The 60,948-nt window shown below is 39.5% G+C and overlaps 2 protein-coding genes and 1 long non-coding RNA gene across 3 annotated transcripts in view; 1 reads left to right on the forward strand and 2 right to left on the reverse strand.

Annotated features, from left to right (window-relative positions):
* Positions 1-1,833, forward strand: part of LOC117964761 (uncharacterized) — a 5,254-nt gene extending 3,421 nt beyond the window's left edge. The window contains exon 3 of the long non-coding RNA XR_009310098.1: positions 1,205-1,833. This is a non-coding gene — a long non-coding RNA (uncharacterized LOC117964761). The remainder of the gene's footprint in view (positions 1-1,204) is intronic.
* A 22,013-nt stretch (positions 1,834-23,846) lies between these two features.
* LOC117964762 (uncharacterized) lies at positions 23,847-31,822 on the reverse strand. The gene is made up of 5 exons (XM_059006591.1): positions 31,756-31,822; positions 27,765-28,133; positions 26,335-26,502; positions 26,009-26,052; positions 23,847-25,049 (listed from the first exon to the last, which is right to left on the reverse strand). Exons 1-5 carry the CDS (start codon positions 31,820-31,822, stop codon positions 24,930-24,932), a joined length of 768 nt encoding a protein of 255 aa, XP_058862574.1. The 3' UTR covers positions 23,847-24,929.
* A 7,832-nt stretch (positions 31,823-39,654) lies between these two features.
* LOC117434644 (G2/M phase-specific E3 ubiquitin-protein ligase-like) lies at positions 39,655-43,629 on the reverse strand. Its single transcript, XM_059006798.1, has 6 exons — positions 43,219-43,629; positions 42,933-43,045; positions 42,358-42,441; positions 41,857-42,173; positions 41,295-41,451; positions 39,655-40,008 (listed from the first exon to the last, which is right to left on the reverse strand). The coding sequence occupies exons 2-6, from the start codon at positions 42,968-42,970 to the stop codon at positions 39,975-39,977; spliced, it is 630 nt and encodes a 209-aa protein (XP_058862781.1). The 5' UTR covers positions 42,971-43,045; positions 43,219-43,629; the 3' UTR covers positions 39,655-39,974.
* Between the last annotated feature and the right edge of the window lie 17,319 nt (positions 43,630-60,948).

Consider the following 60,948-nt stretch of genomic DNA (forward strand, 5'->3'; position numbering starts at 1 on the left):
CCTTGTGTTTACCATTGAAGCTGTGTGTTCAAAGTCCCTTCATTATCCCATATTGTAAATCTCACAGATCTTCTCAGTCAATCTGTTTCTAAGCACAGCGAGTTCAGTCTTTATCCCAGATGTAAATTAAGCTAATGGGACTTTTAAAAGCTAAACCTCTAAAGTGACTGGAGCTTTAGAATCCTGAAACTCGCTTTTAAACAGCGACATACATTTCAAACAGCTTAAAACACATTTAAATACACACAATGTCTAGAACAGCATTAGTACCCTTTGCAGCGGCCATTACCTGTAGATAACTGACTTTGGGTCCGATTCACAGAATGTTTTTGTTGGCGTTGGTACCATTTCTGTCTTAATATCAGTGCTGATACCCTTCAGCAAATGATGTAACCCACACAGCTCAGTGTGTGTGCTTGAATTAGTGACGCAGTAATAATGTGGTGTAGTTTTCAAGACGCTTCTCATTGTTTTAGTGTCCTGTCCGGCCAGGTTTGTCCTGGGCCGGTTTCACCCACTCCCTGTTTAAATATACAGGTACAGTAGTACGACTGAAAAAGTATTAATTGTCATGTGAAATTGTAATCACTTTAACTAAATCAGGGGTTGTTTCTCTGTGCCTCATCATGTAAGGAAAAAATCATTGACTATGGTTAGCCACCAATCATACACAGCATCTAATAATACATTTCACACGACTGTTGCTTGAAAGTAACAGAAATACAACTTGAAAGAAAACCATTTTTTTTACAAGTCACTCATGTAATAAACTTCTATTGGAACATGAATGTTAAAATGTGCTCCCTTATTGAGCCATTTTTAGTTAAAGCAAAGGCATTTTAATACAAGCTACATTATCCTGATGTGCCTACAGCCAGCTGTGCTGGAGGGAGCGTGTGGCAATTTATTAGGAGATAATAAGGTAAGAATCTCACTATCATGATATAAAAGGTGGTATTAACAGCAAGTAACAATTCATGAGAGCACGGAAAAAAGTGCCATGAGGACGTTGGTGAATTACAGCGGGAGCAAGGAGTGAAGTTTGAGGAGTGATAATAACACACCTCCAGTCTTCACTCCAGTTTTACCACTGGGACGTGAATTGGGCCCTTTGTCTTTGGCGGTGGTCAATTGTGTAGAAGGTACTGGCTGCTGTGTCAGATATTAAGGCATCATTTGTATGTAAATTGAATTGTGCTTACAGGACCTCCAAAGAGAGATTCAACTACTGCAACAACCCAGAAAACCAGCCCATGCCCAACCCAGCACGGGAATGCAGCAGCACAGAGGAGATCGTACTGCATGAAACCGCTTTGATAACTGGATTCTAATTGGATTGCATGTTCCTGTATTTAGTGAGTGTTGTGAGTTAAGCGGAAGTTCAATTATTCCTGTGTGTTGCTGCTGCTGGTTCCCTATGCCAGTATAGTCCATTGTGAAAGAGTATTGCTGTTACTGTAACCCGCTGCATCCTGCCTGTGCCTGCATCTCTTCATTTCTATATCATTTTAATAAGAGCGCTTTAGCATTTTGATATATTTCAGGTTCTATTCATCACTGATAGCTATTAGTTTATTTTTTGTATAATTTAGTTGGTGCTGTTTACTATAGATAATTGTTAATAACAGTTTTATATTAGTGATGTGAAGACAGTTTAGAATTTGTTAGTGATTCCTTAATTTTTATATTACATTACTGATTGAAAAGTACATTTGTTAATTATTTGCTTAGTATAACTTAGTTATTCCTGATTACTATTAAATGTTAATTGCACAGTACCATATCTTATTGCTTTTCCTTTTTTGCTTATGAAAAATAAAATATTTAGCTGTGTCCTGTGTCTTGGCATTTTACTATACAATCCTCAGCCTCATTAAGAGAGCCTGTGTGCTACAGAAGGTATGAAATTCCTTTTTTTAAGATTCTATTGCACTTGTTACCATAGCCAGATTTTAAGAATATTTGGCATCATAATGCCTAATTAGCATACAAACAAACCCCTGTTTCAAAGATACAATATCTAATAAAGTTCTGTCACGTGGTCCCTAGTGGGCTTCCCCCAGAAATGTTAAATAAAGGAGTAAAAAGGCTTCTGAACATTGCACACTGAATCCTCCCAATTGTCCTCTGAATGGACTGCAGCCCAGAATGGATGTTTTGTGTCTCCATCATTGCTGCAGTTGTAGTAGCCATATACTGTGTGCCATTAGCCCATTGCCAATTCGGTGTGTCACAAAACAGTCCAGCACAGGCAGGAGCAGGGCAATATTTTACATGACATCCATAACTTCAAAATACTGGTAGACAAACGTTTCAGACTCAGGGCCCGAGGGGTTATATAGACTTAATACTGGCTCTTCAAGTTCCACTGAACATACCTTAATTAAAAGCACTGCTGCCCCCTAGTGGATATTATCAAGAGCAATACAGCAGTATAATCTGACACAGTTTGCTGTTAATGAAGTTTCACAACATTTGACTCGGATTAAACATCAGAGCTGAAGAAGCAGCAATATGTATATTGGAATTCCCTTAAGTTTATATAGAGGGCAATGGCTTGGTAGTTATATTAACAGATAAAGGAAATATTTCAAAATTGTGTCAGTATATACTGGTGGAGCCACAGATGTGCCCATAGCCTGTATGTGGGGCACAGCCCCTTTAAATAACTCAGAGGAGAAGGCATTGTGAATGATTCCCGCTGTCTCATACTGGAGATGTCCTGGATGGCTTTTGGTTATGAGATGCAGCAAACGTCTAAACCACAAAGCAAAAGAGACGGGCTCATCTGCATTTGTGGTTTCGAGCGTTTAACCTCATCTCTCATCTCATCAGCAGGAGACAGAATCCATAGCGGGAGCGGATCACACAACACTGCCCGTTACAGCAGCAGTGTGAAGGGTTTACAGCCCCAGCGCTGGGAGGATGGCTGGCACCGAGGAGCTCGTTCTGTGGGACCTGTCTAGGGTCCTAGTGCCGACTAGAGCTAATTATTACATAGAGAGGTTTAGAAAAACATTTTACACAACACGTGGATTTTTATGTTATTTGATCGTTTTTCTTAATTTATGTGTATAAGGGAGGATGTGTGGCAGGGGTGCATGGAAATAAAATATCTTAGTATCCCTTAAATATCACTAAAGGTCTATGCACATCGGACGCGAACGACGCGATCGAGCAAATAAAAAATAATGAAAGCTATTGATTTAAATGGAGCGATGCACACCGCAGCCGTAGCGAGCGGCGCGAACGAAGCGAGCGAATTTAGAAATCAATGTGTTTTATTTCTATTCGCGACACGAGCTATTGGCGTCGCAATGCACCAATCAGAAATCAGATCAAAGGGAGCGGCTGTCAGACTGTCACTGTCTCGCTCACGCAGAGATTACCACAGAAATAAAAAAATGACATCAATGAGAATGTAATTATTAAAGACGAAAAATATAATGCTCTTTATGATGCCAGTGTCAGTGGTTATAAAGACAATAAAAAGAAGGACGCCATATGAGAAGAAATAGCAGAACATTTGAAAATTCATGGCATGTCTATCTCTCTTTATTTCACCTCAATTTCAGTCAAAGTGACGGGGAGCGCCACACACTGGTTTCGTATTTCTGTAAAATTACGCTTCTTTTTAATAATATTGACCAATAATAATAATAATCACAGTCACACAATAACTGAGAAGATTTTATTAAAACTGAAAATCAATAAAAGTAGGCCTATATTATATTAAACTAATGTCTTCAGTGTTTCCAAATAAATATATGTAGATTTTAGGGTTCCACCTGTCCGTGTTTGACCGGGACAGTCCGGGAATTGGCCTCTGTGTTCGGGTGGCAGGAATTAACAAACCCGGACGCCCTGATGTCCGGTTTGAAGTGAAACGCATAAGAGACACCAGCCTGCCTTTAATATTTTCTTTGACATGCCGCAGAACGGGACATTTTGGAGTGGAATTGATTTTAACTTTATTGGTGGTTTGGATTGGCTTGCCAATAATCCTTCCACCAATCAGAAGGCGGCACACAGTGTGCGATCCCGCCCTCGCACAGACTCGTGGTTTGCAGCGCAGGTTAAAGAAGCGCTGGCCATGGGGAAGAATGTTTCGGATGTCAAAGTGAATATGAGAATGGCATCGAGTGATACTGGAATGACAATGTGCTTCAAAAAATGAAAAGCAGACCGGACATTTCCATCCATGGATTTAGGAAATCTGGAATCATGATGCGATCAGAAACTCTGAGGCAGTGTAAACTGCGCTGCTACTATGGTGCAGAACCTGCAGGACTGTTCTTTTTTAGGTTAAGCAGTTTTGTGTTGTCTTTTTGTTTGTTTGTTTATATACAGGGGTTAATTAAGTAGCAGCCATTTGTTTATGCCAGCCTTGTTAGAAAGTCTGTCACAATGGTGGACATTTCCTTTGGACTGTTACTGTCGATATGTGTCCATACTAATATTAAGACACCCACCGTGCAGGTATCACAAACCAATATGTCGTCCCTAACCAGTATGTTCAAATAAATTAGTTATGCACCGTATAAAAAAACGATTTTGCCAGTGCTTGCTAGTCTATTAAGCAGTTTTAAATTTAAAGCGTTTTCATTTCAGCTTTATTGTTACAGTTTTCACTCGCGTCAATACTGTCCTGCAATCACTTCATGATACTGTGATCATCCCACCGTGTTATGTTAGTGAACCAGAGCTACGTTTTTAAAACTGAGAGTTAGAAAATGCCTGTCGTTCAAGTGTACTGCAGTTAGTAATCCTTTCCAAGTACTGATGTCTTCAAATTGAAGCGCCATATAAGAACGAGAAATACAGCACATCATTTTTAGAAGGCCTTTAACGCTCTCCCAGCTATCAATTTTAAGTTCCCAGAACGTTTGTTTTAAGTTACAGGAACGTTAGGAAAGGACGTTCACAGAATGTTTTTCATAAAAGTTTTCCAGACGTTATTGGAACGTTCGCTGTAGGTTTTGGTTGTAATGTTTATTACTATTATTATTATTTATTTATTTGTTTGTTTTTATTATATTTTTCCATCCTCCTCCGGGGTCTGGATTCGAACTGCTGACCCTCGGCACTAAAGGCAAACTCTCACCCCTCCCCCGAAAGCTTAACTCTGCATTACCGAAAATTGGCAGAACTGTATATGAACTTGTCTGTGATTCAAGTGCTATGCATACAGAAAACTGGTGTCGCGGACGGTAAGAATCTATCCGATTTTTTAAATTAAATAATTGCGTAAACATTAAAAAAAAAAAAAAAAAAAACATTCACCCTAATTTGGAAAATAATTTCACCATACTTCTGAAGACCTTTAGAAAAATCACGTTTTTAGAACGTTCTCTCGACGTTGTGTAAAACACAACCAAACCAGAACCTTGCAGCATGGTTGTGTGTTGGTTGAGATCCATCACGTACAGAACGTTTCCCTTTCACGCAGCTAGAACGTTCCTAGAACATTACGCCTGAACAGAAACGTTCTAAGAACGTTCTAGCGACGTTGTGTTTGTCACAACCGAACGGGAACCTTCCAGGAACGCTAGGAACACGTTTTGTGTTAGCGGGGCTATTGTTTTGAGCCGCGGCTGCTCCAGCGCAGTACCTCTTGAGAAGCAGCGCGGCTGTGCAGACTTTTAAACCCGTGGATGTGTGACCTGGTGACGTCTTTTCCGGCTGAGTTCACGATAAGTTTCCCGCAGAAATCCACGTGTTCATTACCTCGCACCCCAGAATGGCTTGGTGCCCGTGCTAATATAATATCTGTGTCTCTGACTGCACCTTCATTGAATGCTATTAGAATATCATCTATAATATCTTTCCTGACTCCAGTCCCTGTCTCAATAGCATTCAGTGAACTCAGAGCACCAGTAAACAGGACTGCGCTGGCTGCTTTTATTAACATCACTTTATGTATCGCACCTACCTGCTGGCCATGCTGCTTCCGGCTGAAGACTGATGACGATGCAAGCGTGACGACGCGGCTATGCGTCGAATCTGCGCCGCGGTGTTCTGTGGGAACTGTAGTTTGTTTAATATTTTTGCAGATGTAGTAAAACACATTCGTTTTAGAAAACCGTGAACAAATATAATAATGTGATCCAACCCCAGCTGCTCCACCCCTTTCTTAAGCTGAAGGAACACGAAAACACTTTTTCAGGACAAGTGGTTTGAAACCTGGTTCCAGGAGACCGGGAGGCCTAGTTTGAGGTTGCTGTATCAAACCCCAAGCCTCCCCTGGTGTGCCCTGCAGTGGCCTGAAACCAACTTCCATGGCAGGAAGTGGCTTCGTGTTCCCTCCGCTTTACTCGCGATTCTGTCAGATTTCTGCGGCACCGCGGCGATGGTTAATGTTGCTGATACCAGCAGCAGGACAAGAGCACTGGCGGCTCCGCGACAGCAGGTGGTGCTGTTTCCCTAGATTCCACAGGCACCAGTAAAGGCTGCCTGAGTCACAGGTCCCGAAAACACCCATAGGGTTGTATTGTGATCTCTTAAACTAATGGAGAGGATACTGTTACATTAGTAACTATATTATTCCCACTGCTCTGGTGTTTTTTCCGAGTCAGGGTGATTTATAATAAATCCCTTTTCAATGTCCCTATCTTTGTAAACAAATAAATAATAATAATAATAATAATAATAATAATAATAATAATAATAATAATAATAAATGGTCTGATTGTGGCAGTTGTATATTTGAAAATATATTGTGGTTTGTTCTTTTTTTCTGCTATGTACTGTACAGTGATTTGCGATACTTTTGTATACAAAGCGCAATATAAATGCAATAAACAAATAAAGAAAGAAATAAAAAAATCTACAAGAGGAACACCTGCCATACACACAGCATGCAAATACAGCACTGTGCAAAAGAGCTGGCCAAAACATTAGGAACACCTGCCATACACACAGCATGCAAATACAGCACTGTGCAAAAGAGCTGGCCAAAACATTAGGAACACCTGCCACACACACAGCATGCAAATACACACAATACAGTACTGTGCAAAAGAGCTGGCCAAAACATTAGGAACACCTGCCATACACACACAGCATGCAAATACACACAATACAGCACTGTGCAAAAGAGCTGGCCAAAACATTAGGAACACCTGCCATACACACACAGCATGCAAATACACACAATACAGCACTGTGCAAAAGAGCTGGCCAAAACATTAGGAACACCTGCCATACACACAGCATGCAAATACAGCACTGTGCAAAAGAGCTGGCCAAAAAATTAGGAACACCTGCCATACAGGGCAACAGTGTGTTCCAACTGCAATCATCACTGTGCATATTTGTTATTAATAATAATAATAATAATAATAATTATTATTATTATTATTATTATTATTATTATTATTATTATTATTATTATTATTATTATTATTATTATTAGTCATTTAGCAGACGCATTTGTCCAAAGTGACTTACAGAGACTAGGTGGTGAACTCTGCATCACAACTGCTGCTGCAGAGTCCCTTCCAATAGGAACTTTGTTGGTTTTGCGTCTCATCCAAAGGACGGAGCACAAGCAGGTTAAGTGACTTGCTCAGGGGCGCACACAGTGAGTCAGTGGCTGAGGCAAGATTTACTGTGGGACACTGGACCCCTGGACCCCTGCCTCTCTTATTCCCAGCACATCTCCACTCTGGCACGCACTTGCCGATTCTTCCTGAGCAACATCCGAAGAATCCGACCCTTCCTCACCAACTACGCCACCCAGCTCCTGGTCCAGGCCTTGGTACTCTCCCGCCTAGACTACTGCAACTCCCTCCTGGCTGGCCTCCCTGCATCCGCCACCCGTCCGCTCCAGCTCATCCAGAACTCCGCTGCCCGCCTGGTGTTCTCTCTGCCTCGCTTCTCCCACGCAACTCCACTACTCCACTCACTCCACTGACTACCGATCACCGCTCGCATCCAGTTCAAGACTCTTGTACTAGCCTACAGATGCCTTGACCAGACTGTACCCAGTTACCTCCAGACCCTCATCTCTCCCTACACCCCCACTCGACCTCTCTGCTCCGCCTCCACTAGAAGACTGGCTCTACCTCCTCTACGCTCCCCTGCCTCCAGAGCTCGCTCCTTCTCCACCCTTGCTCCACAGTGGAGGAATGACCTTCCTACAGATGTCAGGACTGCCCAGTCCCTGACCACATTCCGGCGCAACCTTAAGACTCACCTCTTCAGACAGCACCTGTAGAACTCCTCTGTTTTTCCCCTGGGACACTATCACCCTTCCTTAAATGCGCTTTATTTGCTCTTATCTGCCCCCTATTTTACTGCATTTAATCCTGTACTTCAGAGTACTGTAATCTGTCAAGTGTTTAATCTATAGTATTTTGTATTTAATCATATCCTGATGTAACTATCACTGTCACTGTTATCTGCTGTATTATTGAATTGTATTTTGTCACACTTGTAATTGCTTGAACCAAAGTCATTGTATTTATCTTGCTCTTATTGTATTACTTGTACTGTAACACTTGAAATGTATTTGCTTACGATTGTAAGTCGCTCTGGATAAGGGCGTCTGCTAAGAAATAAATAATAATAATAATAATAATAATAATAATAATAATAATAATAATAATAATAATAATAAACTCTTACAACAGGATATCCGAAATGTAAAACAAAAATATATAATAAAACAAACGATTCTCAGCACAGAAAAGGGACTAGGCATATTAATAAAGCCAATAAGAAACACGAGGGATGATTCTAAATCAATAGTTAATATTCCTTATAAACACAAGCACCCTTATCACTGTGCAACGCTGTGCTGTGGGGTACAGTTCACTAGAGGATGATGCCTGGGTTTGGCCTACACAAAGTGTTACACAAATATTAATACCCCATCATAGCATAACAAGAGCATTGTTTTTATCAATGGCATGCATGTTTCTGAAAACCAGCCCTTGAAATCATGTGGATCTAAATCTCACTATCATCCAGTTGCTGAGTTCCTACTAAATGATAGGCCATCCAGGAATAGTGTAAGGAGCTCTGATCAGTGGACATTGCTGCATCATGTACTGTAGCCCAGCAGGGGCTGTCTGTGATAGGGATCAGGGGGGAGAGCCTGGAACCAATGGACTGAGGCGATATGGGCAGGACAGCCTACAACTCTGCAGCGGCTCCACAATCAGGCTGGATGTGATGTATATAACAGTGTAGAGGCTGCAATGATATGACATTGAATACGTGCTCATCTGTCAATGAGCTGTTGTGTGTACATAGTACTAAGTGTTGTACTTGGTAATTGTAATTGATAGACAGCCCCTACTACTAACAGTGTTGTAATTGTTGGACAGTCACTAGTACTAAGTGTTTTAATTGATAGACAGCCCCTAGTACTAACAGTGTTGTAATTGGTAGACAGTCCCTAGTACTAACAGTGTTGTAATTGGAATACAGCCCCTAGTACTAACAGTGTTGTAATTGGTAGACAGTCCCTAGTACTATCAATGTTGTAATTTGTAGACCGTGCCTAGTCCTAACAGTGTTGTAATTGTTGGACAGTCCCTAGTATTAACAGTGTTGTAATTGATGGACAGTCCCTAGTATTAACAGTGTTGTAATTGGTAGACAGTCCCTAGTACTAACAGTGTTGTAATTGATAGACAGTCCCTACTACTAACAGTGTTATAATTGATGGACAGTCCCTAGTACTAGAGGTGTAATTGATGGACAGTCCCTACTACTAACAGTGTTGTAATTGATGGACAGTCCCTAGTACTAGCGGTGTAATTGATGGACAGTCCCTAGTACTAAGAGTGTTGTAATTGTTGGACAGTCCCTAGTATTAACAGTGTTGTAATTGTTGGACAGTCCCTAGTACTAGCAGTGTAATTGACGGACAGTCCCTACTACTAACAGTGTTGTAATTGATGGACAGTCCCTAGTACTAACAGTGTAATTGGTAGACAGTCCCTAGTACTAACAGTGTTGTAATTGATGGACAGTGCCTAGTACTAACAGTGCTGTAATTGATAGACAGTCCCTAGTACTAAGTGTTGTAATTGTTGGACAGTCCCTAGTATTAACAGTGTTGTAATTGGTAGACAGTCCCTAGTACTAACAGTGTTGTAATTGATAGACAGTCCCTAGTACTAACAGTGTTGTAACTGATGGACAGTCCCTAGTACTAACAGTGTTGTAATTGATAGACAGTCCCTAGTACTAATAGTGTTATAATTGATGGACAGTCCCTAGTACTAACAGTGTAATTTGTAGACAGTCCCTAGTACTAGCAGTGTAATTGATGGACAGTCCCTACTACTAACAGTGTTATAATTGATGGACAGTCCCTACTACTAACAGTGTTGTAATTGATGGACAGTCCCGAGTACTAACAGTGTTGTAATTGGTAGACAGTCCCTAGTACTAATAGTGTTGTAATTGATGGACAGTCCCTAGTACTAACAGTGTTGTAATTGGTAGACAGTCCCTAGTACTAATAGTGTTGTAATTGATGGACAGTCCCTAGTACTAACAGTGTAATTTGTAGACAGTCCCTAGTACTAGCAGTGTAATTGATGGACAGTCCCTACTACTAACAGTGTTATAATTGATGGACAGTCCCTAGTACTAGCAGTGTAATTGACGGACAGTCCCTACTACTAACAGTGTTGTAATTGATGGACAGTCCCTAGTACTAACAGTGTAATTGGTAGACAGTCCCTAGTACTAACAGTGTTGTAATTGATGGACAGTGCCTAGTACTAACAGTGTTGTAATTGATAGACAGTCCCTAGTACTAAGTGTTGTAATTGGTAGACAGTCCCTAGTACTAAGAGTGTTGTAATTGTTGGACAGTCCCTAGTATTAACAGTGTTGTAATTGTTGGACAGTCCCTAGTACTAGCAGTGTAATTGACGGACAGTCCCTACTACTAACAGTGTTGTAATTGATGGACAGTCCCTAGTACTAACAGTGTAATTGGTAGACAGTCCCTAATACTAGCAGTGTAATTGATGGACAGTCCCTACTACTAACAGTGTTATAATTGATGGACAGTCCCTAGTACTAGCAGTGTAATTGATGGACAGTCCCTACTACTAACAGTGTTGTAATTGATGGACAGTCCCTAGTACTAACAGTGTAATTGGTAGACAGTCCCTAATACTAGCAGTGTAATTGATGGACAGTCCCTACTACTAACAGTGTTATAATTGATGGACAGTCCCTAGTACTAGCAGTGTAATTGATGGACAGTCCCTACTACTAACAGTGTTGTAATTGATGGACAGTCCCTAGTACTAACTGTGTAATTGGTAGACAGTCCCTAGTACTAACAATGTTGTAATTGATAGACAGTCACTAGTACTAACAGTGTTGTAATTGATAGACCGCCCCTAGTACTAACAGTGTTGTAATTGGTAGACAGTCCCTAGAGTGCAGCGCTGACAGTAAGAACATGGCTGCTCACAAGGGCGTTAATGTTATACAAATTAAATCAAAATCAATATTTCCTTTCATCATTGAATCCGATTCACAGCATTAAACAACATGACAGAGGCTGGGTGTAAACCAGTAACCACACACACCACAAGCGAGCATCTCAACCACTATGCAAAAGAGCAACACATGCGTGGTGTGAATATGATGCATGATGTGCTTACAGAGCTCTGAACCTCATCTCACCGTCAGGGCTCAGAATACGAAAGGACGGTGCAGCACACACACACTGCACAGCACACACACACTGCACACTACACACCATACACACTGCACACACACACACTGCACACACACACACACACTGCACACACACACACTGCACAGCATACACCCGGCACACACACTCACACTGCACAGCATACAAACTGCACACACACACACACTGCGCAGCATACACACTGCACACACACACACTGCACACACACACACACACACTGCACACACACACACACTGCACACACACACACACCGTACACACTGCACACACACACACTGCACACACACACACACACTGCACACACACACACACTGCACACACACACACACACTGCACACACACACACACTGCACACACACACACACACCGTACACACTGCACACACACACACTGCACACTACACACCATACACACTGCACACACACACACTGCACACACACACACACTGCACACACACACACTGCACAGCATACACCCGGCACACACACACACTGCACAGCATACACACTGCACACACACACACTGCACAGCATACACACAAACAGAACACACATACACTGCGCAGCATACACATTGCACACACACACACTGCACACACACACACACACTGCACACACACACACTGCACAGCATACACCCGGCACACACACTCACACTGCACAGCATACAAACTGCACACACACACACACACTGCGCAGCATACACACTGCACACACACACACTGCACACACACACACACACACTGCACACACACACACACTGCACACACACACACACACCGTACACACTGCACACACACACACTGCACACACACACTCACACTGCACAGCACACACACACTGCAAAGCACCATTGATGATGGGCAGAGCCCTTTCATTGGTAAACAGGGACTGATGATGTTTCTATTGAGACTTCAGCCACTTCTAACCTGATATAAGACGCTCATGGTTTGTATGCAGAAATAAATACAAGCACAGGTTCTGATCCTGAGGCATAATTAGCAGCTATCTCAGTAGAATGTGGGATCACACAGGTCATGTACAGCAGTGGTGAAAATCCAGATGAAAAACAGCAAAGAACAACTTGCAATTGATTTTATATTTCATATGTTATTGTTATATTTCATACATTATTTTTTGGGTGATACAATTCTGCTTAATCTTTTTTGCTCTCCCTTTGTAACAGTGTTCACAATCAGATTTGCTCTGTGCTGCTATGAACAAAACAGACACTTCTGGATAGACTTCCTGTGTCAGAAACAGCAACGGAAAGCTTTATCACATGACGTGTGTCCTAAACGTTTAAAGCAGATGACGTGAGGCTTAAGCTGACCACACTGTGGCTGAGGCGTACTGCAGAATGTGTGAAGCTTGAGATAAAGAACTTGTTTCACACCTTGTATGGAGATAGAGCAGAGACAGCTAATATAATATCTCATGTTAATCACACCCTCTTCACCTCTTAATGCTTAACAGCACACAAGAAAAGCTTCATGAATTACCAACGCACCAATTTATTGTGTGTGTTAATTATTAGTAACAACAAAGTGAACGAGACCAGCTACTGTAATGTCAAACAGTTGATCATTGAACAGTGTTAGATACTGTGATGTATATTTGTTTAATCTGTGATCTTTAGCTTTTGTGCATTTTCATTTGCAAGTGAACTGTGACATTAGGGCCTTATCGAGCACTATATTCTACAACTTTGAATACTGACTTTGGATACGGTTTTAAATCTGGAAACAGTTTTTTTTTTTTTGCTAATTGCATTTCCTTTTATGTTGTCCGCAGTTCTGTGCATGGGTAACATTTTGATTTCATTTTGCTGTTGGGTCGTCGACAGGTCATTTTACATACTGGTCCAATACCTACCGGATTTAAAAGTATGTTCTGTATTACAGTCCACGTGTCCACAGTCGTCTCTTTTGGCAAGTAGGATATTTTTAGAATCATATCGCTCTGAATTAAAATACTACTTCTGTTGAAAATATAGTACTGTACCAACAAAACCACCTACAGTACATCTAAATGGAAGCCCACTTATTTTAAAACACAGTCCTTTCAGCTGTGTATTTTTGACATTGTATTCCCTGAAAAACAGACAAGGGTTGGAATGGGCCAAAATGAAATACAGTAATGAGATATGCGTCACATGCGTTTAACCGTCACTGAAGTCAAAATGTTATAGGGTGGGATATGTGAGTGCTGACTGTATAGGGTTTGTTGATGGTATTGATCTGGAAATAAATAAACATCCAGTGATTCTCAAAAATAAAGAAGTAATGTGTTAAATAACTAATTCTTCTGGGAAAATATACTTTCTAAAACAGTCCAGAACTAAACCAAAGCAAATTAAAGACTTAGATTAAATGTAAATTTTTAATAATTCCATCCATTTTGAAACCCATGCTGTTTGTGTCCTACTGAAACCACAGACAACACTAAGAACTGGAAGATGGTCAGTACGCTATGCAGGTGTGTAAAAATACACATATAGATCATTCTGATAAAACTAACAGTACAGGAAATATGCATTTAGTGCGGTCACAGAGCTGAGAGCATCAAACACAAATAGAGTTTAACCCGAGTGCTGGACTTTGTGCTGAAACAGAGAGAGAGGAGAGGAGAATGGCTCTGAGCACTGAGCAAGCTCTGGCACTGCTACTGATCTTAAACAGCGCTCACCTCACAGCAGGTAAGTGATTCTCTCAGAGCAGTGCTTCACAACCTCTACTAAAGTACAGGGCACATTGCTGTTTAGGGATTTCCCTACAGAGCACTAACAGCTTTGGACAAACACAAACACTGTTATATTACAAACTATACAGGGAGCAGCATTTTACACTAACATGTTGTTTGTAAGACGATTATGGATCTAACAGTACATCTAACAGTGTAAAATATGTGAAATGTCAGGGAAGACTCCACAATATTTTAAACTGCAACAAACTCTTAGGTGAAATGGATTTGTAATTGCAAAAAGCAGCATTTAATTACATTTTAGCATTGAAAGAACAACTGAGTCAGGTACAGTAATGAAGGCACTGGCCAAAACGCCTGTCTACTTGACTTAGTCTCTTGTAAGTTTTAACTTCTACTATAATTCACAGCTTGCAAACTAACAATTCTAATGCAGAAAGCGGAGATATTTATAACAGTATGTAGATTGTATTCTTTGTCATGTCATGTTCCTTATGGGTACAAATCATTTTGGAGCAGACGTTTCAGAAATAGATACTTAGGGTTTGAAATATGAGAGCAATGTGATACTGGCAGCAAAAGACAAAATCTGTCTGTTTATTCATGTTGTTCTTTCTCCATGAAGACATTTCTAAGATGTTTTGTACAGAGCCTTCAGTTATTATGCAGGCTCCATCTAGACCAGTGGTTTTCAACCTTTTCGTCTCCAGTACCAGTGTTCCCAACACCAGGTGTACCAGTAACTGTGTGCAATCTTAAACTGTGTGCAATCTTACAGCCAGGTGTGTTGAGTCTGTACTCACTTGTTTGTTGCCTCATTCTGCTGAATGGTTCATCTATGCAGCTGATGACTGCAATGAACTCAGCATGTTTATATTTGATATATTTTGCAGGTGTTGTGTATGGAATTGGTGATCGCGCCTTTAATTGTGTACAGTTGTAATGGGAAACAGCAGCTCTCATGCTCAGTGTTAGTGAAGTCCTGATCTGACAGCATGTAACACAGACAGCGCTTATGATTACATGTTACTGTTTATTGTTCAGTAAAAACAAGTTTAAATCGCAGCGTGTTTGTTCTGCTATTTACGATATTAAATACACCAGAGCAAGCGCGTTGTCATATATTTTAGATATTTTTATTAGTACAATCTGAGAGCTAAATTTAGTGAATGGCGTTTGTTCTTCTGCCATCGAGTAATCTGCAGTACATTTCAATTTGAATTCCCTTCATTTTTTTCTCAGCAGTACACTTCCTAATTACAGTCCCAAGTATTTCTGTGCGTTCTGCTTTCACATTTCTTAAAATGGTCAGTTTGAGAAATAAACTTTGTTTTCCCTGCAGCAGCTGACCCTGTTTTAGTACAAAACTCCCGCGGCATTACTGTTTATCATTATGGTGACGTCACCGTGCCTGCTTCATTGCTAAAGAGATATTATCAGCTCATCATCCAACTGGGGAATCTGCTGCGCAGTTAAATCATGCTTAAACTCCTGACGCGAAACAATGTAACCAGATCTATTATATCTGGGATAGCTGCGGCTGCTGAAGAAGAAGCAACAGAAGATCTGTTCGTGTATCTATAAAACTTTATTCAGGCACTCTACGATTTGACTGGCGAAAGATAACGTTGGTTCACAAAGAAAACATTTTTCAGCTTGGAACGGTAACCTTTTCACTGTCTTTTATGTTTAAATTGTTCAGTTTTTTTGCTGTTTACATCCCTTCATTAAAATGATTTTCTTCATGTTAAGTTTCCGGGGCATTTTGTTAACGGCACGCGTGCAACACACAAACCTTAAGCGTATCACTAAAGCTGTTTCCATCATAAAATGAAACACTTTTCTTTTTAATTCAGATTTTTATTGGATTTTATTAATACAAAGGATATAAAAAAGCATATACATAACATACAATAAGATGATGATGATGATAATAATAATAATAATAATAATAATAATAATAATAATAATAATAATAATAATAATAATAATAATAATAATAATGAAAAGCGCTGCATTCCACACAAAGACCAAGAGGAGAAGAAACCCTTTCCATGTGATATATAACGGGAAACACAAACACAAGGAAAGCAATGAAACACTTTTCTGTGTCAATGGACAGGTGGGGTTGAAATGCAGTAAAGCCGGAGAAAACAAAACAGGCGCGTGTTTCATGAGACACGGAGAAAGGAGAGAAGATAGAAAGTTAGAGAGATCATTTTAACATACACTAGTTTCTTAATGTATACTGTATTCAATTATAGTTTCGGTTCTGGGGGATATTTTATGCCAAAATGAAATAAATACATGCATACATAGATATTACGTTCTCTCTAAGGCTTTTATTTAGTTAGGCACTGTGGCTAAAGTAACGAACTTAATTTTCAGCCACACTGGAAAAAACTGAGGCCACTTAACAATACTAAACAAGCTATAAACACACTGTTACAGCAAGACAGAAAGATGTGTGTTTTATTTGAAAACACGTAGATGTTTAAATGCCAGACCCTACCCTACACATAAACAGTATATTTAAACTGCACTATAACGCTAAATTGTGAATAGGTTTGCAGATATTCATGTACTGTATAATCCTTTACATTATTTTGACTGTGACGCGGGTCTCTTTCCTCTGCAGAACGGTAAAGTGAAATTGTGCCAGTAGACAGTGCTATTAGTGTGTGTTAATATGAATGCCTCCCTGAACAACCTCTAGTTACACAAGCTTGCACTAATGTGAGTAATAATATTAGTAGGATTGTACAGCCACTATTGTGTGTATTTATTTATTTATTACCGTGTTCTTTCACGGGGACAACTGACAGTAATATCGCACCGATTTTGACATTAAAACTCTATTTTTTAAAATAATAAATGTGTTTATTCTGTAAACTTAGCTGTGTTTTTTTGAAGTCGCGTGTGTCTGGGGCGACCACTTTCCAAGGGGGACCATTTTTCGTGTGACATTTGTCTTTCGTGCAATATTTGGACACACAGAGATACTCATTCAAACTCTCCAGTCTCTGGATCTCAGGAAATCGTTTCATCGACTCGACAGTCCCCGACATGCACTGAAGCAACTCGGGGAAGATGCCAAGTTTGAGGGATTTTATGAAGAAACTGTACAGCTCCGAGGCCATGGAGAGGAACGCAAACGAGAAAGACTCCGCCGTGGCTGGGATGATTATGAACAAGGGCTCAGCTGCTTTAATGAGGACACCGACCCAAACACTTTGGAGAGACACCCGCGCCTGCATGTTGAAGTCCTGGATGGAATCATTTGTCAGCTATCAGAGAGGTTTGCTGACATGAAAAAGCTCCACTTCAGGATTGTAGATCTTGGACTCTCTAAGCAGCGGCTCTCAAACTATGGGGCGTGGCAACGTGCCAAGGGAGGAGCGAGCTGTGTGTCCTTTTATTTATTTATTTATTTATTTATTTATTTATTTATTTATTTATTTATTTATTTATTTATTTGAGTCGTTGGATGATTTGAAGAAAATTACAAATTATTATATATTTTAACTGTATTATATTTAAAAAATAACTCAAATAACGTTCCCCACTCCCCACCCCCTCAAGTAAACTTGAAAACAGTCTGAGCAGCACGCTTACAGAGAGAAACAGATTTTAGCTGCTTCCATTTGTTCTGTTTTTGAATGAATACTTCTGAAACTCATACTGCTCTATATTGATCAAATCCCTTCTACTCTTTTATTCATTTTTTTGCAACATACAGGATTTTCAGTTTGTTATATTGTTTTAGTAAACTGTGGAGGCGCAGATATTTTTTTCATAGCTCAGGGAGGCTCACTATGGCAAAGTTTGAGAAGCACTGCTCTGAAGACTTCTCAAAAGCAAAGGGGTTCCCTGTTGATGAGACAAAGATGCTGTTTCACACAAAGGTTGAAGAATGAACTGCACGCTATCTACGAGGATGCAGCTTTCCATAAACCACAGGAGCGCTATTGCAATTCATCACGGAGAACGACCTTTCACAAACCGCACCACAAGTGTGGAAGCTGCTGAAGTTCATGCCAACCATTCCAGTGACTAGCGTGGCAGCAGAACCTTCATTTTCATGCTTGAAGAGAATGAAAACCTACCTGCGGAATACAATGGGGCAAAACACACTGTCTGCATTGGCCTGTATGTCAATGGAATCAACCTGACTTCCGGAGCTCAAGAGCAAAGGCTGTTTCCATGGCAGCGTGATTGACAGTTTAGCGAGGATGAAAGATGGACGAATGGGATTGTTATGAAAGTAATCGAGATAAGGAAACGCTGTTGTTGTTATTGTTCAGTTACCAGCAATAATATTGTGATACTGACACACAGTTAAACTGCATTTCATGTTGTTTCTAATTCTTTATTAATATTTGGGTTTACATACACACAGGGAAAGGCACAGGGGCTGCAGTCATTGCTTCTATTTAGTATATTCCTCTCTGTGGAAACAATTGCTGAACTAAATGTAAACATTTCGGGTATTCTGGGGGGATCAAACATACATGTGTGTAAAGAGCTTTATTTCAAATGTGCAACACTTGGGTTTCCGTCATAATTTAAAGTCTGATAATGCCGCGGCGTTATTGAAGTAAGCTTGTTGGTTGACAGTGAATTAGACTGATGATTTTTTTTTTTTTTTTTTTTTTTTTATCATAATCGTTCCCTTGGATTTTTTATAATAGGCACAGTAGTGTCTGATTTATTATTTATTATTATTACACGGTGTTGGTATTATCGTCTGCTTTCACGATTGCATATTCACTTATTAGCGCTTTGCTTTGTTGCTGTATCGTATAGTAAACAAACACAAGTGTTTATGTAAATGGCAGCATTTGTATTGAATAGCATCGTTTCAAATGTAAAAACAGGAGTGAAACAGTCGGACCCGCTGCTAATATTTTATGCCTCCCCAATTTCTGGGTCCACTAGCCGCTCCCGCTGCCCTGTCACAATGCTGCTGACTGAGTCTGAAGCACATGTTTTTATTGGGTTGCTTGTGTTGTATTTGTCCTTTATTGTTTTCCAGGACCCGCTTGTAAATGAGGCCTCGGTCTCAATGGGTAAATCTCCTGGTTAAATAAACAAACAAACACAAAATAATTGGAAACCAGAAAGCAGCAGAAACTTTTCATCGATAGTGTTTTCTTTGAAAGATCTGCAACGTCAAAAATACGAGGAAACAACCGAAATATCATCAACAAAAGAATGTAGGTGTTTATTCCATTGAGTTTATTGTCTCTTCTCTCTCATTCCTGTAGCTTGCCCTGCACAAGACCGTGTTGCTGTCTCTGGCTCAGCTGGGGGGAGAGCAGTGCTGCCCTGTTCTTACACCCCCACCACTGGGCAGGATGTAGCAGTCACATGGTATGCATATCCAGATCAGGGAAAAGCTGTTCTATTAATCTACTCAATGACTCCCTCAGCACCCATCCCTGCGCAGTGGAGCGGCCGAATGAAGCTGTCTGATGAAGTCTCCTCTGGAAACGCCTCTCTGCTAATCTCTGAGCTCAGACTGGAGGACACTCTGGATTACACGTGTGACGTCCGGATCAATAGGACATGTGTCACTTACAGGAATGTTAAACTGACAGTTCAAGGTAAATATAATAAAAATGTTCTGGTTGGTGAGTACTTGTGTTAAAATTAAGAATATGTGCTGAGCTGCTGAAACCACTCAAGGTCCTGTGTGTGACTACATGAACACCCTGCCTTGTTTTCAGCACACACAGACAATGGGGTTTGTTTAAGGGTCATTTTCCTGCTGGTCAGTTACGTTACAGCTCTCTTGTTTTGTTTTTTTCTTGCTGAACAAAATGTTCTTCTGCTCCACTGGCATTTGGACCTCTGCTAGGCAGATTTCAGCTGCAGTCCTTACTGACAATTTACTGACTGCTTGGGTTTAGATTGTTGATTTCTTTTGATTGGTTGTTTTGTGTAATGTATTCACTGTGGATTAACACACAGGGGTTTCTGTTAGAATCATAACATGCTGTATAATTTCAAATAACATCCACACATTCATAACAAAAGCAAACTAGAATACAGAACCTGAGAAGGGCTGCCAACACCAAACCCTTGTGTTTACCATTGAAGCTGTGTGTTCAAAGTCCCTTCATTATCCCATATTGTAAAGCTCACAGATCTTCTCAGTCAATAAGTTTCTAAGCACAGCGAGTTCAGTCATTATCACAGATGTAAATTAAGCTAATGGGACTTTTAAAAGCTAAACCTCTAAAGCGACTGGAGCTTTAGAATCCTGAAACTCGCTTTTTAAACAGCGACATACATTTCAAACAGCTTAAACCACATTTAAATACACACAATGTCTAGAACAGCATTAGTACCCTTTGCAGCGGCCATTACCTGTAGATAACTGACTTTGGGTCCGATTCACAGAATGTTTTTGTTGGCGTTGGTACTATTTCTGTCTTAATATCAGTTCTAGTACCCTTCAGTAAATTATGTAACCCACACAGCTCAGTGTGTGTGCTTGAATTAGTGACGCAGTAATAATGTGGTGTAGTTTTCAAGACGCTTCTCATTGTTTTAGTGTCCTGTCTGTAAGAGATAAGAGTCTCACTATCATGGTATAAAGGGTGGTATTAACACTAAGTAATTATTCATGAGAGCTGAACAAACGACACAGAAAAAACACCATTAGGAAGTCTGTGGATTACAGCGGGAGCAAGGAGTGAAGTTTGAGGAGTGATAATAACACACCTCCAGTCTTCACTCCAGTTTTACCACTGGGACGTAAATTGGGCCCTTTGTCTTTGGTGGTGGTTAATTGTGTAGAAGGTACTGGCTGCTGTGTCAGATATTAAGGCATCATTTGTATGTCAATTGAATTGTGCTTACAGGACCTCCAAAGAAAGATTCAACTACTTCAACAACAACGACGACCACAACCAAGAAAACTAGACCATCAGCAACCCCGACAACTAGACCATCAGCAACTCAGAAAACCAGCCCATGCCCAAACCAGCAGGGGAATGCAGCAGCACAGAGGAGATCGTACTGCATGAAACCGCTTTGATAACTGGATTCTAATTGGATTGCATGTACCTGTATTTAGTGAGTGTTGTGAGTTAAGCGGAAGTTCAATTATTCCTGTGTGTTGCTGCTGCTGGTTCCCTATGCCAGTATAGTCCATTGTGAAAGAGTATTGCTGTTACTGTAACCCGCTGCATCCTGCCTGTGCCTGCATCTCTTCATTTCTATATCATTTTAATAAGAGCGTTTTAGCATTTTGATATATTTCAGGTTCTATTCATCCCTGATTGCTGTTGCTTTATTTGTTAATAAAGTAGTTGGTGCTGTTTACTATAGATCATTGTTAATAACATGTTTTATATTAGTGATGAGAAGACAGTTTAGTAATTTGTATTAATTTCTTAATTTCTTTTATTACTGATTGAAAAGTACATTTGTTAATTATTTGCTTAGTATAACTTAGTTATTCCTGATTACTATTAAATGTTAATTGCACAGTACCATATTGTATTGCTTTTCCTTTTTTGCTTATAAATAATACAATATTTAGCTGTGTCCTGTGTCTTGGCATTTTTCTCTACAATCCTCAGCCTCATTAGAGAGCCTGTGTGCTACAGAAGGTATGAAATTCCTTTTTTTAAGATTCTATTGCACTTGTTACCATAGCCAGATTTGAAGAATATTTGGCATCATAATGCCTAATTAGCATACAAACAAACCCCTGTTTCAAAGATACAATATCTAATAAAGTTCTGTCACGTGGTCCCTAGTGGGCTTCCCCCAGCAACGTTAAATAAAGGAGTAAAAAGGCTTCTGAACATTGCACACTGAATCCTCCCAATTGTCCTCTGAATGGACTGCAGCCCAGAATGGATGTTTTGTGTCTCCATCATTGCTGCAGTTGTAGTAGCCATATACTGTGTGCCATTAGCCCATTGCCAATTCGGTGTGTCACGAAACAGCCCAGCACAGGCAGGAGCAGGGCAATATTTTACATGACATCCATAACTTCAAAATACTGGTAGAGACACGTTTCAGACTCAGGGCCCGAGGGGTTATATAGACTTAATACTGGCTCTTCAAGTTCCACTGAACAGACTTTAATTAAATGCACTGCTGCCCCCTAGTGGATATTATCAAGAGCAATACAGCAGTATAATCTGACACAGTTTGCTGTTAATGAAGTTTCACAACATTCGACTCGGATTAAACATCAGAGCTGAAGAAGCAGCAATATGTATATTGGAATTCCCTTAAATTTATATAGAGAGCAATGGCTAGATAGTTATATTAACAGATAAAGGAAATATTTCAAAATTGTATGTGTGTTGCAGTTATTTTCTTAATGTTGCGGGATCATTCTGAGGAAAATGATGAGTTTATGCATTGAAGCGCTGTAGAGTGTGTCAGTAGATACTCGTGGAGCCACAGATGTGCCCATAGCCTGTATGTGGGGCACAGCCCCTTTAAATAACTCCGAGGAGAAGGCATTGTGAATGATTCCCGCTGTCTCATACTGGAGATGTCCTGGATGGCTTTTGGTTATGAGATGCAGCAAACGTCTAAACCACAAAGCAAAAGAGACGGGCTCATCTGCATTCGTGGTTTCGAGCGTTTAACCTCATCTCTCATCTCACCGGCAGGAGACAGAATCCATCCCGGGAGCGGATCACACAACACTGCCCGTGACAGCAGCAGTGTGAAGGGTTTACAGCCCCAGCGCTGGGAGGATGGCTGGCACCGAGGAGCTCGTTCTGTGGGACCTGTCTAGGGTCCTAGTGCCGACTAGAGCTAATTATTACATAGAGAGGTTTAGAAAAACATTTTACACAACACGTGTATTTTTATGTTATTTGATCGTTTTTCTTAATTTATGTGTATAAGGGAGGATGTGTGGTAGGGGTGCATGGAAATAAAATATCTTAGTATCCCTTAAATATCACTAAAGGTCTATGCACACCGGACGCGAACGACGCGAGCGAGCAAATAAAAAATAATGAAAGCTATTGATTTAAATGGAGCGATGCACACCGCAGCCGTAGCGAGCGGCGCGAACGAAGCGAGCGAATTTAGAAATCAATGTGTTTTATTTCTATTCGCGACACGAGCTATTGGCGTCGCAATGCACCAATCAGAAATCAGATCAAAGGGAGCGGCTGTCAGACTGTCACTGTCTCGCTCACGCAGAGATTACCACAGAAATAAAAAAATGACATCAATGAGAATGTAATTATTAAAGACGAAAAATATAATGCTCTTTATGATGCCAGTGTCAGTGGTTATAAAGACAATAAAAAGAAGGACGCCATATGAGAAGAAATAGCAGAACATTTGAAAATTCATGGCATGTCTATCTCTCTTTATTTCACCTCAATTTCAAAGTGACGGGGAGCGCCACACACTGGTTTCGTATTTTTGTAAAATTACGCTTCTTTTTAATAATATTGACCAATAATAATAATAATTACATTCACGCAATAACTGAGAAGATTTTATTAAAACTGAAAATCAATAAAAGTATATTCTATTAAACTAATTTCTTCAGTATTTCCAAATAAATATATGCAGATGTATTCTTTTTGAATACTTTACATGTTAATCCAGATCTCATATAAACAGTCGCTGTTAAATTTCCTTTTTGTAGTGTGTTGTGTCCCCAGACTCTCCTTCATTGTTTTATTTATTTGATTTCGTCTCACAAAAGGAGACAGTATTTTCTTTTCATGGCGCTGCAGTCTCGTCTTTTTTATGAGCTCGCGCTGTATTCGAGTCGTTCGCTTGGCTCGCGCGCTGCAGACTTTATTCGACTCGAATTCGATCGCTCGCGTCGTTCACTTCCGGTGTGCATAGCCCTTAAATATCAATGCATATCTTAGGACCCCTGAGCAGAGAATCGTCTTTTAATAAATGTGTGCACCTGCTATCTACAGCCTCGATCTGGTGAATAATACAAGGATACAGCACAGAGAAGCAATACTCATAGTGTTATAGTTCTAAAGTCTTTGAAACAGTACTAGAAATGGGAAAGGCTACATTTAAGTTACCATTGAAATCGTAACTGTAGCAAAAACAGACTTAAACGTCCTGGAAAACCTGGGTTAACGTAGTGCTTGTTTTTAAACAAGACATTCCCGCAGCTTGCTCAGCCATTCAGCCCCCTTTGGCTTAAATAAAAACCCTGTACTTTTTCTTTATAGAAGAACAGCAACGTAACCCCAGTTCAAAGCAGCGATGGCGATCTTTATTAATATTCCACATGGTCTGAGGAGATAAGCATTAAAGGTACATCACAGCTGCCACAAGGATGAGAGAAGACAGCTAGCAAACCTACAGTGGCAGTGAAATGGTTCAGATCAAATTAAGAATGTCAGGTGGTTGCTTGTTAGTGGCTCGCTGTGTTTATTGTTCTCATCAGAGTTGGTATGATTCATTGAAGCGCTGCAGTAAATCAATGTTAGTCAAGTCCTTGGTTCATCTTGTTGTTGAAGCTCTCTTGTATCCCTGGTGGCTGGGTGAGACGTGTCCTATCAGTGGATCCGGACAGTGGAGTACTCCGTATTGTCCACAGCACTGACCCCTGACCGGACTGGGGTTCCTCCCCGCTGTCTCGTGTGATCAATTACAGCGTAGGTAAGCAAGTCTGAGCTCTGTGTGGAAGACAAATTGATAAGATCCCATCATGCTCATTAATAAGAGAGCACATTAATAAGACAGCATCACACAGCCTGCCTGTTCAACACAGTTTGAAATGAGAGAAGCGCACTACTATTGACCGGCCACAAGGGGGACTGGTTTCCATGGCCAATCCATTATTTTGCATTTAAAGTATGATGTCACCCTTATTGCTAATAATGTTGTAGTGTAAGTATTGTCCACCAGGAGGGGCTCTGACTCACATTTCCAGTCATCCGCTTCACTTTTATTAAGTTAGTTAACATTGTGAAATGGCCGTGTTCAATTAAAAGAATTTGTTTTTATTTCTCCAAACAGTAATTCCAAGCTAATAAAAAGCTTTTCTTTAATATCTGCCATTCATTAAATACCACAAGAAAGCAATATGTTGGTTTGTATATCCCATTATTTTCTCATATTTGTATTTCATTCAAAGACACAACCTGCACAAACAGGTTTCCTCAGTACAGTTTCAATACATACATCAGAAACAGAAAACATTATCTCTGCACCAGAAAACTGTTCAGAAATATTGTAACCCCTCCTCTCAAGCTTCCCATCTTTAGGACTGTATTCCAGCAAGTTAAGAGAGTGCCCCCTGGTACAATCACAGCTTCCTGTGCTTTCCACATGCATTTCCAGAGCTTAGCCATGTTTCAGGATGCTTCACCATGTTATTCCTGTCATTTACTATGCTTGCTTGTATTTTACTGTCCCATGCTTTCACAGTGTTTTACTACACTGTGCTGTGCACAGACCCTGCTATACCACAGTACATTCTAGAAGGGTCCCTGTGGTTTAACATTCCCAAATGTTCTCATGTTTTTCTGTGCTATTTACATGGCAAACATCTCAAAGCCATTGCATTCTATAGCAAGTCCTACTCCCTACAGTAAACAGGAAGACTGTCCATGAAAGCGTGTCATGTACCTACCGCATTGTGATCTCCAGCATTCTGGTTATTCCCATTAGCATTCGCTGAAAATGGAAAGGAAAACAAAACAAGAGTCAATAATCTTTACAAGCAGGGGGAGGTGTTGTGGAAATAGAGTCCAGTTAGACAAGGGCCAAGAGACCAAGGGCAGGGTTTGAACTGCTTTAAACTGCCCCCTACAGGTGAGACTGTGCCTTTACAAGCAGGGTGGAGGAGGTGTTGTCTCAATAGAGTCCAGTTAGACCGGAGCTGAGAGATCCAGGGCAGGGTTTAAACAGCTCCCATTGTAGGTTGTGGTAAAACAAATGAAAAGCTTAATCTGTTACCTGCTCTCCTTTTGTACTTTAAAATGACAAAGACTGCAGCACCTATGATGATGCCGATGACAGCAGAGACGGCTACTGCAGAGAGGATAGCGGGAGTTGCTGATGGTCTAGTTGTCGGGGTTGTGGTCGTTGTTGTTCCTGAAGTAGTTGAATCTCTTTCTGGAGGTTCTGTAAGCACAATTCAATTTACATATAAATGATGCCTTAATATCTGACACAGCAGCCAGTACCTTCAGGGCAATTGACCACCGCCAAAGACAAAGGGCCCAATTCACGTCCCAGTGGTAAAACTGGAGTGAAGACTGGAGGTGTGTTATTATCACTCCTCAAACTTTACTCCTTGCTCCCGCTGTAATCCACAGACGTCCTAATGGTGTTTTTTCTGTGTCGTTTGATCAGCTCTCATGAATAATTACTTAGTGTTAATACCACCCTTTATACCGTGATAGTGGGACTCTTACCTCTTACAGACAGGGCACTAAAACAATGAGAAGCGTCTTGAAAACTACACCACATTATTACTGTGTCACTAATTCAAGCATGCACACTGAGCTGTGTGGGTTACATCATTTGCTGAAGGGTATCAGCACTGATATTAAGACAGAAATGGTACCAACGCCAACAAAAACATTCTGTGAATCGGACCCAAAGTCAGTTATCTACAGGTAATGGCCGCTGCAAAGGGTACTAATGCTGTTCTAGACATTGTGTGTATTTAAATGTGTTTTAAGCTGTTTGAAATGTATGTCGCTGTTTAAAAGCGAGTTTCAGGATTCTAAAGCTCCAGTCACTTTAGAGGTTGAGCTTTTAAAAGTCCCATTAGCTTAATTTAAATCTGGGATAATGACTGAACTCGCTGTGCTTAGAAACTGATTGACTGAGAAGATCTGTGAGCTTTACAATATGGGATAATGAAGGGACTTTGAACACACAGCTTCAATGGTAAACACAAGGGTTTGGTGTTGGCAGCCCTTCTCAGGTTCTGTATTCTTGTTTGCTTTTGTTATGAATGTGTGGATGTTATTTGAAATTATACTGCATGTTATGATTCTACCAGAAACCCCTGTGTGTTAATCCACAGGGAATACATTACACAAAACAACCAATCAAAAGAAATCAAAAATCTAAACCCAAGCAGTCAGTAAGTTGTCAGTAAGGACTGCAGCTGAAATCTGCCTAGCAGAGGTCCAAATGCCAGTGGAGCAGAAGAACATTTTGTTCAGCAAGAAAAAAACAAAACAAGAGAGCTGTAACGTAACTGACCAGCAGGAAAATGACCCTTAAACAAACCCCATTGTCTGTGTGTGCTGAAAACAAGGCAGGGTGTTCATGTAGTCACACACAGGACCTTGAGTGGTTTCAGCAGTTCAGCACATATTCTTAATTTTAACACAAGTACTCACTAACCAGAACATGTTTATTATATTTACCTTGAACTGTCAGATTGACAGCCCTGAAAGTGACACATATCCCATTGATCCCCACTGTACACGTGTAATCCAGAGTGTCTTCCAGTCTGAGCTCAGAGATTAGCAGAGAGGCGTTTCCAGAGGAGACTTCATCAGACAGCTTCACTCGGCCGCTCCACTGTGCAGAGATGGGTGCTGAAGGGGTCTTTGAGGCGATTAATAGATCTGGATCCACCTGATCTGGATATGCATACCATGTGACTTCTACATCCTGCCCAGGGGTGGGGGTGTAAGAACAGGGCAGCACTGCTCTCCCCCCAGCTGAGCCAGAGACAGCAACACGGTCTAGTGGAGGGCAAGCTACAGGAATGAGAGAGAAGAGACAATAAACTCAATGGAATAAACACCTACATTCTTCTGTTGATGATATTTCGGTTGTTTCCTCGTATTTTTGACGTTGCAGATCTTTTAAAGACAAGGCCTCGGTCTCAATGGGTGAATCTCCTGGTTAAATAAACAACAAACACAAAATAATTGGGAACCAGGTAGCAGCAATACATTTTTCACAATTTCTGCTTCTGTATTATTATGTGTATACTGTTGTTTAACTCTGTTATTTAAATGGTCTGCTTGTGGCAGTTGTATGTGTGACATGCTATACAAATGTATTGTGGTTTGTATTTTTTTCTGCTATGTTCTGTACAGTGCTTTACGATACTTTTGTATAAAAAGCGCTATATAAATGCAATCAATAAATAAAGAAATAAACTCATAGCGCTTCCTGTGTAAAATCATGGCGGGTTTAGATGCTAAGGCAGGGCTGTCGTGTTTCGAGATGCTGGTGTAGCTTGCAGGGCTGCATGCTGTGGTTTGCCAGGATTTCGCCGCACATTTGATTCCTCGGTGCATCGCTGGACCCGCTCCATGTAAAGCCCAGTTTTAAATATGCTTGTAATGATGTGCAGTTACATATCATGACCACAAGGTGTCACTACTAGATTTGATAGTAAGTTATGAGGTAGTTTTCCAGGATACAGGAAGTTTCGAAAAATAACTTTAGAAAGCATTTCAATAAAGGACTAGCACAAGCTAGCTGTTCATTAATAACAAATAGATTTCATTATTGAAACATTAGTGAAAATAACAATGCTTCCTCATATTTTCTGCTTCTGTGTTTTGCTGGATCCTCCGCTGCTGTCCTCTCTTCGGTTTGTGTTGTTCGTTTTTCTCCCTTTGTCACAAAACGATCCGTTTCTCATTAAAGCTGTTTCTCTCTGTAAGCTGCTGCTTCTTCTTCTGGTTAATCTATAGGGCGCATCCCATCTATTATTTTAGATGATTAGCGCCCTCTATCTGTAGTCCTTTGTCTGTCTTTGTTTTCCTTTATTTTTCTGTCATCTTTATTTATTATAACTTCCCTTCTTTTCCTGTTTCCTTTATATATTTTCTCTCTGTAAGCGCGCTGCTCAGACTGTTTACAAGTTTACGGGGGGGGGGGGGGGGGGGGGAACCACGCAACGTACGTGTGACGTACCACAGTTGCTAAGGAACATTAGCACGTTAAACAAACGTTTTTTGCGTTATTTTATTTTAGTTATTTTTAAATATAATACATTTAAAATATATAGTAATTTGTAATTTTCTGCAAATCATCCAACGACTCAAATAAATAAATAAATAAATAAATAAATAAATAAATAAATAAATAAATAAAAGGACACACAGCTCGCTCCTCCCTTGACACGTTGCCACGCCTCATGGTTTGAGAGCCGCTGCTTAGAGAGTCCAAGATCTACAATCCTGAAGTGGAGCTTTTTCATGTCAGCAAACCTCTCTGATAGCTGACAAATGATTCCATCCAGGACTTCAACACGCAGGCGCGGCTGTCTCTCCAAAGTGTTTGGGTCGGTGTCATCATTAAAGCAGCTGAGCCCTTGTTCATAATCATCCAGCCACGGCGGAGTCTTTCTCGTTTGCGTTCCTCTCCATGGCCTCGGAGCTGTACAGTTTCTTCATAAAATCCCTCAAACTTGGCATCTTCCCCGAGTTGCTTCAGTGCATGTAGGGGACTGTCGAGTCGTTAAAACGATTTCCTGAGATCCAGAGACTGGAGAGTTTGGAAGAGTATCTCTCTGTGTCCAAATATTGCACGAAAGACAAATGTCACGCGAAAAATGGTCCCCCCTTGCAAGTGGTCCCCCTGCACCAGTTTTCATAATGAAATATTGTGGCCCACTCCCATTATAAAAGGAACAACGCCAAGTCAGAAACACGCAGCTTCAAAAGATCATAAAATATCCTCCATAACCGAAACTATAATTGAACACAGTATACATTAAAAAATAGTGTCTATTTTCTTTGTGAATTAACGTTATCTTTCGCCAGTCAAATCGTAGAGTGCCTGAAAAAAGTTTTATAGATACACGAACAGATGTTTTATCTTCTGTTGCATCTTGATTAGCAGCCGCAGCTATCCAGATATAATAGTTTTGGTTACATTGTTTAGCGTCAGGAGTTTAAGCATGATTTAACTGCGCAGCAGATTCCCCAGTTGGATGATGAGCTGATAATATCTCTTTAACAATGAAGCAGGCACGGTGACGTCACCATAATGATAAACAGTAATGCCACGGGAGTTTTGTACTAAAGCAGGGTCAGCTGCTGCAGGGAAAACAAAGTTTATTTCTCAAACTTACCATTTTAAGAAATGTGAAAGCAGAACGCACAGAAATACTTGGGACTGTAATCACGAAGTGTACTGCTGAGAAAAAAATGAAGGGAATTCAAATGGAAATGTACTGCAGATTACTCGATGGCAGAAGAACAAACGCCATTCACTAAATTTAGCGCTCAGATTGTACTAATGAAAATATCTAAAACATATGACAAAGCGCTTGCTGTGGTGTATTTAATATCGTAAATAGCAGAACAAACACGCTGCGATTTAAAATTGTTTTTACTGAACAATAAACAGTAACATGTAATCATAAGAGCTGTCTGTGTTACATGCTGTCAGATCAGGACTTCACTAACACTGAGCATGGGAGCTGCTGTTTCCCATTACAACTGTACACAATTAAAGGCGCGATCACCAATTCCATACACAACACCTGCAAAATATATCAAATACAAACATGCTGAGTTCATTGCAGTCATCAGCTGCATAGATGAACCATTCAGCAGAATGAGGCAACAAACAAGTGAGTACAGACTCAACACACCTGGCTGTAAGATTGCACACAGTTTAAGATTGCACACAGTTACTGGTACACCTGGTGTTGGGAACACTGGTACTGGAGATGAAAAGGTTGAAAACCACTGGTCTAGATGGACCCTGCATAATAACTGAAGGCTCTGTACAAAACATCTTAGAAATGTCTTCATGGAGAAAGAACAACATGAATAAACAGACAGATTTTGCCTTTTGCTGCCAGTATCACATTGCTCTCATATTTCAAACCATAGTATCTATTTCTGAAACATCTGCTCCAAAATGATTTGTACCCATAAGGAACATGACATGACAAAGAATACAATCTACATACTGTTATAAATATCTCTGCTTTCTGCATTTGATTGGTTAGTTTGCAAGCTGTGAATTATAGTAGAAGTTAAAACTTACAAGAGACTAAGTCAAGTAGACAGGCGTTTTGGCTAGTGCCTTCATTACTGTACCTGACTCAGTTGCTCTTTCAATGCTAAAATGTAATTAAATGCTGCCTTTTGCAATTACAAATCCATTTCACCTAAGAGAAGAGTTTGTTGCAGTTTAAAATATTGTGGAGTCTTCCCAGACATTTCACATATTTTACACAGTTAGATGTACTGTTAGATACATAATCGTCTTACAAACAACATGTTAGTGTAAAATGCTGCTCCCTGTATAGTTTGTAATATAACAGTGTTTGTGTTTGTCCAAAGCTGTTAGTGCTCTGTAGGGAAATCCCTAAACAGCAATGTGCCCCCTACTTTAGTAGAGGTTGTGAAGCACTGCTCTGAGAGAATCACTTACCTGCTGTGAGGTGAGCGCTGTTTAAGATCAGTAGCAGTGCCAGAGCTTGCTCAGTGCTCAGAGCCATTCTCCTCTTCTCTCTCTCTCAGTTTCAACACAAAGTCCAGCGCTCGGGTTAAACTCTATTTGTGTTTGATGCTCTCAGCTCTGTGACTGCACTAAATGCATATTTCCTGTACTGTTAGTTTTACCAGAATGATCTATATGTGTATTTTTACACACCTGCATAGCGTACTGACCACCTCCTGTTCTCAGTGTTGTCTGTGGTTTCAGTAGGACACAAACAGCATGGGTTTCAAAATTGATGGAAATGTAAAAATCTACATTTAATCTAAGTCTTTTAATTTGCTTTGGTTTAGTTCTGGACTGGTTTTAGAAAGTATATTTTCCCAGAAGGATTTAATGGTTTTAATCTGTTCCAGTTTGGATAGTCTTTCATGATCTCATGAATTCACTCTTTTGTTCTGTTAAGGTACTTTTTCACTATCTGGGTCGTTTTCACAAATCTTGTTAGTTATTTAAAGACTTCTTTCTTTTTGAGAATCACTGGATGTTTATTTATTTCCAGATCAATACCATCAAGAAACCCTATACAGTCAGCACTCACATATCCCACCCTATAACATTTTGACTTCAGTGACGGTTAATCGCGTGTGACGCATATCTCATTACTGTATTTCATTTTGGCCCATTGCAACCCTTGTCTGTTTTTCAGGGAATTCAATGTCAAAAATACACAGCAAAATGAAATCAAAATGTTACCCATGCACAGAACTGCGTACAACATAAAAGGAAATGCAATTAGCAAAAAAAAAAACTGTTTCCAGATTTAAAACCGTATCCAAAGTCAGTATTGAAAGTTGCAGAATATAGTGCTTGATAAGGCCCTAATGTCACAGTTCACTTGCAAATGAAAATGCACAAAAGCTAAAGATCACAGATTAAACAAATATACCTCACAGTATCTAACACTGTTCAATGATCAACTGTTTCACATTCCAGTAGCTGGTCTCGTTCACTTTGTTGTTGCTGCATTTCCATCAGGTGAAACTGGAGGAAGCGCTGTGTAACTGCACAATACAGACACACTGAAAAAAGCCGGCTGTGGCGGATAATCAAATAAACTGTAATATTGAAGAGATGGGCTTTGTATCAGAAAACTGGTGAAGGAGTCGGAAATCGCGTGTGACGGGTAAGTGCATTCATTTGGGCAGCAGTGTGGAGTAGTGGTTAGGGCTCTGGACTCTTGACCGGAGGGTCGTGGGTTCAGTCCCAGGTGGGGGGGGACACTGCTGCTGTACCCTTGAGCAACGTACTTTACCTAGACTGTTCCAGGTAAAAAAAAACCTGTATAAATGGGTCATTGTAAGTAAAAATAATGTGTAAATATATAATGTAATTGTATGTAAAAAAGAGTGTGATATTTTGTAACAATTGTAAGTTGCCCTGGCTAAGGGCGTCTGCTAAGAAATAGAAAAAAAAAAAAGTTTTATATATATATATATATATATATATATATATATATATATATATATATGTGACAGGAATGACGAGTGGTGACGTCAGACCAGAAGGCGGCACAACAAAACAAAAGGTACGGTGCAGTGGCGCGGGCGCCGTTTTATTTAAAGAGAACCAAAAATAAATATTTAAACAAAAAAACACTGTGCTCACAGAGCAAAATAAAAAGGTTAAACAGAAACAAATCTCGAACACAAAATAAATAACAAAACCCAGGTCAGGCTGAGCAAATGCCTTCACTGTTCCTGGAGTTTTAAGTTCCTCTCCTCTCCTCTCCTCTCCTCTCCTCTCCTCTCCTCTCCTCTCCTCTCCTCTCCTCTCCTCTCCTCTCCTCTCCTCTCCTCTCCTCTCCTCTCCTCTCCTCTCCTCTCCTCTCCTCTCCTCTCCTCTCCTCTCCTCTCCTCTCCTCTCCTCTCCTCTCCTCTCCTCTCCTCTCCAAACACCCACACCGAGCTAGAGAGCTGCAGGCTTTTTATAACAGGTGACCATCTCCCGATTAGCAACAAATTAAATCACCTAATTAATTCGGGAGATGGCCACCTTCTGCACGAGTTTTTTTTAAATACCATGTGGATGGGGCTTCCCATCCACATTACTAAACAGTATAAAATAAACAAACGGCTACGCCGTCAAAATACAAAACAATAACAAAACATACGGCACTCGCCGACATAAATATAATACAACTAAATCATAATAAAACAAAAACAATAATCTGCACAGGGGCGGAGGGGACTCCGTTCTAAACTAAAATAAACAAAACAATGTACAGGGCTGCTCGCCCTGTTACAATATAAAATGGGAATTGATTTGTTTCTTAATACAAGGACAGTAAAACGCGACTGACGTGTATCTGAGTGTCGTATATCCGCGTGCTGACCATGTCAAGTTTGTTTTAAATACTAATAATTAACACACACAATAAATTGGTGCGTTGGTAATTCATGAAGCTTTTCTTGTGTGCTGTTAAGCATTAAGAGGTGAAGGGGGTGTGATTAACATGAGATATTATATTAGCTGTCTCTGCTCTATCTCCATACAAGGTGTGAAACAAGTTCTTTATCTCAAGCGTCACACATTCTGCAGTACGCCTCAGCCACAGTGTGGTCAGCTTAAGCCTCACGTCATCTGCTTTAAACGTTTAGGACACACGTCATGTTATAATATTAGAATCAACCATCAGTTCCATGTGAAAATATATTTAAACTTGAATTCATCAACTTAGTGAAAGTGAGTTTGCAATGAATTGCTATGGAATAAACCCAGCATGATCCCTCTCCGTCTACCTGCCCATATGAAAGCTCAGCAAAGTTCAAGAACAGTTTTGTGTGGTAAATGAGAGGCAAAGAGGGATTCAAAAGCATGGTGAAGCACAGTAAACTGCAGCAGTACTGTGCAAATTCACCACGGTTAAACATTTTCAGTTTCTAATCATCGGCCCTTTAAAAGCTTTCCGTTGCTGTTTCTGACACAGGGAGTCTATCCAGAAGTGTTTGTTTTGTTCAGAGCTGTTACAAAGGGAGAGCATATGGGGGGAAAAAAGATTAAGCAGAATTGTATCGCCCAAAAAATAATGTATGAAATATAACAATAACATAAAAAAAATGTTAGCATTTTAAAAAAAGGTTGACAAAAAACACATTGTCAGCATTTTAAAAAAGTGTGGCAAAAAAAAAAGTTGTGAACATTTTAAAAAAGGGATAGCAAAAAAATGTGAGCATTTTAAAAAAGAGTGGTCAAAAAATGTTGTGAACATTTTAAAAAAGTGTGGAAAAAAAATGCGCGTTTGTTTTTTAAAGGGGGCGTAATTTATAAAGGGGTGTGAATCTTTTTAAACGTGTGTAAAATCTTGTAGATGCGCTACAAATAAAAAATGTGTGCCAGAAATGACGTAAGAGCACTTCCGGGTCTAAAACAGGAAGTTTTCACAAGATTAACTGACTTGTTCCGCTTACTTTTTCAACCACAATTTTAGCACAATGTTAATGGGTATATTTGCAATTATCTTGCACACTGGTACAGTATATGAATTTTAAAAAATCATCACAAGGCTAACACTAATTATATACCCTATATAATGTAAACAGTAGGAGGGACTTTGTAATGTGCTTTAGTATATGAGACTCTTACATGATTTAACAGGAGTTACCAGTTAATATATTTTACAATCCTTTCTGTGCTTTTAGATGTATTTCTAGTTAAGCTACAGAAGGTCAATCGGATCTGAAGATAAAGATGTCAAGTCTTATTGCCCATTATTTTGACCAGGGGCATTCTTATGATGCAATTTTAGCTTTTCTTCCGAGCTCCATGGCATACATCTCAGCATGCGAACCCTGAAATACAAATTAAAGAAACAGGGACTTAGCAGACGACTAAACTATGCATCCCAAAGAGACACCATAACCGCAATTAGAAATGAGCTAAGAGGTCCTGGGGTGTTATTTGGGTACAGAACGATGTGGCAAGTGCTGAAACAGAAATACAGGCTAAATGTAAAAAGAGAGACAGTGATGAGAGTACTTCCACAGCTAAACCCTAGAGGACACCAATCAAGAACAGTAAGGCGATTCGTTCGAAGAGTGTACCACTCACTTGGTCCAAACTACATTTGGCATGTGGATGGCTATGATAAGCTGAAACCTTTTGGATTTGCGATTAGTGGCTGCATTGATGGCTTCTCTCGTCGCCTAATGTGGTTAACAAGTGGACCAACCAACAACAATCCAGCTGTCATAGCTAATAACTATGTCAACTGTGTAGTGTCCAACAAAATTATTCCAATGAGACTCCGAACAGACTGCGGAACTGAAAATGGTACCATGGCAGCAATTCAACCTATGCTGAGAAGACATCATAATGATTACCATGCTGGAAACAGAAGTCATCTGTATGGCTCCTCCATGTCAAATCAAAGAATTGAAAGTTGGTGGTCAATTTTCAGGAAAGGAAGGTAAGCATGAACATATAACAATCCTCTCTTCGAATAATTACCCAAACAATTGTCCAATCTTCCTTTATGCACCTGTAAAACCAACATGACTCTCTTGCATAGTGATCTAAATCAGGTCCCACTTAATACATAAGGCTAAGTTACCAGGTAGTGATGGCAGCTCTTTTTCCTTGCAGATTGGTATAATACATGATAAAATACTTTGTCAGATTTGTCAGGAATATACTTCTGATTATTGTTTCATTGTTTTTAGAGCTCAGTTTTGGATGGATCTCTTTGGAGACATTCGTGACTTTGGGCTATTCAATGGGAGTCACGAACACCAGTGCCTGCTTCGCTACTGTTTTATGAATATTCTTCAGACTGACTTAGATGAATGCACTTCCCTTTGGAATCTCCATCGAATTAGACCTTCACGGATGTCACTCTGTCCCGGGGGCATACCAAATGAAATGTACAGATTGCCGCAAAGGTAAAAATATTCTGTGATTATACGCATTGCACTACAGGTGTCCTTGAACAAAAGCATTATTTAGAAAATCTGTATCATCTTCAATTAGGTGCTGCCAAACATAATAAACATATATTCAATTTATTGGTTGTGCAAAGAACAGATTTATGGCACACAGTAGTATTCAATATTTACTTTATTATATTTAAAAATGCATATTCTGTATATATTCTATTACTTAGAAATGCAACACATTGGGACCAGAGATCTTAATGTTCAACAACATTATACATGACTTTCTGCATTTCTGATGACTAATTTGTGTATTTCCATTCCTGGGCTGGATTTTATTATGACCAATAAAACAAATACCTAAGACAGCAGTAGGCAGGCCCAAAGTAGTATGGTTATGTTTGTAGATGCAGTAATAATTAGGAAAAATTTAACTAAACAGTTTGCTGGCGCACATATTCTCTGCTCATGTTTGAAAGTTGAATAAAACATATAGTTAACAAAAAATAGGAAACACCAACATACAACTGAATTTGAACTGAACCTATGTCAATATTAAAAGTACATCCCCAAAACATTTGCTTTACTTTACTACTAATAGGTTTAGTTTTACTGACTTAATTCAGTAGTATGTAGCAGCTTTCTAATGATGTTTTAGTTTACTCCATGTAAGAATGTTTAACACTTTTGTTATGGTACTTCTTGTTTTATAAAATTAATTTCCTTCTTTAAAAATTTTAGATTTGGAGCCCGAGATTGTGGATTCCCATTGGATGTACAGGAGCTGCAACAGCTGTCAGAAAATTACGGAACAGTCAACATTTGCGGAGATGAGGCAATTTACTTTTATTTGAATAATGTTATTCAACAGTGCAGACTTCCTCAGGCAGAAAATGTAGAAGCAGCTCTGGAAAATTACATACAGCTAAAATAAATGTCTGGCATGTAAAAAAATAATAAAGATTAAAGAGAGAAACAAAAAAGAAACTATTTGCCCTTAAAAAAGGCAAATGTAAACTATTTGCCCTTAAAAAAAATGTAATTCTGACATTTTTCAGCCACAAAAATAGAAAATTAACAAATATAGCTGAAAACAGCAATACCCCAAGGCCAAGTATTCCACCATACAAATTAAACATTGCTAAAATTCAATTGGCTTGTGGTGGCCACGTTTTTTTATACAACTTCTCTTTAACAAACTTGAGACAATTTCCCCAAGTTTAAGACTAAGTTTAATTTAAATCTGCATTTGAATAGTTTAAAATATTACAGCTAACAATTCTAGTTTTGGGTCATTCCATGCCAACTCAACCAGTGCTGTTGCCTGTCCATCTCAGATTTTCCTAGAAAAGTTCGCCTGGGGGTTTCCGACAGGCAGAGTTCAGAAATGATAACCATTTTTTTTTTTTTTTTTTAATTTCTCCATTCAACCTGTGACCTTGCAAAGGTCAACCTAAAGTGTGAAAGGGACCTTGACCAGAAAAATCACCCTGGGCGCAATTTAGATGCTACCATCATGTGTAGCACCTTGTTCTACTTGTATTGAATAGGGCTTTTGAGAAAAAAATCTTAGGAGCACCCTACTCACTTCTGTCAAAATGCCAGACGAGGGATAACTGACAAGTTTTATTCGAACTTCAGCCTAACCCTTTACCCCTTAAATGTAAGTATGCTGCAAGACCCTTAGGTCCAGTCCTCCCAAATTCTGTGAAAATCTTTTGGTTTCAAGTCCCACCACTGGTCATTAAACCCCCTTGAAATTTGAATGTTTGCTATGTGTACCAAGTTTAGGCCGTAATAACTTGCGTGGGGAACTCCAAAAAATCACTCAAAGATATGTTTGGATAGATATTAATGAGATCTACAAGCATCAAGCAAAATATTTTGGCATCCAGGGATTTTGGATTTTTGAAGTTGCATTTGTCATGCATTTCAGCATTGCTTATGGCCACATTGATGAGGCTAAAGCACCTCATAGTCTCTATCCAAACTGGCTATTTCTTCAACTTTGCATTCTCTGAGGATTGATCTAGAGGAAAAAGTAACAATGTGTGCTTCCACTGGCACTAAATTGGAGCTGAGGAGTTACGAACTTGCATATTGGACTTCGTTGTTACGATGACACGTTTGAAACTACCAAAACCTTACTTAGTTGGATTTAAAAAAACAAAAAGTGATAGTAAAGTTTTTTTTTTTTTATAAGTCGTGGTGCCTACCTAGGGGGAATTGATTGACTGACCAACCATTTGTGAAAAAGCCATTTGCTACATTCTCATGCTAGCCAATCAGTCAATTTCAGGCACAACTGAAAGTCTTTGGTTTAAGAGGTCTTCGATGACAGAAAGGCGTATTTTAAAGGTGCTGTAAACAGGGAAGATTTTTTTTTAATTTTTTATAAAAGAAAAATAGTTAATTTAGTTTTTTAAATCCACCTAAGTAAGGTTTTGGTAGTTTCAAATGTGTCATTGTAACAACGAAGTCCAGTATGCAAGTTCATAACCTCTCAGCTCCCCGGATACCAAAATATTTTGCTTGATGCTTGTAGATCTCATTAATATCTATCCAAACATATCTTTGAGTGATTTTTTGGAGTTCCCCACGCAAGTTATTACGGCCTAAACTTGGTACACATAGCAAACATTCAAATTTCAAGGGGGTTTAATGACCAGTGGTGGGACTTGAAACCAAAAGATTTTCACAGAATTTGGGAGGACTGGACCTAAGGGTCTTGCAGCATACTTACATTTTAGGACTCACATCCTCTACACGCAAAAGGTTAGGCTGAAGTTCGAATAAAACTTGTCAGTTACCCCTCGTCTGGCAATTTGACAGAATGAGTAGGGTGCTCCTAGGATTTTTTTCTCAAAAGCCCTTTCTCACTTTAGGTTGACCTTTTATAAGGTCACAGGTCGAAGGGGAAATTAAAAAAAAAAAAAAAAAAAAGATTATTTCTGAACTCAGCTTGTCAGAAAACCCACAGGTGATTTTTTCAACGAAAATCTGAGACGGACGGGCAACGAAATGTCCCTCTTCTGGTTGAGTTGGCGTGGAATGACCCTTTTATAATAATTCTAGACTCTGCCAAACCCTGGGGAATTTAATATTCCAAAGTCCATGTTCTTCTGAAAAGTATAGTAATCTGTAGTAATTGGTAGGTGAATAATATTGCCACAAGTGTTAGCAATGGGATATGGTGACCCATTATGAAGAAACTGTACTGATGGACGCGGATGGAAACCAGAAGGTGGAATGGAGGACAGGCCGGTAGCAAACTGGAGAATATCACGCAGTGATGGTCCTTCCGGCGACAAATTTCCTGTAGAAAAAAAAATTAAAACTTACAACACAATAAACCTCCATAATCAATTTACTCATCGGTAAATAGGCCTATAATTTTAATAGCAGGGCATATCATTTTAAAGGGTGATGTACTGTCTTCAAGTTGACATTTCAGACCAAATCAAACCTTTGGTCCACCCATTAATCACAAATTACAAACCCCATACTGATGACGGCTTTTTGCTTGTCAGAGGGTTCTTGTTTGACCCATGAGGGCATCTGCTATCAATACTGGGTTTGCAATTTGTGATTAAGAGGCGAGTAAAAGTTTTGATTTTGACCCTCTAGAACAGGGTTGCACAACTCTGGCCCTCGAGATCCATTCCAGTCCTAGTCTTTACTCCAATCGGGTCCTAAATTGGTTAATTGCCTCTTAACAGCTTCAATTAACTATTTTAGAACCTGCCTGGAATGAAAACATGGACTGGAATGGATCTCGAGGGCCAGAGCTGTGCACCCCTGCTCTAGAACATTAAGGGTTTTTAACCCTTCCATAAATCTATGAAACCAAAAAAAATAAAAAAACAGATGTCAGAGTCAATTTCATACTTTGGTAAAAGTATTATAGATAATAGTCTGTAGATCTAGTGTACCCCTTTTGCACACTACTACATTAGAGTCTCAAACTCAGTGGTTCCCAAACCTGTCCTGCTGGTTTTTCTTCCAAACCAAGTTCTCAATTACTTAATTAAACACTCAGTTGAACTAACAAGTTGCTTAATTAGACCTTTTCAATTGTTTAGTTTATTAAATTAAGTAATTGAGAGCAGCTCAGTTGGAACAAAAACCAGGAGGGCAGGGGGGGCTCTAGGACAGGTTTGCGAACCACTGGTCTAACTAGTTGATTAATTTGTAGCCCCTTCAAATGGTCACCATAATGTCTCTGATGTACTGTTGTCAATTGCAAAAGTGTGAATAACACTGAGTAATCACATACTATTCATGCTGAGTGAAATCATTTATTTTTCTGGTCAACTATGGCCTGGACCAAATCAAAACTTTAACCTACCCACTAATTGCAAATTACAAACCTGATACTTTGTTTGTGAGGTTATTCCTTCTACACCAGAGGGAAACCAACATTAATGCTGGCTTTGTAATTTGCGATTAGCAGGTGGGTCAAAGTTTTAATTTGGCCCAGGCCCATATGCGTATTCTGTTAAAATCTCAAAATAAATGTAAGTCAATTACTATTTTTATTTTTGCTCATGATAAAAGATTGCATTATTTTAAAACCGGACAATAAAATCTTAGAATACTTACCGCTCGATGCCAAATGCATTTCTTTTAATTATATACCACTTAAGAAAGTCTTCAACTAGTTTCTCCTTGTCGTCCAATTCTTTAATGACTGTCTTGCAGCCAGCCAGATGAAAAACAATTATTCTTCCAGCCATGAAGTATTCGTCATTCTTCTCACCTTAACATAAATAATAGTTGCAAGCATTACACCAAACTGTAGCATTTTTGTCAACCAAACTATGTTGGTAAATTGACAAAATATATGTAGTGTAATATGAAATTATATATATATATATATATATATATATATATATATATATATATATATAATCTCAGAGATTTCACGAATAGGGCAGCAATTTCAACAATCGGTCTATTTATACCAATTGCACATTGTCTATACAGTCACTACTGTTATTCATTTTTATTTTTAATTTGTAGTTTTACCATTGTACTTCAATCTTGAAGACAAGTGTAAAGCTAAAAAATATAAACCTTTTAAAATGAAACCTTTTTACAGTAATTTTGTAGATGTTAAACCAAAAAAAATATATTATTTTTTAAAGAAGGAAAAAAACATTACCAGTTGCATCATATTTAAGAAACCTTTGTGTTTCTGGTCCTTCAAATATGGGACGTTTATGCAAGTGATCCATTAGAAGACCAAGGAACTCCCGTTTTGGTCCTCCTGTATCAATTCCTTCTTCAGTGACTCCAATGTCATCCGTAAATTTCACCATAATGGAATTCTGGGGTTCATAGTTACTTCTACGGAAACCCCGCATTGCTCCACCCCAGACATCAGCTCTCTTAATTATAAAGCGACTGCAGGCTGCATTATTGACTTGAAGAAATAAATCTTCTATGATGTTACTTATTGTAATATGGCTTTCTTGAGCTCTAAGAATAGAAAAACAAAATAAGTAATTTCCAAATATTGCACAGCCTAATATTTTGTATCTCCAATTAAAAAAAATAATATTAAAGAAATGGTTGGCAGGTAGTGTTAACAATATTTTTTTATACATATTACTGTTGTAAATCATGAAAGTAATAGGTTAACCAAAGAAAAAAACCTACTTACCTATCACCTATCACAGTTTCTTCTGTGTCTTCAACACTGCTGTCATCACTGAGAGGGATTGGTGCAAATACCTCAGTGTAGTTCCTGAAAGGAGACAAATAATACAAATCTGAAAACAAATTCTGCAGTGGTATCTTGGTAATAAAGCTAACCAAGAGTTTAATTGTTTAACTATGCAAGTTTTATAATTCCAAATGTTTTCCCGCCTTTGTTAAGGACTAATTAGTCAGAACTTCAATGTCAAGTATAACTAACAACTAAAAAAATATAAAAAAGTACAATTCTGTTTATTCTGTATTAAAAACCAACATTTGGGCTGTATTATGATTAATCCAAATGAAAATCTTGAAATAAACACACATAATAAATTCAAGAAAAGGCAAGGTGGGGAATGAAACAACCTACATTTTTTTAACTGTAATAATAATAAAAACAAATTCAAAGTTGCACAACCCTTTAACTATATTAGCTATACTGATTTTAGGAATATGAAGTCTTATCAATTAGGATTTGGAAAAACAGATGTTAGTTTCTGCTACAATTTACACTGTGTAAAAAGTGAATGTAAAGCATACCTATAGCAGATATTACTACTGCTTCCCTGGGGTCTCATATCCACGGTATGTGATGACGACTGCTGTGCACTTCGGTCAGCCTCGGCTTGATTTGAAGCACCTTGCTTCCATGGCTTTCAAAACAAAACAAAAAAATAGTAACTAGCGTTTTCTTTAAAATGACATATTGCTACCCTAAAGACTAGACTACAAACCTTTGTGTTAAAATAAAAATCACTGAAGTTAATATGTGAAACAACTACATTATTAAATGATTTTTGTGTAGTATTACTACTGACTACATTACCAGTGTTTCATCCAGATCATCATTCTCTGTGTGCTTCAATATAACCTCAGAATCGCTATCAGATATTTCAACAGTAGGATTTTCTGCGGAAATATGAAAATAGTAATCTGAGTCACAGTCACTCTTTATTATAATTCTAAATTCAATACATTATCCACTTACCATTTTTCTGGAATTCTGTCTGCAGACATAGACATAATAGAATTCTTCTGTATGGTTTCCCACATGCCTCTTTGTAGGATTTAAGATTAAAAAGCTCCTGGGTTCCTGGTATAAAATGAACTTTTGTCATGTCTGGGTAAAGTAAGTAGTAATCCCCATCACGAAAATTCTGATCAAACGCCCTGTGCTTAGCAACTGCAGCGTTCAGTATTTCATCACAGGTCGCCTCAACGTTGGTCAGTACTAATGGCAAACCAGATCCCCGTACAATTTTTAACTGTCCTCTCTGAAGATCAGGAGACATTATTTTAATAGTGATCTAAAAAATGAAAACAGAAAAAAGATTACCGGAATTAACAAAAAGTGGTTGAACTAAGTAGCTCACAAACCTCACTTTTTATTTTTTTTAAAACTTAGAAATACCAGTTTAATATTGTTTTAACCACTAGTATTCTAATGTGTTTTTTGTCACAAACTATTTGTGCATGACTGGTTACTATAAATAAAATGATTTCCATTACACGAGAGTAGATGTTAAAACTTCATGCTGATTTGAACTCGGCTCTCGCCAAGATAAGCACCAACTAAGACGTAGCTTTACAGTAAACTAATGCGATCCATATGTGTCTCCATCCATTTACGTTTCCTTCCATATGATGATGTAGATATCCTTCTGTCTGCTGTTAATGGCTGAAGTGTAATGCTGGCTCCAGGGATCAGCTTATTTTGCCTCCCTGGCGCATCAGCACACACAACGGCTGCGATGCTGGCTCCGGGGATCAACCAAAGTGCGGCCTCCCCAGCGCATCAGCATGACAACCGTCTGGATTGAGCTAAGTAGGGTACATCTCTGGGGTTTTCAAGTGGGCACCTTCCATCCTCAGTGTTTCGTCGACTAGCCCACGACACCTCAAGAGGGCTCGACGGTGATTCTGGCGTCCCAGCATCACCCCCCTCCGTCCCCCACTCAACTCAGCCCAGCTTACTTACCTGTACATCAGCGTTTCTTTCTTTCTATTGTGCTTGAGATCCCCAGCCAGAATCTTTACGTCTCAACCACAGCCAGTTGCTGCTCCTCTCTGCTGCTTCAGATAAGTTCTTCACTGTGCGACGCAACTCTTGGCCACTGACTCCGACGTCTCTGAGAAACCGGGTTGTAGAGTGTGCCACAAATCCTCGACAACCCACTTCCACTGGGTAAACCCGAACTCTCCATCCTCGCTGTTCCGCTTCAGTGGCTAGTTGAGCATACCGCAGTTTCTTCCTCTCATACGCCTCATCTACAGCGTCCTCCCATGGCACTGTTAACTCTACCAGGTGAACAAGGCGTGCTGATCCAGACCACAAGACAATATCTGGTCGAAGGTTAGTGGTGGCAATCTCAGGTGGAAAAATAAGCCATTGACCAACATCTGCCAGCATTTTCCAGTCTCTAGCAGCTTCCAGTTGTCCTGGGCGAGGATTGGTTTTAACACCTTTTCTTGGTGGTTGCTCTCCTGGGCGGAGGAATGTTGTCTTTTGTGTGTAATGTTTTGATGGAACAGGTGACAACTTATTGGTCATGTTACGCTTGTCTTCCAATGCTAAGGCCAAACATCGCAGCACCTGGTCATGGCGCCAAGTAAACCGTCCTTGGCTAAGAGCCACCTTACATCCTGTCAAAATGTGCCTTAATGTTGCAGGTGATGAACACAAAGGACATGAGGGATCCTCTCCTACCCAGAGGTTTAGGTTCTGTGGTGATGGGAGAACATCATATGTTGACCTGATGAGGAAACTGATCCTGCTCTGTTCCATTGACCATAGGTCTTGCCAGCCAATCTTGCGTTGTTCCACACTCTCCCATTTCATCCATTCTCCCTGCTTGGCCTGGGAAATGGCCTTTATACACCTCATCCTCTCCTCCTGCTTTTGCACCTCGTTGACTACCAGCTTCCTCCTTTGAGCTTGGGCTGCCTTGTGCCATGTAGGAGGAGCTGAACTGAAACCAAGACCCCTTCTTCCATGCTGAACTTGCCCCATGATATCACCAATTCGAAGGGCAGCCTTTGCATCTTCCACAGCTTTCTTTGCCGCCCACTTTCTTCCAGTTTTCAACACAGGTGCTGCCTCCCTTACGCATTTATCGCGTGACTCTACTAATGTCATTTCCAGTCTGACCTTGGCGCACTTAAATTCCTCGGTTAGAGCAGAGACTGGTAGCTGCAGTATTCCTTTACCATAAAGTCCCACTCTGCTGAGGCAACATGGAACTCCCAACCATTTCCTGATGTATGAAGTGATTAAAGCTTCCAGCTTCTCTACTGTTGTCAAAGAAACCTCGTACACAGTCAGTGGCCACAGCAACCTCGGCAGTAGACCAAACTGAAAGCACCAGAGTTTTAGTTTACCTGGTAGAGCGCAGCTGTCTATGCTCTTCAACCCTTCCACTGCTTGTTGTCTAACTTCTCCCACACGAACTGTGTCCTTTAGATCCCCGTCGTACCATCTCCCAAGACTCTTCACTGGCTTCTCAGACACTGTTGGTATTGCCTCACCATTAATGAAGAATGTTTTATCTACTACTTTGCCTTTAATTATAGAGATGCTCCTTGATTTAGTGGGCTTGAATTGCATTCGTGCCCATTCAATGTTATTGGTTAATTTGCCCAATAATCGATTAGTGCAGGCTACTGTTGTAGTCATGGTTGTCATGTCATCCATATATGCTCGAATTGGTGGTAGTCGCATTCCAGAAGCCAAGCGCTCTCCTCCTACTACCCATTTTGATGCCCTAATGATTACTTCCATTGCCATGGTAAAAGCCAGTGGAGAAATGGTGCATCCTGCCATTATTCCAACCTCTAGGCATTGCCATGTAGTGCTGAATTCTGAAGTTGAAAAACTGAATTGCAAATCTCCAAAATAGGCTTTCACTAAATTTGTTATTGTCATCGGTACACTGAAAAAATCAAATGCTGCCCAAAGTAGTTCATGTGGCACTGAACCATATGCATTAGCCAAATCCAGGAATGTCACATGGAGCTCCTTCCTCTCCTTTTTAGCTGATTGAATTTGTTGCCAGATCACATTGATGTGTTCTAAGCAACCTGGGAAACCTGGAATGCCCGCTTTTTGTATTGAAGTGTCAATGAAGCAGTTCTTTAATAGGTAAGCTGACAATCTCTGAGCAATAATGCTGAAGAAAATCTTGCCTTCTACGTTTAATAGGGAAATGGGACGAAACTGACTGATGCTTGTAGAATCTTTTTCTTTAGGTATAAAGACTCCACCTGCTCGGCGCCATGCTCTTGGTACAACCTGTTTTTCCCATGCCACTTTCATCAATTTCCACAGAATTCGTAGAACTCCTGAAGCACTCTTGTACACTCTGTACGGAACTCCATTAGGCCCTGGAGATGATGAAGCCCTTGCTTTTTTCACAGCTTGCTCTATTTCTTTCCACTTAGGTGCACAGTCCTCCATTTGGTATTCTGGTGGATTGATAGGTGGGATGTCTGACGGAATTGACATAGGCTCCTGCCTTTTTGAATCTGTATGTGTTTCCTCCAAATATCTCTCCAGCTCAACCTTAGATGCTTTTAGTGTGCCATTCTTCTCACTGGTGAATAACTTCTTTACAAATTTGAATGGGTCTTTATAAAAGTTAGCTCTCGCACGCTCCTTCTTTTTGTAGCGTTTCCGTAGGCGCTCAGCTCTGCGCAATGTTGCAAGCTTATCTTTTATGACCCTTTGTAAGAGATTGAGTCCCTCCTTCTGACTTTGTTCTGCTCTTCTCCATTGGTTCCTCAGCTGTCTCCTTTCTCTAACTAAGCGTTCAATCTCCTGCTGTCGTCTAGACTTTCCAGGAATAGTTTGTACTTTTTCCTTCCTTTTTTCAACTCCAAACCTCTCACTTCCATTTGCGTAGATGATGTCCCCAAATTTATCCAGCTTCTTTTCAACTGTTCCACTTAATCTTTCCAATGCAACGCAGAGATCTGTGTTTACTGTGTCCCATGCAGTTTTCTCACAAGCTCTTATGACAAAATATATATGTAAACAACAACCATAGTAATATGTAAGGAATAAGTAAAATCAAAATGTGGTACCGTCACAGAAGTTTGCTTTTGTGGAAGTTTTCTTTTAGAAAACTGGTTTCTTTCCTCAACTTTAAAGTCACGAAATTTTAAAAATTCCTTCAGCGTTTCACATTTTGGCTTTGGCGTGCCTGCCATAAGAATCACAAAAATAGATTACGTATGATTGCCTTTCTGTTTTAATACTTAATATGTTTATGATTTAATGATAAACTCACGTACATTCCCTTGGAATTAACGATCCTTCTTCGTCAGTGTTTGGTAAAAAATCTAGTTTTTTACCACATCTAATGCAAAATGCTGGTCTCTCACCCAGTTTTTGCCCACAGAATGGGCAAAACATCTTTAAACTTATATTGTCTTTGAAGGGGGAAAAAACAACAAAAGTTACTCATTGCAATAAATGTCATTAGGCAGGTTTCACAAACCAAGAGTAGCATAGTACATAATGTTAATTTAGACTAGTGTGAGAATAGTGCTAATCGAGGTCTGTGAAACAACCCCATTAACCCATTAAGTTAAAAATGCTGGTTTGTATGAAACTATGCAAACACAAACAAGAATAGACACTCATTTCACTTGTAGCTACAAAGGGTACTTCCAGATCGGAAATACAAAATTACACCAAAAAGTCCACTGACTTAATACAGACTCCCATCAACTGTATTCTATAATAAATGGAAGAAATCTATCATAGTCATTTTTTGTTATTAATCAAGACTACACACACAGCTGCAGAACATAAATAGGCTACTGTAGCAGTCCTTCAAATAAGTCCAAATGAAAAACTTTAAAACTCCAATTGAGTTTTGCACAGTTCTGATTAAAACCAAATATGTACCCCGTCACAAAAAGAAATATTGGCCAACACTGAACGTCTACAATTTTACAGAACGTAAGTAAACACATAGTGCATTGTGGAATTGAATGGGGGGAGGAGGCGCTGTTTTTATACATAGTAAAAGATACAAAGCAGACTTTTCTCCTGCCAAAAATGTATTATTAATGTGTGTAAACTGCTAAAAAAAATGTTGTTTTTTTTAAATTAATGTATATAAAAAAACAAGTACTAAAAAGCATCTCGGTTCAGTGTGTGTGTGTTTTTTATTTAAACAACTGTAAAATCGCAGATGTTGGCGACAGCTTATTATGTTAGATAGATAGATAGATATAAATATAACATGTCGTCCTGCTCTGGATCAAAGACGGCGCGCTTTCTGTTTCCATCGAATACACAGAGGAGCGTACTTACAAAGCATTTTCAAAACTGATTCGCTGGTACGATGGTGGTTAACATGAATATAGGTTTACCATATGGCTCCAGATTAACCGGACGCTTTGAGACAGACCGGGATTTCAAAATTCCCCCTAAATTGAAAGTAATTCACGTATAAATGTGCTCCACCTTTGCTGAGATTAATCCTGCTGTGGTGGAATTGCTTGGGCGCAGCAAACAATTCACACTGATCAGCTGCTTCTGATCAGATCTTAATGAATGAATAGCTAATTTATCGATAGAGCAACGAGATGATGATGATATTGTATTTGCAGAATAATATGGCCGATTGAATTTTAACAAACAGAAAAAAATAGCGACTGGCTGCAATTCATTCTTAGTATAATACAATTATTTGACGCGCATGCGGGTATTTAAGCACCATTCTTAATTGTAGCTAAGGATGGTTCATTTACACCTTCATTTATTTCAATTTAGGGGCAAGTTTGAAATCCCGTTCTGTCTCACAGCGTCCGGTTAATCTGGACCCACATGGTAACCCTAATGAATAGCAGGGCGTTTGATGCAGTGTCGTTCATAAACTTAAATAATGTTATTAACTATGCGCGTTACAAAAATGTAATTATTGAATCGATTATCCAGTATTTATATTGATTTTCGATTTAATCGTAGCAGCCTTAGTACACAATAATGACATCACATCAAAATGTATGTAACTTATACAAGCTCACACATTGGAGCGGGGCCCACGTTCCTGAATATTGGTGGAGCACGGGCACCTCGGGCCCATACAACTCGCCGCATATATATATATATATATATATATATATATATATATATATTTGTTTTAGCAGTTTACACAACATTAATACTCCATTTGTTGTATGAGAAAAGTGTGTTTTGTATTATTTATTGTGTGTAATAACCTTCACTTCCCCCCATTCAATCACACATTTTCTGCATACCTAAATTCAACGGTACTGTTGAGCGTTGATCATAACTGCCCTTATGCACACACATGTGGAGAAATTCCCACAATCATATTCGCCGTCAAAACAACACATGAACACAGCTTCAACTAGTCGACTGAGGTAAAACAAAGGCCAGAACAGCTCTGCCACCGACCAAAAGAGTAATTGTTACCTACAAAATAAACTGATAAAATCCATTTTAGTTTCGTACATACCCTAACAGCTTCTATTTTTGGCGTATGTTCAGTCAATGGGGGTAAAATTGTGGTCGAAAAAGTAAGCGGAACAAGTCAGTTAATCTTGTGAAAACTTCTTGTTTTAGACCCAGAAGTGCTCTTACGTCATTTCTGGCACACATTTTTTATTTGTAGCACATCTACAAGATTTCACACACGTTTAAAAAGATTCACACCCCTTTATAAATTACGCCCCCTTGAAAAAAAAATGCGCTTTTTTTTTCCACACTTTTTTTAAATGTTCACATTTTTTGACCACTCTTTTTTAAAATGCTCACATTTTTTTGCTATCCCTTTTTTAAAATGTTTACAACTTTTTTTTTTGCCACCCTTTTTTAAAATGCTGACAATGTGTTTTTTGTCAACCTTTTTTTAAAATGCTAACATTTTTTTTTATTTTTGCTACATTTTTTAAAAAAAAATTCACACCAGTTTTTTTTTTTTTCGTTTTGCACTTCAGGGCCACCGTAATATTCACACCAGGCAGGTGTTGCTCTTTTGCATAGTGGTTGCTCTTTTGCATAGCGGCGATAGGGAGCCAGTGCAGAGAGCGGAGCAGTGGTGTAGCGTGGGAGAATCGAGGAAGGGAAAAGACAAGGCGAGCAGCAGAGTTTTGGATGAGTTGGAGCGGACGGATCGCAGAGGCAGGGAGGCTGGCCAGGAGGGAGTTGCAGTAATCAAGGCGGGACAGTACCAGGGCCTGGACTAGGAGCTGGGTGGAGTAGCCGGTGAGGAAGGGGTGAATTCTGCGTATGTTGCTGAGGAAGAAGCGACAGCAGCGTGCCAGAGTAGAGATGTGCTGAGAGTAGGAGAGGGAGAGGTCGAGGGTGACACCGAGGTTCTTGGTGGATCACGAGGGAGAGAGGGGGGTGGATTCAAGAGGAATAGAGATAGAGAGATCAGCAGTGGGGAGGAAGAAAAGGAGATCTAATTTGCAGAAGTTGAGGTTAAGATGACACAGACTTGTCAAAATAAATTGCTATAAAGAACCAGCATTGCAAACAGAATGAAAAAAAGCTACTTACTAATCAGTTTCTGTTTTAGTCAGAGTCAGAACTATTAGGCTGTATTATTTTCAGTGATCACGGATTTCACGATTTCCCCATATCTGAAAGAATAGTGGACATTTATTTGCACTTAAATTATTAAATGCAGTGAAAAACATGATACAAGGTAAAGGGACAGAACAAAAATGAGACTGAAGCTACTTCCTCTTTGCATTTCTTTTTTAAATGTTAGGTATAAAAAGACAAATCACTAATCTTGCATCAAATAAGCCAGACCTCCTTTTCCGCATCTCATTCATCAGAGCTGTGTAATCCATGCCATTGTTTCATATTCCTTGTGTTGATTTTGCCAGCTGTCCTCTGTTTGGCACATGGCGGTGAATATGTATGGGACTAACACTTTAATGAAACTTACCCAACAAGGATTACAGAATTGCACAATGTAACTCTCTCAAAACAATACAAACCAATACACTGAAGTAAAAACATTCAAATGAACACAGTTGTAAAGTGCATGCAATCACAATAAATACACATTATATTAAGTGACAGAATATATTTATAACAACCCAAAAAACTCCATATCTAAAAATATAAGCAGACCACTGATTATAGTTACAAAGATAAAACCCCATGCAATTTAACCAGGCTTTACGTTCTATACAAAAACACCTACTAATATTAAATAAAGATATGACGGAGGACATCTTGAAGCAACACTTCCCAGTAGTGTTGCCCTGTGTCCCTGATTTCCTGGATCGTCCTGGTTTGGAGGAAGGTGTCGTGGGAATTCAATATGACTTCCCAGGACACTAAACGCCAGCACCATAAACTGAGCACAGGTTAGATACATCAGGATACATCATTACTGCAACATACACACAATATGAACTGGTTGTCATGTCAACACTAGAATAATAATAGAACCCAGATTCGAATCACCTGCTCAAGAGTGTTTCCTGCACTGGCTCTTATAGCCAAGAGGGACAAAAAACAAAAGGTCCAAACTGACTGCCGTTTAATGACACGCCTTTCTGTCATCAAGGCAATTCAGTGTCACGCTTCCTGTTCTACATCCATACCAGTTATGTACAAAACAAATCCTATACTGTGCAGTTTCCTCTTCTAACTTGTTCATCCTCATTTTATGTATAGCTGATATTAAACACAGATACTGCTACATTGTGAAAGAGAAATAAAACAAACTGTCAGTGTTGGAAAACATGGAACAAGTATTGAATAGCAGTTTGCTACGCATGAGGAATGACGGCTGTATTCATGTTATTTTTCTGAAAAGTGATTTAACATTGGATAGAAAAAACTGTTAGTTCCAAAAATGCAAGCACTGCTGTAATAGATGAAGACTGGCTATATACTCTGGGTATATAGATACTTGCACTGCATTGACTCTGAGCAAGCAAGAAAAAATAGCAGCTTCATTGAGCAATGGCTGGCCAGCAGCACAAACAAGTCCATTGATCTCCAGCCCTGACATGAAAGAAGCTTGCCCTTCGGGGAGTCCACTGGGGTATAACTTAGAATATACAGCTGGTTTATGAGGGGGTCATAAAGCTAGTTTTCAAGGGGACCAGAAGGAGCCAGGCTCTAAGACTTCAGAGAGATCCAAAGAGATAATGCCACTGGGATCAAAGGGTCTCAGGCAAAACGGAGAGATAGGAACAAGGAAGATGACAAAAAATCAGATGTATGGACCTTTGTGGCACCAGGGGTCTGAAGAAGGTTTAGAGGTCTTCACACTAGATCACACACACACACACACACACACTCACACTAAATGAAATATATGGTAACAGGATAATGTGTTGTACCTTTTCTATTGGTTAAGTGTCAGAGAAAGAGGAGGAGAGAGACACCTATGCAGAAGGGTATTTAATGTCATGCAACAATTGTAAGAACGAGTATTCTGTTTGTCCTGTACCTGGGACCAGACTCCCTGCATATTTCAATAAACCTAACAACTGAGTGAAGAAAAGGACTCTGTGCATTTTCTTGAATCTACTTACCATCCTTTTTCATAAGTTACATCAGTCAGTATTACACAACTGGTACCAAACTGAACACTGAGTCCTTGAATGGAGCCTGCAGGTTAATGATTTGTTTTGTAATATTAACAGTTCAACAAAAAATAGAGCAAATTGTATTGTGTTGTAAAGCCCCTGATGCATGAGGCCAGTGTGTTTGTGGTGAGCACTGTGCTGTTACCCTGAAAGCTCCCATGGTCAGTTTGCAGTTTCCCCATGCCTGTGTCCTCCCTTTCCCATAGCTTGCAATAGCAGCTCCTTCTGCATACACTCATAAGAGTATAAAGGGTGAAATGCACATGCATTATTATTATTATTATTATTATTATTATTATTATTATTATTAATATTATTATTATTATTATTATTATTATTATTATTGGTAAGCAAGTCTGAGAGGTTTTGTTACTCTAGTGTTTTTGTTTGAGTTATGAGTGGCACATGTTCTTACACTGACAACAAATAAAACCAGAGACCAGGTGAAAAGTGCTGTTCAATATAAATGACAAGAAGGTCAGTCCATGGATGCTTAGAACTGACTGAAAGATAAAAGCTAAATCATGAGAGTCTGGAGAGCCGTGGGAGTCTTTTAGAACTGCGATTGCCATAAACAAGACAAGTAACTTTTCTCATGAGAAAAAGGCAGTTAGTTAGCTACAACAGTGACTGGAAAAGTGTGAATTCAGGTGGTCAGTACGCTATGCAGGTGTGTAAAAATACACACATAGACCATTCTGGTAAAACTAACAGTACAGGAAATATTCATTTAGTGCGGTCACAGAGCTGAGAGCATCAAACACAAATAGAGTTTAACCCGAGTGCTGGACTTTGTGCTGAAACTGAGAGAGAGAGGAGAGAATGGCTCTGAGCACTGAGCAAGCTCTGGCACTGCTACTGATCTTAAACAGCGCTCACCTCACAGCAGGTAAGTGATTCTCTCAGAGCAGTGCTTCACAACCTTTACTAAAGTAGGGGGCACATTGCTGTTTAGGGATTTCCCTACAGAGCACTAACAGCTTTGGACAAACACAAACAAACATTTTTATACCACAAACTATACACCCATACAGAAAGATCTTATATTTTAGATATATTAAAAGCAATGTATGTTACACTAATATGGCTCTTATTTTTCTGTTTGGTGTTTATGTGTATACATATATGTTCATATATATTATATGCGGATTGGTTATAAAATGGACCTGATTTTATAGTATTTTCAATATAAGGATTTAAGTGTTAGTATATGTAACATACATTGCTCTCCATATATGTGTCTTTATACTTTAAATATATGTTTTTATCATCTAAATCTGTTTTTATACTTTAAATATGTGTTTTTTATACTCTACATGTTTTTTATAATGCAAATATACCCCTTCATTTGGTAAATGTTTTATACAAATGACCCCATATGTTCATATATTATCCAATTAAGAGAAATGTGAAAATTCAGATTAGAATATACACATGATTTAAATAACACATGTATACACACATGTATATACTTACACACTGTAACCAGAAAATAAAATACAGCACTTTACATATAAATAAATTTAATTCCTAGGATTTGACAGAAAAGACAACACAAGATGTATAAACAGGAGTTAATAAAGACTGGAGTAAACACTGGCCCCGTGTCTAACTGATAGAAAATCTAATATTTATTCCAGGGTTGCTTCTTTTATATTAAGTAGGTACGTTTCGGATGTACAGAATGGTATCAGATTATTTTGTTGGCCGTTTATTAAGTTTAACAAATGAAGTCGACAGGATGTGCTTGATTTGTGTCTGACTTTCACCTGCTTTAACAACTTTGCTTAGAAAGCATTGTAAGCAAAGCATGTTACAGTGAGGCGGTCTTGAAATGGAAATGCTATAAATGCTGCACTTTAAACACACATTGTTAGAGTGTCACAGACACGTTTATTAGAATAAATTACGTTGGGCTATGGTTTTTGAATTGGGGTAAAACGTTAAGATATGAAAAGTGTTGTCAGTCACAATAGAATCATATGATTCTTCTGCTGCTGGTGGCTTAAGGGGACCCCAACACCTCTGCCTTTTTTGTCTCCCCATTTTTATGGACCACCAGCTGCCACTGATGTACATCAATATATTGATATGTGATGCATATTAAATGGTTACATTGCATATATTTACAATATATTGAAAATATGTGTTCTTTCCATAAGGGCAAATAAAGCAGAAACTTTTCATCGATAGCGTTGTCTTTGAAAGATCTGCAACGTCAAAAATACGAGGAAACAACCAAAATATCAACAGAAGAAGGTAGGTGTTTATTCCATTGAGTTTATTGTCTCTTCTCTCTCTTATAGCAGATTGCTCTGCACCAGACCGTGTTCCTGTCTCTGGCTCAGCTGGGGGGAGAGTAGTGCTGCCCTGTTCTTACACCCCCACCCCTGGGCTGCATGTAGAAGTCAGATGGCATGCATATCCAGATCCGGGAAAATCTGTTCTATTAATCGCCTCAAAGACAAAAACTGACAGTTCAAGGTAAATATAATAAACATGTTCTGGTTGGTGAGTACTTGTGTTAAAATTAAGAATATGTGCTGAACTGCTGAAACCACTCAAGGTCCTGTGTGTGACTACATGAACACCCTGCCTTGTTTTAGGCACACAAAGACAATGGGGTTTGTTTAAAGGTCATTTTCCTGCTGGTCAGTTACATTACAGCTCTCTTGTTTTTTTCTTGCTGAACAAAATGTTCTTCTGCTCCACTGGCATTTGGACCTCTGCTAGGCAGATTTCAGCTGCAGTCCTTACTGACAACTTACTGACTGCTTGGGTTTAGATTTTTGATTTCTTTTGATTGGTTGTTTTGTGTAATGTATTCACTGTGGATTAACACACAGGGGTTTCTGGTAGAATCATAACATGCAGTATAATTTCAAATAACATCCACACATTCATAACAAAAGCAAACTAGAATACAGAACCTGAGAAGGGCTGCCAACACCAAACCCTTGTGTTTACCATTGAAGCTGTGTGTTCAAAGTCCCTTCATTATCCCATATTGTAAAGCTCACAGATCTTCTCAGTCAATAAGTTTCTAAGCACAGCGAGTTCAGTCATTATCCCAGATGTAAATTAAGCTAATGGGACTTTTAAAAGCTAAACTTCTAAAGCGACTGGGGCTTTAGAATCCTGAAACTCGCTTTTAAACAGTGACATACATTTCAAACAGCTTAAGACATATTTAAATGCACACAATGTCTAGAACAGCATTAGTACCCTTTGTAGTATCTGTAGATAACTGACTTTGGGTCCGATTCACAGAATGTTTTTGTTGGCGTTGGTACCATTTCTGTCTTAATATCAGTGCTGATACCCTTCAGCAAATTATGTAACCCACACAGCTCAGTGTGCATGCTTGAATTAGTGACGCAGTAATAATGTGCTGTAGTTTTCAAGACGCTTCTCATTGTTTTAGTGCCCTGTCTGTAAGAGGTAAGAGTCCCACTATAATGGTATAAAGGGTGGTATTAACACTAAGTAATTATTCATGAGAGCTGATCAAACGACACAGAAAAAAACACCTAGGATGTCTGTGGATTACAGTGGGAGCAAGGAGTAAAGTTTGAGGAGTGATAATAACACACCTCCAGTCTTCACTCCAGTTTTACCACTGGGACGTGAATTGGGCCCTTTGTCTTTGGTGGTGGTCAATTGTGTAGAAGGTACTGGCTGCTGTGTCAGATATTAAGACATAATTTGTATGTAAATTGAATTGTGCTTCCAGGACCTCCAAAGAGAGACTCAACTACTTCAGGAACAACAACGACCACAACCCCGACAACTAGACCATCAGCAACCCAGACAACTAGACCATCAGTAACCCCGTCAACTAGACCATCAGCAACCCCGACAACAAGAACATCAGCAACCCCTACAACTAGACCATCAGCAACCCCGACAACAAGACCATCAGCAACCCAGACAACTAGACCATCAGCAACCCAGACAACTAGACCATCAGCAACCCCGTCAACTAGACCATCAGCAACCCCATCAACTAGACCATCAGCAACCCCGTCAACTAGACCATCAGCAACCCCATCAACTAGACCATCAGCAACCCCGACAACTAGACCATCAGCAACCCCGACAACTAGACCATCAGCAACCCCGACAACTAGACCATCAGCAACCCCGACAACTAGACCATCAGCAACCCCGTCAACTAGACCATCAGCAACCACGTCAACTAGACCATCAGCAACCCCGACAACTAGACCATCAGCAACCCCGTCAACTAGACCATCAGCAACCACGTCAACTAGACCATCAGCAACCCCGACAACTAGACCATCAGCAAGTCCCGCTATCCTCTCTGCAGTAGCTGTCTCTGCTGTCATCGGCATCATAGGTGCTGCAGTCTTTGTCATTTTAAAGTACAAAAGGAGAGCAGGTAACAGATTAAGCTTTTCATTTGTTTTACCACAACCTACAATGGGAGCTGTTTAAACCCTGCCCTGGATCTCTCAGCTCCGGTCTAACTGGACTCTATTGAGACAACACCTCCTCCACCCTGCTTGTAAAGGCACAGTCTCACCTGTAGGGGGCAGTTTAAAGCAGTTCAAACCCTGCCCTTGATTTCTTGGCCCTTGTCTAACTGGACTCTATTTCCACAACACCTCCCCCTGCTTGTAAAGATTATTGACTCTTGTTTTGTTTTCCTTTCCATTTTCAGCGAATGCTAATGGGAATAACCAGAATGCTGAAGATCACAATGCGGTAGGTACATGACACGCTTTCATGGACAGTCTTCCTATTTACTGTAGGGAGTAGGACTTGCTATAGAATGCAGTGGCTTTGAGATGGTTGCCATGTAAATAGCACAGAAAAACATGAGAACATTTGGGAATGCAAAACCACAGGGACCCTTCTAGAATGTACTGTGGTATAGCAGGGTCTGTGCACAGCACAGTGTAGTAAAACACTGTGAAAGCATGGGACAGTAAAATACAAGCAAGCATAGTAAATGACAGGAATAACATGGTGAAGCATCCTGAAACATGGCTAAGCTCTGGAAATGCATGTGGAAAGCACAGGAAGCTGTGATTGTACCAGGGGGCACTCTCTTAACTTGATGGAATACAGTCCTAGAGATGGGAAGCTTGAGAGGAGGGGTTACAATGTTTCTGAACAGTTTTCTGGTACAGAGATAATGTTTTCTGTTTCTGATGTATGTATTGAAACTGTACCGAGGAAACCTGTTTGTGCAGGTTGTGTATTTGAATGAAATACAAATATGAGAAAATAATGGGATATACAAACCAACATATTGCTTTATTGTGGTATTTATTGAATAGCAGATATTAAAGAAAAGCTTTTTATTAGCTTGGAATTACTGTTTGGTGAAATAAAAACAAATCCTTTTAATTGAACACGCCCATTTCACAATGTTAACAAACTTTAAAAAAGTGAAGCTGTTCAACTGTTAACTGGAAATGTGAGGCAGAGCCCCTCCTGGTGGACAATAATTGTACTACAACATTAATATCAGCAATACAGGTGACATCATACTTTAAAGACAAAATAATGGATTGGCCATGGAAACCAGTCCCCCTTGTGGCTGGTCAGTATTATTATTATTATTTATTTCTTAGCAGACGCCCTTATCCAGGGCGACTTACAATTGTTACAAGATATCACATTATACATTATTTCACATCCTACAGATATCACATTATTTTTACATACAATTACCCATTTATACAGTTGGGTTTTTACTGGAGCAATCTAGGTAAAGTACCTTGCTCAAGGGTACAACAGCAGTGTCCTCCACTGGGGATTGAACCCACAACCCTCCGGTCAAGAGTCCAGAGCCCTAACCACTACTCCACACTGCTGCCACTAGTATTGCGCATCTCTTGTTTCAAGCTGTGTTGAACAGGCTGTGTGATGCTGTCTTATTAATGTGCTCTCTTATTAATGAGCATGATGGGATCTTATCAATTTGTCTTCCACACAGAGCTCAGACTTGCTTACCTACGCTGTAGTCGATCACACGAGACAGCCGGGAGGAGCCCCAGTCCGGTCAGGGGTCAGTGCTGTGGACAATACGGAGTACTCCACTGTCCAGATCCACTGATAGGACACGTCTCACCCAGCCACCAGGGATACAAGAGAGCTTCAACAACAAGATGAACCAAGGACTTGACTAACATTGATTTACTGCAGCGCTTCAATGAATCATACCAACTCTGATGAGAACAATAAACACAGCGAGCCACTAACAAGCAACCACCTGACATTCTTAATTCGATCTGAACCATTTCACTGCCACTGCTAATAGAACGTTGTGGCCATGTTTGCAAAGCATTTCCTCCTGGTTTTGGAAAGTATATAATTCCATGTTAAAAGGGTTTTAAATCTTACCTGTTCATTCGCTATGCAGGTCACACATGTAGTTTTGAAAGAAGCACATGTTATATAACAAGCATGCTTTTTAACTTTGATAAAAATGTTATCATACTGGTACCATACAGTAGTGTGCAAATGTATTAGAACACCAAGATGTGTAATTGATATCCTTCATATACGTACCTGCATGAAAACCTCTGGGGGTGAGAATTTCAATTTTCAATCAGTAATCGGTTGTACAGAAACAATAGACACTCATGTGTGAAAATGTTAGACAGCTTTGTGCTTCAATTAGACATCTTAAACAACTTCTAAAAAGTGTCCTGCATTTTATCATTTGTGGCTGTGTGTTCCTTTTCTCTTACTATTTAATTAATTGCATGCATGTCCTATTAAAGGCATCAATTAAATTAGACAATCACTGCCCGTTTTGATAATTTTATATATTAACAATGCAGATAGAATATTATTTATTTCTTAGCAGACGCCCTTATCCAGGGCAACTTACAATTGTTACAAGATATCACATTATTTTTACATACAATTATGTTATTTATTTTTTTTACACATTTGTTTTTACATACAATTACTATTTTTTTTTTTTTTTTTTTTTTTTTTTTTTTAAAAACAATCTAGGTAAGTACCTTGCTCAAAGGTACAGCAGCAGTGTTCCCCCATCTGGGATTGAACCCACGACCTTCCGGTCAAGAGTCCAGACCCCTAACCACTACTCCACACTTTGCCAGTGCCTTCCCATATTCAAACTCATTCAAGTGAGGTCCCTCAAAAATTACCACGCAATCTATTGTTAATATGTGAAGTAACTTTATTATAAAAATAATTAGCGTTATTTAAAACAAATAAATAAATAAATAAATAAATAAATAAATAAATAAATAAAATGTCACGCATCATAGCCTGAAAAGTTATATATTGACGTACATTATTCATATAAAAGTAAAGATGACGTTTAAAAAATGTAGTGTTTTTAAAATGAAGGTGCTGGAGCTGTGGTTTACGTTCACGACTTGTACTGCACTTTAACGGTAAGTATTCAAACTAAACGACAAATAGGACGCATTTCTCACATTGTCTCGCTCTCTAATCAGGCAGGCACGACTGTTTTGGTCTAGCTGGCAAACAGATACGTTTACATGCTGTTGCTGACCTCTTGAAAAGTCGTGTTTCTGCAGCCATTCACGTTGAAAACGGCGCTTGCATTAATCACAGTACAAGCCATTTCACTGCTTTGGAAGTGCGAGTGCGGCTGCGATATCTTAACAGCAGCGCTCCTGTGTCATAAACTGCACGCATGTTGATAGATGGAGTTCGCTGATCTAAAAATCGTTTATTTTTATATCAGCGATGGAGCTTCGAAAGTAGCAGGATTCGCTGCTCGGCACTTTGCACACAGCAGACCCCCGCCCTGCCCCCCACCATTGTGTGTGGCATTTCAAATATGAACGGACCTGGAAGCCATTTTGATGGAATACTTTCACCCACGCTATGGCCAAAAGTTTTGCATCACCTAGAATTTTATGATCGAGACATAACTATATGAACATCATTTAGATCTTTAATTTAAATCATGTAAATTAAA

Source organism: Acipenser ruthenus, chromosome 33, assembly GCF_902713425.1.
Source record: "Acipenser ruthenus chromosome 33, fAciRut3.2 maternal haplotype, whole genome shotgun sequence".
NCBI lineage: Eukaryota > Metazoa > Chordata > Actinopteri > Acipenseriformes > Acipenseridae > Acipenser > Acipenser ruthenus.

Bases quoted from the DNA above. Each gene is read 5' to 3' on its own strand.
- LOC117964762 (XM_059006591.1), bottom strand. From the start codon at position 31,822: ATGGCTCTGAGCACTGAGCAAGCTCTGGCACTGCTACTGATCTTAAAC. The intron at 28,134-31,755 runs GTAAGTGATTCT...TATTCCATTGAG, and splicing joins CAGCGCTCACCTCACAGCAG to TTTATTGTCTCTTCTCTCTC. The intron at 26,053-26,334 runs GTAACAGATTAA...TTCCATTTTCAG, and splicing joins AAAGTACAAAAGGAGAGCAG to CGAATGCTAATGGGAATAAC.
- LOC117434644 (XM_059006798.1), bottom strand. From the start codon at position 42,970: ATGAGACCCCAGGGAAGCAGTAGTAATATCTGCTATAG. The intron at 42,442-42,932 runs GTATGCTTTACA...GTCTCCTTTCAG, and splicing joins AGTAGTAATATCTGCTATAG to GAACTACACTGAGGTATTTG. The intron at 41,452-41,856 runs GTAATGTTTTTT...ATTTATGTTAAG, and splicing joins TCTTAAATATGATGCAACTG to GTGAGAAGAATGACGAATAC.